At 34.5% G+C, this 72,089-nt stretch overlaps 3 protein-coding genes across 3 annotated transcripts; all 3 read right to left on the bottom strand.

Annotated features, from left to right (window-relative positions):
- Positions 1 to 29,612: 29,612 nt before the first annotated feature.
- LOC120070702 (5'-nucleotidase domain-containing protein DDB_G0275467) lies at positions 29,613 to 36,924 on the bottom strand. The gene is made up of 13 exons (XM_039022549.1): positions 36,642 to 36,924; positions 36,316 to 36,519; positions 36,074 to 36,210; positions 35,836 to 35,985; positions 34,866 to 34,967; positions 33,897 to 34,061; positions 33,619 to 33,729; positions 32,808 to 32,905; positions 32,284 to 32,407; positions 32,091 to 32,180; positions 31,332 to 31,376; positions 30,731 to 31,051; positions 29,613 to 29,950 (listed from the first exon to the last, which is right to left on the bottom strand). Exons 1-13 carry the CDS (start codon positions 36,733 to 36,735, stop codon positions 29,921 to 29,923), a joined length of 1,671 nt encoding a protein of 556 aa, XP_038878477.1. The 5' UTR covers positions 36,736 to 36,924; the 3' UTR covers positions 29,613 to 29,920.
- A 19,695-nt stretch (positions 36,925 to 56,619) lies between these two features.
- On the bottom strand, positions 56,620 to 58,406 carry LOC120070888 (UDP-glucuronate 4-epimerase 1-like). The gene has a single exon (XM_039022786.1). It carries the CDS (start codon positions 58,157 to 58,159, stop codon positions 56,861 to 56,863), a length of 1,299 nt encoding a protein of 432 aa, XP_038878714.1. The 5' UTR covers positions 58,160 to 58,406; the 3' UTR covers positions 56,620 to 56,860.
- A 3,254-nt stretch (positions 58,407 to 61,660) lies between these two features.
- Positions 61,661 to 62,347, bottom strand: LOC120071565 (glycine-rich cell wall structural protein 2). Its single transcript, XM_039023903.1, has one exon. It carries the CDS (start codon positions 62,275 to 62,277, stop codon positions 61,894 to 61,896), a length of 384 nt encoding a protein of 127 aa, XP_038879831.1. The 5' UTR covers positions 62,278 to 62,347; the 3' UTR covers positions 61,661 to 61,893.
- Positions 62,348 to 72,089: the final 9,742 nt, after the last annotated feature.

The following is a 72,089-nucleotide window of genomic DNA, read 5'->3' as shown; positions in this document are numbered from 1 at the left end:
ATGTGTTCTGTTAGGTTTTATGTCCTAAAACACATAGATAGAAAATGTAAATAATTGACTGTCATCAATAAAGTGTTATCGATATTATTTCAATGAATGTTATTGATTTGTTGAATTCATTTTGTCTTAATAACCCTAAATCCAATAAACTAACATCCTAGGTTGTTTTATGAGTCTTAAACTGTATGTGGAGACATAGATGGATCAATTTTCAAGATACAGCCTAAAGAGTCTATAGTATAGGGATAAGACTAGATACCTTATCCTTGTGACACTATAGATACGATCCACTTTGTATTTGATATAAATGCAATGTTCCAATGCATTCGTGCAGGTGATATGCGAGTGGGTATATCCTATGCAATGAGCTTGCACAAGACTGAACCGCAAAATAGTAACCACTAAATGTAACTCTATTGACTAGTTAGGTTTCTATTTCAATGGGATGACCTAAGTAACTTAGTCTTAAACCTGAGTTTATTATGAACTTCTATTCACGAGGGATTGTCCTTTGATTTGTATGGGTGAGAGTGGCCTATTCGCCAACTCATTATGTCTACCATTTTAGGGACAAGGCCGAGCAGGGAGCTGGGAACATAATAATGGATGTCATTCCTTCCCGATAATAGGGTAAGTAGATGAGTGTTCTCTTAAGTGGTATCTCTAGGACTTGAACAAAGGGCCCTACCCTCTCACTAACCCCAGAGGGATTTCTGTTTAATGATTTGACCATAAATAGGTTGTTCATTAGAGGAGCACTGGTACTTAAGGATAAAGAAGTAACCTAGGGATAAAGCGGTAATTTTGACCCAACTGGTGTTATAAACATTTGTGAAGGACTAATTTGTTGTTATTGGTCTATATCCATAAATACAAAAATATATCTGCAGTGAGAAGAGTACAGTTGTAGATCTTTAGTGAAGTGTATCCACAGTTAACGAATAATGATTAATGTGGTTAATGAGTTTAGCCAATTAATCTCATATCGTTGGAGCTTCTGTTCTGTAAGTCCACGAGGTCCCTTTCCTAGCTCATAAAGGGAATTAAGGTAATTATGTCTTGAATAGAGTTTGAAATGTTAAAAACCACTTACGGAAATAGTATAATATATAATGATACATTATAATATAAAGTTTATATTTTAATTAAATTTTATAATATAAATTTTATTTTAGATATGATTTTCAAAATTAATTCATAAGAGAATTAATTATTTGAAGGAGTTCAAATATTAATTTAATATTTATATAAACTGAATTATATTAAAACCATAGTTTAAAATTAATGCATATTAGATGCACACTAAAACTATAGGTTATAAGAGAAATACAATTGAATATGATTTATTTTGATTTAATTTAATTTAATTATTGAATTAAACTATAGGTTATGTGAGAGATGTTTCATTTAAATATGATTTAAATGAAATTATTAATTAATTAAATAAATAAATTTTTTGTTTTATTAAATCAAATAACTCTTACGTAGGGGAGTTATCTGAAAAATACGATAGCTCCCACATTTCCTCTTTCTCCATTGGTTAAAAGACCTGGCAAAAGAATGAAGTGTTGGGGTTGATGTCCTAAATCTCATGGGTCTTGTAGTTTGTAATTGTAATGTACAAACAATTTTATTTATTTAATAAAATATGAGATGATTTATTTGACATTTAATAACATTAACCCACAAACAAATAAACTAACATCTAAGGTTATTTTCTGTAACTTAAACATGTATGTAGAGACATACAAATGGATCATGTTTAATTGATGACCTAAATGGTCTGTAGTAGATGTTAAATGAACTCTTATCAAAGAGTGCCTCTGAGCAAAAGCAAAATCGTTCCAAACTTATTGTGATAGAATTACCACATTCACAATCAAATAGACTAGTTATGCATTTAACAATAAATTACGGCATGCTTTGAAGTTTAAACAACAAAAGAGAACAAGATACATACCAGTTGAAGAACTCTTCTTCATAGAAATCTCGCTCTCGCTGAGATCGTCCAAATCAGTCGTCCACCAAATCGCTGTCGTCTACCCACGAACGGACTCCTCACGAACTTGGCAGTAGGGAAGACACGACCACTTAGAACTCTCGGTATTCTTGAATTGAGAATCCAAGAGGTGTGGGCTCTGTTGGATTTGGTAGAGGGAAGTAGGAAGAGATGATCGTTTACCACGACGAAACAAGTGGGAGATATCGGGTGTCTATCGTATAGACGGATGCTTGATCGTTTAGGTAAAGGTAGACGATCGTGTAGTAAAAGGGGCGAGATCATATAGACGATTGTTTAGTAAAACGCTCAGGCGCGCGATCGTTTAGAAAGAGCTAGACGATCGTTTAGATAATCCTATGTGATCATTTACTAAACCTGTCTCTTATACACATCTAGATGTGTAGTAGACGATCGTGTAGTAAAAGGGGCGAGATCATATAGACGATTGTTTAGTAAAACGCTCAGGCGCGCGATCGTTTAGAAAGAGCTAGACGATCGTTTAGTAAATTCTATGTGATCATTTAGTAAACCACGCACGTGTATACCTGTCTCTTATACACATCTAGATGTGTATAAGAGACAGCCTATAGTTTAATATCACATCAAATGCAACATATAAACCATAGTCTTTTTCTCCTCCACTAGACATAAATCATATTTATATTATTTTCCTCCAATTAATGTATCTCATACATCATATCAACTATATCATATATAATTTACCCGTTCAATCATATGATATATAATTTAATTCTCTCTTGTCAATTTGAGCACATCAAACTGACCCAAAACCTGATTTTCAACTTAAATCCATTAAGCTACCAAGGGGACCTTATGGACCTATGGCTTGAAGCTCCAACGGTACGTGAATAACTGACTAAACTCTTTAGCCACGAGATCCATCATCTGTTAACTGCTAGGCATTCCACTAAAAACCGACAGCTGCACTCTTCTCACCACAGATACATTTCTGTGTCCATCAGATATAACCAATCAACAGTACGATAACCTTTCACAGATGCTCGTAAGTACAGCTGGGTCAATTTACCATGCCCCTGTAGTTACATCTAACTTCTTAAGTACCATTGATCCTTCTAATGAACAATACAACATAGTCCTACTATGTATGGACATCTCTTGAGTCATGAGAAGGTGTATGGTGCCACATCGTTCAAGCCCCAAAATCAGCCCTAAAGGGAGCAACCTATCTACTTACCCCTACTTCGGGGAAGGAGTGAATTCCATCTTGTGTAGCTGAGTTCCCAACTCCCATATTAGATGAATCCCCTCGCACCCGTGTAAATCAAAGGACCACCCTCAAAGGCAAGAGTTCCCAATTCACTCAGAATTGAGGTCATGTTACCTATGATCATCCTAGTAAAGTGAAGTCTCTGTCATGAACGGCGTTATATAACGAGACTATATAATACTTCATGGTCCATTCTTATACCAACTCCTTTGTATAGGACGCCCCCACTCACATGTTTCCACATGAATAATCAGGACTAGAACATTTGTAGCAAGTCACAACACTTGTAACTATTCTACAAAGAGGATCGCATCTGTAGCGTTTCCAGGATAAGGTTTCCCTCTTGTATTCATATACTACAGACTATTTTGGTTATCACTTAAGACATGATCTACCTGTATGTCTTCACATACATGCTTAAGTTACAACGACAACCATGGATCTTAGTTTATTGGTTTGTGGTAAAGCAATTAAAACATCCAATGTTCCATAGACGAAAGTGAAGAAAATATCATATATTATTACAGCACAAGCGTTTGTTCAAAAACTATATTTACAAACTACAGGACCCAATGAGATTTTAGGGCATTATCCTCAACAATCTCCCACTTTTCCTAAAGCGAGTGGGGTGTACAAACAACTAGTACGAAACAATAAACTAGGGCACTAAGGCCTAGTACAAAATATCTCCCACTTGTCATAGTCCAGTCGTGGATGGTCCCGTAGACTCATGCTCTGAAGGTGACCCTAAAAAACTATAGCTGTGAGAGCCTTCGTAAACGACTCAACAACGCTGTGCTCCGAAGCGATCTTCGTGACTATCATGTCCCCTCGATGCACTATTTCGCAGATGAGATGATACTTCCGCTCTATATGTTTGTGATGCTTGTGACTTCTAGGCTCCCTGGATTTCGCCACAGCACCGCTATTGTCACAATAGGGGGCAATGGGCCTAGACATGTCTGGAACAACTTCTAGATCTGTCAGGAACTTTTTGAGTCAAATGGCCTCTTTAGTAGCTTCACAAGCTGCACGTACTCAACCTCCATCGTGGAGTTGGCGATGCACCCTTGCTTAGTGCTTCGCCATATTACTGCTCCTTCGTTAAGAGTAAAAACTGACCCTGAAGTGGACTTCCTAGGACTTATCAGTATGAAAGTCAGAATCCATGTATCCAGTAAAGATCAAATCCCTAATTCCATACACGAGCATGTAGTCCCTCATTCCCCGAAGATACTTGAGGATGTTCTTGACTGCGGTTCAGTGACCCTGTCCTGGGTTAAACTGATACCTACTGACTATTCCCACAGCGTAACAGATGTCTGGTCTAGTACAGAGCATCACATACATCAAACTGCCAACGACATATGCATATGGGACCCGTCTCATCTCTTCAACCTTTTGAGGTGTCTTAGAACATTGATCTTTAGACAGAACGATTCCATGCCTGAACCTGTCTCTTATACACATCTAGATGTGTATAAGAGACAGGTACAGATCATGGCATACATCAAACTGCCAACGACATATGCATATGGGACCCGTCTCATCTCTTCAACCTTTTGAGGTGTCTTAGGACACATTTTCTTAGACAAAGTAACTCCATGCCTAAACGGCAGTAGGCCCCTTTTGGAGTTCGGCATCGAGTACTTGAGCAACATCTTGTCAATTTACGATGCCTAAGATAGCGCTAGCACTTTGTTCTTACGAACTCGAAAGATCTGTATAACAAGAAAAAACTGAGCCTCTCCCAAATCTTTCATTTGGAATTTGGTCGTGCCAGTTCTTAACTGCAGTCAGTAGTCCTACATCATTCCCAATGAGTAGGATATCGTCTACATACAATACTAAGAAAACTATTGAACTATTAAAGATTTTCTTGTAGACACAAGGCTCATCAACGTTTTGGTCAAAGTCGTACGATTTGATCGCAGTATCAAACCAAATGTTCCAAGATCAAGACATTTGTTTCAACCCATAAATGGACCGATTCAGTTTGCAAACTTTTTGCTCTTGACCTTGGGCAATGAATCTCTCGGGCTGCCCCATATAAATGGTCTCCTCAAGATTGCCATTCAGAAAGGCAGTCTTGATGTCCATTATCCAAATCTCATAATCATAATAAGTGGCAATGGACAAGAGGATGCGAATCGACTTCAACATGGCAATAGGTGAGAAAGTCTCCTCATAGTCGACTCCCTCCACCTGGGTATAACCCTTTGCCACAAGTCGAGCCTTGAAAGTTTTCACCTTCCCATCGGCACCCTATTTCCTCTTGTAGATCCATTTGAAACCTATAGGTCTGACCCCATCATGCTGGCCTACAAGATCCCATACTTAGTTGAAGTACATCGACTCCCTCTTGAGATCCATGGCTTTGACCCATTCATCCTAGTCAACATCCTCCATTGCCTTCTGATAAGATAATAGATCCTCAACGTCGCCATCGACTACCATAGCCCAGATTTTCGTGAAACCCAGATAGCGAACAGGTGGGTTCGCAACCCTCCCACTACGTCGAGGTTCCCTTTGTTGGGTTTTATGTCCTAAAACTCATGGTATGTAAACAATGGAGCTTATTCTGAAAATTCAATAAAGGTATTATTGAATAGATCTCTTGCTTGAATAGAAATCCAATAAACCTAAAAGTCCCTTGACTATTGGATGAGTATTTTAACTTTATGTGGAGATATAAAGATGAATCAGGTTTGAGTAAATAGTTAAAATGATCTATAGTACATGAATAAGATTGGGTACCTTATTCTGGTAACACTATTGGATACGGCTTGCTCTGTAATTGTTACAAGGAGTTGTAAAGTGCTACAAATGAAGTGATTCTAATTTGTTCATGTTGGACATGAGGAGTGGGGGTGTCCTTGTGCAAAAGAGTTTGTACAAGATCGGACCATGAAATGAGTCACTTTTACTTTATAACGCTATTTACTGTTTAAGACTGACTATTTCAAAGCGATGACCTAGGTAACTTGACCTTAATCCTGAGCTAACTATGAACTCCTATTTATCTAGGATTTTCCTTAAATTTGCATAGGTGGGGGTTGGCTCAACAGCGCCGTCTCAATATGACTGTCATTTCAGGGGTAAGACTGGATAGATAGCTGGGGACATAGGGTGCAAGAGGGAATTCACTCCTACTTGCTTTAGGGATAGTAGAAAGGTTGTTCCCTTAAGTGTTGATTCTAGGACTTGAACAAGAGATCCCGCCCTCTCATGCCATGAGAGGGACTCGGTTTTGTGATTAGATCATAAAACAATTTTTTTATTAGGAGATCAGTGGGACTTAAGGAACAAGAGGTAATTTCAGGGGTAAAACAAAGATTCGACCGAGTCGCTATCACGAACAACTTGTGAAAGGTTAACTTACTAATAATGGTTATATCGAGTAGACATGATATATCTACAGTGAGGGGAGTTCAACTATGGGCTTTAATGGAATGACCCATTAGTTAATGAATAGGGGTTAGATCGGTCTAATGAGTTTAGCCGATTAATCTCAAATCGTTGGAGCCTATGATCTGTAGGTCCATGAGGTCCCCCTACTAGCTCGAAAATAGATTAGCTTTAGAGTAGCGTGATAAGTTAATTTAAAACGTTCAAATTAGAATCAAACAGAGTTGGAGAAAAAATTATTTAAATATGATTTAAATATATGCATATGAATTTGTATAAAAATTAATTTAATATTGGATATTAAATTAATTAGAATTATTTAAATTATTTAAATAATTATTTATTGATTTTATTAGAAAACTAATTTGTAAAATTAATAAATTTTGATTTTAGAAATAAAATATGATTTTAAAATCAAAATAGATTTTGGAAATTGAAAAATCATACAAACTTGAAAAATGGGTTTTTCAAGTCATCTTTAAAGTTGCTCGCTAGGAACCCACCACCTCTTCCTTGATTTACTCCAAGCATGAACTGCATCCCATGCAACACATCTCTTTGCATGATAGTCTACAATATATTGAAGAGATTAGAGTGAAGAAAATGAGGATGAACTGATTGAATTTTTGCTGAAAAATTCGGATGAAGAAGATGTTCTTCAATGGATTGGTTCAGTGAACTTTCTTCATATTCCTTTTGATTCCAGATTATTTTGAGTCCCACAACTCAATCTAGAGTACCAAGAGAATAGTAGAGAAGATCTTGTGGTGGTCTACACAAGGATTCGGAGGATTTTGCAGCTGGAAATGGAGATTTCAATGGTTCGGCCAAGGTATGTTTATGAAACCCATTATACTCTGTTTTAGCATGTTTCTTTTCAACCAAAATTAATGAATTAGAATGCTTATGGATTATATTCTCTTCCGCTGCATGCTGGTGTTGATCCAACACCCTCAACTCTTGAGGTAGAATCGACCTACCAGATGAACTATCATCAACAACTATTGCTGATGAAGCAGACCCTTCAACAACTCTTGTTGAAATTTTAGTAGTTTCGTTGAAAAGCTCACGTAACATGATCTTACTACGTGGACTGTGCTCCCTAATATGATCCTCCTCCAAGAAAGGTAGAGTTCATAGATACAAACACTTTGTTTTCCATCGGATCATAAAAGTAACCCCATGTACCTTTGGAGTAGCCCACAAAGAGACACAACCTCGACCGTGGTTCCAATTTCTTTGAATTAGCCTCAAACACATATGTTAGAAAACCATATGTGAAAGTTATGTAAACTAGTTTTACGCCCGTTCCACAACTCCAGATGTATTCTCGCAACACTCTTAGAAGAAACACAGTTGAGTATATACACTGTAGTCTCAACTGCAAAACCCTAAAACGAGTTCGATAAAGAAGCGTAACTCATCATCGACCAAACCATGTTCAACAAGGTTCTATTTCTCCTCTCCGTTACACCATTCTGTTGAGGTGTACCCGACGTTGAGAGTTGAGAAACGATTCCATGTTCTATCAAATAGTCCTGGAATCCCGAATTCAAAAACTCTCCATCTCGATCCGATCAAAGTGCCTTAATCCGTCTACCCAATGCATTTTCAACTTCAGCCTTGAACTATCTAAACTTTTCAAAGGATTCAGACTTCCGTTGCATCAAATAAACATACCCATACCTAAAGTAATCATCAGTAGAAAAATACTCATAGCCTCCCCTGGCTCGCACATTCATCGGACCACAGAGGTCAGAATGTATTAATCCTAGAGGCTTTTTGGCTCGATAACCTTTTCCATTAAAAGGTCTTTTAGTCATCTTACCCTCAAGGTAAGATTCACACACCGGCAAAGAATTTTCCTCTAACTCACTTAGAAGGTCATTCTTCACCAACCTCTCAATCCTATTGAGGTTGATGTGCCCAAATCAAATGTTCCAAATTTGGTTATTTTCTTTTGGAGAAACCTGTTGACGTTTATTTTGAGTTACGACAGTTTTAAACATCTCTATATTATGGAGGGAACTCATTGCTAACGGCCTTAGCACATACAAGTTATTTTCCAGATATCCTGTACAGATTTCAACTCCATCTTTATGAATAAACACTTTATTCAATTTAAATTCAAGAGTATATTTACACTGTAACAAACACTTTACAAAAATTAAGTTCCTTTTTAACTCAGGAACTATAAATACATCATGTAAAACAAGAAATTTCTTATGTAAAGTCAACTGGACTTCTCACACTGTCACAGCTGAGATGACGTGCCCAGTGTCTACTCGCATCATCATCTCACCAGCCTTCAATTTTTGCCAGGATCTAATCCCCTGAAAGAAGAATAAACATGATTAGTGGTGCCCGAATCAATAATCCAGGTAGAATCATCATTCTCCACTAAACAAGTTTCCAAAACTAGTAAATCATATTTACCTTGTTTTGCCTTAGCCTTGGCCTTAACCATGGTCGTCTTCTTCTTCTTCAACCAGCAAGGACAATTCCTCTTCCAGTGTTCGTCTTGGTTGTAGTGGAAACACTTTGCATTGTCAACTGGCATCGGACGCCTACCCCGCTGAGCGACAGGCTGTGGGTTAGTAGGTGCCTTCCCTTTCCCCTTACCACCCTTCTTCTTCTTCCACTTTCCAGTGTAAAGAGTAGAAGGTGCAAACTTCGTTCCTAATGTTAACCTTTATGGAATGTCTTTAAAGATGAAGCAACATTTTCCTCACCTTCTCTCTTCTCCTTACTTTTCAGTAGGGTTTGGGAAGTCTGCAACTCGTTGAGGAGAGTTGTAAGGGTATAGTCCACTTTGTTCAGAATCGCATTACTAACAAAGTGCAGGAAGCTATTTGGCAACAAATATAGAATAATGCTAATCTGGCTGCCCTCATCGATCCGAGACCCATTCATCTCTGCCACATTGAAGTGGACTATCATATTAAGCACATGTTCATGAACAGAGGTTCCTTCCTCCATTTTGGAGTTGAAAATGCATTTGTGAGCCTCGTGCTTGAGCTGTTCAGATGGTTGTCTGAACATCCACCACAAGGACTCCATGATCTCACGTGCTGAGACCCTAGGCTCATGTTTCTTGGCCAAAATGTCATTAAGACTGGCCAAGATATAGACTCGGGCCTTCTCATTCGTCCGTGCCAACACTGTAGGCTCCCGAATATTTTGAGTGGCGTTAGGAGGTGCAATAGAAGGACAATCCTCCGTAAGGATGAACATGAGATCATCGATGATCAAAATTGTTGTGATCGTGTGTTTCCAGCTAGTGTAATTTGCGCCAGTCAATTTGTTAGAGCTAAGTAGAGCTAAAGTGGCGGTGGCCATTAAAACGTTGCTGAAAACAGAACAAACTTAATAAATCTATGCAAAACCACATTTTAACACCAATTTTAGTTTTAGCAAAGTAGTTTCCAAGTACCCTAAGTGAAAAGACTTCTATTTCGCAATGATGCCTCAGTGAGGCAGGACAAACGTCACCGGTGAGGTGATCAGATGCCCCTTCACTGGGATGAGATACTCTCAACCATTAGGCAAAAACAACTCTTGTAATTGCACCTAACAGTTACCACTCGTTCGATTCAGAACTATTAACCTTTAACAATTTCGCGTAAATATAACCCCCTGTTTTCGGCCCTAGAATCCTGCCCTAATGTGCCCACCGTAGGGAAAAAGTAAATTAGGACAAGAGACTAAAGCGACCTTATCCTATACAGAAGATCAAATAAAGAAACGTGCAAAACTGCCATCCTATAAGGGGACACTCCTAGTGTGCCTCGAGGAAATGCACAGAAACTTTATCCAAGCTAACGAGAGAGACCGTGGGATATGCTGTCACATGTCCCACATCCATTTACTATGAACATTCTCTCCATCCACCTTGATATTGACATACCCAAACACCATCCTTTAGGGGGACACTCCCAGAGTGCCACGAGGTCGAGGATAGATCTCATGGTGTGGACAATAAAGGGAGAAATGCGAGAGGTTTAAATGAAGTATCAGATACCCCATGTACCTCCCACTAAATGTTCTACCTAAGGGTTCATTAACTTAGACCATATGGCTACTGATTTTAATCTAAGTCAGTTTAATTTGCCCAAAAAAAACTCTTGTCTTTGAAATTAAACAAGTTCAAGTAGTCACATTAAACTCTTTAATGGACTGTCTTCAAATTTGCATGCATGCATGCATCAAATCTATCTAATTTACCTTTCCAGGTAGGTTTCCAAGTAGGGTGTTCCGTTTTCATCACCTTAAATACCCCAGCCTAGACAGAACCTGCCTTAGATAAAAGGTCTCTTATAGATAGATTTGTTATACTTTAACCTTTTATTAGTCAATTTAATCCTATTAAACTGATTAAAAGATTAAAGCCTAGGTTGTTAATCTTATTAGAATTGTTTAGTGCGCCCGCGTCAACCTGTTCCCGAGTATCTGATACTTTACAATCGTTTACCCCATCATTTACATGACCCGACCAACGCTTGGTCGTCTTCGTCACCGAAGAACAGTAACTCTTTGCCTTGAAACTTCTTCATGAACAACTCATAGAGACTCAAACATTTTGAATTTAAAAATTCGATATCAAGTTAATATGCCCAAAAAATGCATGGGCCCTTAATATTAACTTTAGATGTAAAAGAATTTAAACAACCAAAGGCTTCATCCCAGAAAACTCCATTAATCTACATCCATAAACACATGTTTAACGCTTAAACAGAATATAGACATGTTTTACCCACTGAGAAAGTAAATGTTATTCTTTGCATCAATGAATTTGGAATATCAGAACCTGGCTCAAATACCAATTGAAGGAACTCTTATCAAAGAGTACCTCTGAGTGGAAGCAAGATCATTCAAAACTCATTGTGATAGAATTACCACATTCACAATCAAACAGTCTAGTTATGCATTTAACAATAAATTACGGCATGATTTGAACTTTAAACAACAAAAGAGAACAAAATACATACCAGTTGAAGAACTCTTCTTCAAAGAAATATCGCTCTCGTTCAGGAATCCAATCTCGCTCTCGAAAAAAAAGAAGAAATAATAATAAGAACCAGAATACATTTTTTGGAAGTTTAATAAGTCCAAACCAGTCGTCCACCAAATCGCTATCATCTATTCACTAACAGACTCCTTACGAACTCGACAGCAGGGAAGACACCACCACTTGGAACCCTCGATATTCTCGGAGTGAGAATCCATGAGGTGTGGGCTCTGTTAGATTTGGTAGAAATAAGGAGGAAGAGATAAGCATTTACCACGACCAAGCAAGTGGGAGATATCGAATGTCTATCGTATAGACGGATGCTTGATCATTTAGGTAAAGGTAGATGATCGTGTTGTAAAAGGGGCGAGATCGTATAAACAATCGTTTAATAAAACGCTCTAGCACGCGATCGTTTAGAAAGAGCTAGAGGATCGTTTAGATAGTTCTATGCGACCGTTTAGTAAATCGTACGCGTGTATACAATCGTTTAGAAACTTTGAGCTGTCATGTATGCTCTCGGTTTGCTATGCGATAGGCAGTATACACAATAGTGAGCGAATGTCTAATCATTTGCAAAATGGAAATAATTTTCATTTTATCCTTCAGTTACGAAAACTGAATGCAACCTCCCACTATCTCATTCGATTATGGAGAAAAAGTCGGCACAATTATCTCATAATTGTTAAATTAAAAACAAATATAATCATATTATATTTATAACCTATGTTTGATATCACATCAAATGCAACATATAAACCATAGTCTTTTTCTCCTCCACTAGATATAAATCATATTTATATCATTTTCCTCCAATTAATGTATCTCATACATCATGTCAACTATATCATATATAATTGACCTATTCAATCATATCATATATAATCGGACTCTCTCTTGTCAATTTGAACACTTCAAACTGACCCAAAAACTAATTCTTAACTTGAATCCATTGACTACCAAGGGGACCTTATAGACCTATGGCTCGAAGCTCCAACGGTACGCGAATAGTTAACTAAACTCTTTAGCCACGAGATCCACCATCTGTTAACTGTCAGGTATTCTACTAAAGACCGACAGCTGCACTCTTCTCACCACAGATATATTTCTGTGTCCATCAGATATAACCAATAAACAGTACGATAACCCTTCATAGATGCTTGTATGTACAGCTGAGCCAATTTATCACTTTTCCCATGTAGTTACATCTAACTTTTTAAGTACCACTAATCCCTCTAATGAACAATACAACATAGTCCTGCTATGTTTGGATACCTTTCAGGCCATGAGAAGGTGTGTGGCACCACATCGTTCAAGCCTTAGAATCAGTCCTTAAGGGAACAAGCAATCTTTCTACTTACCCCTACTTTGAAGAAGGAGTGGATTCCATCTTGTGTAACTGAGTTCCCACCTCCCAAATCAGACGAATCCTCAAAGTGGTAGATTTGAGTCGGCGATCTGGCCACTCGCACCCATGCAAATCAAAGGACCACCCTCAAAGACAAGAGTTCCCAACTCACCATAGGATTGAGGTCATGTTACCTATGGTCATCCTAGTGAAGTGAAGTCTCTGTCATAAACGGAATTATATAACAAAACTATAACAGGTCATGGTCTGGTCTTATACAAACTCCTTTGTATAGGACACCCTCGCTCGCATGTCCCCACATGAATGATCAGGATTAGACTATCTGTAGCAAGTCACAACACTTGTACTAATCTACAAAGCGGGCCGCATCCGTAGCGTTACCAGGATAAGGTTTCCCTCCTATATCCATATACTACAAACCATTTTGGTTATCACTTAAGATATGATCCACCTGTATGTCTCCACATACATGCTTAAGCTACAACGACAACCAGAGATCTTAGTTTATTGGTAAATCTACGCTTCTTGGATGGATCAGATCGAATTTGAAAATGGAAAGCTTGGTAAAGCAATTAAAATATCAAATATTCCATAGACGAAAGTGAAGAAAATATCATATATTATTACATCACAAGCGTTTGTTCAAAAACTGTGTTTATAAACTACATGACCCAACGAAAGTTTAGGGCATCATCCCCAACAGATGGATCATGTTTAAGTGATAACCGTCTCTTGGCCTGAGAGTGATGGAATAAACATGCAAAATAAGGAAGCAAACAAAATCATTAAGCACTCTAATTACATTTAATTTGAGTTCAAAGCATGTAAAAAACAGTTTTTTAAGTAAAAGGGTTTCAAGTATGTATACCTCTGTAGAATTCCTCTTGATCCTTGGTATACTCTATGAATTTTACCTTCAAATCCTTAGTAGATCACCATGAAAATATTCTCTACTATTCTCAGCCTTGGAATTGAGTGGTGGAACTCTCAATTGAGATGGATTTTTTAGTGGGAAGGAGAGGGTTTGAGAGAGTATCAATAACTGCAGAATTTTCAAAAATTCAGTATGCAAACCCACTTCAATTATGAAAATTGAAGTATATATTTAGCTCTAACATGCAAGCACTTTCTTAATATTGCTAATTGACAGCACAAAGAGCAATATTAAAGTGGCCAGGTGTTGAATTAGGGAAAAACCCATTAAAAAGTTGAAATCTTTGACAATTCCACTAAACTCAATTTAACTTAATTAAATTAAATTAAATTTGAATTTCTAAAATTGAATTTCCTAATTTGAAATTAATTTAATTTTAACTAATTTAATTAAATAATTAAATAATAATTTAATATCAAATATTAAATTAATAAAACACCTAATTCAAACATGAATCCTATTCATTTAATCAATATTTAAATATTTTAAACTCTCCAATTACATTTAATTTCGACAAATTTAAACGTTTAATTATATCAAATATAATTATCTAAACCCTAAATTGTATGAACATTTCAAATTAAAACCCTAATTTCGAATTTAACTGCTTCAAATTTGCTCAATATTCTAATCCAAGGTTTAATCTTTTACGAGCTACTAAAGAGACCTTATAGACCTACAGATCATAAGATCCAACAATTTTATATTAACCGGTTAAACTCTTTAATCCGAATTAATTAATATTCGTGAACCATCACTATAGCTTGATGGTTTTACTCTCTCACTGTAGATATATTTTTTTTTCGCTTGATTTAACCATAATTAGTAAGTCGACCCTTCACAGGTTTTTCATAATAACGACTTGTTCAAATGTTGTTTTACCCCCAAAAATACATCCTGCTCTTTAAGTCCCACTGATCCTCTTATAAACAATAGATTTGTGATCCAATCACTAAACCAAGTCCCTCTCTGACAAATGAGAGGGTGGGGTCCCTTGTTCAAAATCTAGAATCAGTACTTAAGAGAACAACCTCTCTACTATCCCAAGAGATGGATAAGAGTAAATTTCGTCTTGCACCCTATGTCCCTAGCTATCTACCTAGTCTTATCCCTGAAATGGAAGGCTTATTGAGTTGGCGTTGTTGAGTCAACTCTCACCTATACAAATCTAAGGACAATCCCGAATAAACAGAAGTTCATAGTTAGCTCAGAACTAAAGTCGAGTTACCTAGGTCATCGATTTGAATCAGTCAGTCTTAAATAGTAAACAATGTTATCAAGTAAGAGTGACTTATTCCTTGGTCATGGTCTTATACAAACTCATTGCATACGACATCTCCACTCGCATGTCTCCACATGAACAATCCAAGATCACATCGTTTGTTCTATCTACAAAGTGGGCTGTGTCCGATAATGTTATCAGAATAAGGTACCCAACCTTATTCATATACTATAGACCGCTTTGGCTATTTACTCGAACTTGATCCATCTTATGTCTCCACATCAAGCTCAAGTATTCATGTAATAGCCATGGATCTTAGTTTGTTGGGTTTAGTTTATACAAGTACAATTTACCTATTCAACAATAATTTTATTGAATAAATAATAACATCTTTATTGATAATAAACTATGTTTAACATTACAAATTGTGAGTTTCAAGACATACAACCCAACAGAGAAGGGTTATGACTTATTCTTCATTAGAGGATCAGTGGTACTTAAGGAGTTAGATGTAACCATAGGAGCAAAACGGTAATTTTGACCTAGCTGGACCTACGACCAATTTTTGAAAGGTCATCGCACTATTGACTGGTTATATCCAATGAACACATAAATATATCTGTAGTGTGAAGAGTGCAACCGTCAGTCTTTAGTAGAGTGACTGATAGTTAATGAATGTTGGGTAATTTAACTAAACAGCTTAATTAATTATCCAAGTACCATTGAAGCTTCAATTTACAAGTCCATAAGGTTCTCTCTGTAGCTCAACAGGGATTATTGAGAATTAATTGATGGAATTAATTATATATGATATAATTAATTTAAATTAATTATATATGATATAATTAATTTAAATTAATTATATGTGATATAATCTAATAACAATGTATTAGATATATTATAATATAAAGTTTTTTGAGGAGAAATAAATATTGAATATGATTCAAATATTAGTTATGTGAATTGGATTCATATAACTAAATTAGTAGAAATGTGATTTATATTAAATAGCACAAATGATTGAGAGAATTAAAATTATAGGATATATTATATTTGATACAATATAACTATAAGTTATATGTTATATATGTATAATATATATTATTTATATATATATTATTTAAATTTAAATTTTAAAGGGAGGGAAATAACGCTCTTCCCCTTAATTTTCTCTTAATCTCACGTAGAGAGTGGACAATTGGATTGTGTGATTCTTCTTCTTCTTCAGCTTACAGTATTTTGGGTGAGATCTCAGAAAAATCCTACTGACTCTCTTTTCTCCTCTCAATATCTTTTCAAAAATCTTAGAGCCCACATCTCTTGAGAAATTCTCATCCTAAGAGAATATAGAGGTAACTTTTTGTGATGGTGTCCTCACTGGTGTTACTCCGTTCGTCATTGATCGTGATCATTGTGGAGATGATGATTTAAAAGAAGAAATTGTTCTTCAAGGGTAAGTAAAAATTCCAAACTCTAACCAAGTAAAAATTCTAAGGGTAAGTAAAAATTCCAAACTCTAACCAAGTAAAAATTCTAAACTCTAACCTTTTTTTTTCTTCTCAAGCATGCTGAAAAATTTTATTTATTTAATTGCATAATTTTGTTATGTTATTGTTGGAGGAGAAATTTTAGACCAACCACGGACCGCCATGTCATTTGCTAAATTAATGACGAAATTCCAAAATCGTCAAATTTGTGACCAATTAAGAGTTGACATGTGTCTCAAATTGAAATTGAGAACAAATTCTGTGTTTTCATCGCAAACGTCGATTGAGTAAAATTAATTTTGATCAATTTGACGTTATAATTTGGGCGTTTGCCCAGTTACGCCCAAATATGTGCTTAATGTGGGCCTAAAATTCCAAAATAGGCCTAAGTCCAGTTAATTAGGCCTAAAAATCATACTCAAGTCTAATTAATTAGGTCCAAAGGCCAGGCCCAAGTCCAATTAAATTAGGCCCAAAGGTCAGGCCCATGGGCCAATCAAGGCCAGGACCAAGCTCATAAGGCCCATCAGGAAGCTCTATAAATAGAAAAGCTCCCCTCCTTCTGAGAGCTTATAGGGAATTCTCTACGATCAGAATACTCATTGACTTCTGAAGCTTGCCACACTTGAAGACTGAAGTCTTTCGAATATACAAGCATTCTGAAGATTGAAGTGTTTCGAAGATGCATTCTGAAGACTGAAGTCCTTTGAAGATACAAGTCTTCTGAAGACTGAAGTCCTTTAAAGATACAAGCAATTCTATATTCAGAGAGCCCCGAGAGAATCCATCAATAAGCAGAAGATTCCCAAGACTCCTAAAGCTGCGCTTCTAGAAGACAGAAAACCCTTGAAGACACAAACACTCTTCCAAAACTTCTACTTCTAGAACGTTTGATGTTTTTCTTCTTCAAGGCAAGCACATCCACCCAACCGAGAGAGAATCAGAGGATCAAGTACTAAAGATCGAACCATATCGCATCAAACTAACCTCAACATCAACACCAACTCAAGTTCAACTCAACGAAACAAGTTTCTCTGGAAGCCTCGTGCGAACACTAATCCTCCAAGAAGATCAACAAGTCCAAAGGTTGATCGTCCAAGAAGATCAACAAGCCCAAAGGTCGATCGTCCAAGAAGATCAACAAGCCCAAAGGTCGATCATCCAAGAAGATCAACAAGCCCAAAGGTTGATCGACCAAAGAAGATCAACAAACCCAAAGGCTGATCGTCCAAGAAGATCAACAAGTCTAAAGGTCGATCGTCCAAGAAGATCATCATGCCTAAAAGTTTATCATCCAAAAAGATCAACAAGCCCAAAGGCCGATCATCCAAGAAGATCAACATGCTCAAAAGGTCAATCACCCAAGAAGATCAACAAGCCCAAAGGTCGATCGTTCAAGAAAATCAACCAACTTAAAGATTATAAGTTATTTTGAAAGCATCAAAATACTATGTATTAGAGATTGTACTCACTTTCCACAAAATTAATACAAATACAAAGTTCAAGTTCCACGAAATAAATTTCTCTTGAAATCTCGTAAGAACAGTTACTTTCATTCGGTGTAAATTAAAAATTGAGTTGAACCCCACTTCCACAATGGAACTTCACCCTTACTTCAATTGGTATTAGAACGGAGGTTTTGATCCCAATTTTTCTTATTTTTCAGAATTAAATTGCAATGAATTAGTGGGATTTGCATTCTGTTTTTACTTCATGTTGATAAGTGTTTGGAATGTTGATGGTTTGCAATTTTTGGATGTTTTCAGGATTGGACGTTAGATTTATTCCTTTTCTTTACAAATTGGTTTGTAAGGGCCTGGTGTTTTGGGCATTTAATTGCAATAGAGTCTGTAATTTGTATGTTTTGAGTCGTTCATGACCGTTCCGGTGCTTTTCTGGAGAAAACAAGGCCCAAATTGGAGAAGATTCAAAAGATTTCGTAATTGTACAGTGGCTACTGTACAGTAGCGTTGCAACCTGCGAACGGCGAACGAAAGAATTTTTCGTAGTGTTGCAACGCTACGTTGCAGCGTTGCAACACTCCGAGACGGAATTTTTTTTGGTTCGTGCGCAGTTCGTGGTTATTCTGGTTCATGGTTCATCCAGTTCGCTTGGTTCGGCTGGTTGATGGGCGGTTCGGGTTTTAGACGATCCAGTTCAAGCGATTCAAGGCTCAGTTCATTTGTTTCGAACCAGTTTGACTATTATTTATGTAATAGTTAGTTTTTTTAATTAATTAAATTAAATTAAGTGTTATATTAATTTAATCAATTATTTAATAGTCCAATCCAGGTCCAATAATTGTTGTTTAAATTATGCATATAATGTATGCTTTAATTTATATAATTATATGTCATAATGTATCTCATATAGTAAAATCCCACCTAGGTTATGCATTATTCATGTATAATTTATATTATAAATATTATAATATATAACTGCATGATTTAATTTTATAGTATGCTCATGTATTATATAATATAAGTGTTATAATATATGTTTGCATGCATTAATATAAATCATGCATCATTTATATTATAAATGTTATATATATAGTTGGATGTATGGATGTATGTATGTTATTAATTATTTAATTACTTTAGTACATAAGTGTTGTGTATGTTAAATAGTGAAATGGAATTGCATGAAGCATGTCACTACTTTAGGTTATTTTATAATTGTTATAATTTTATTTTTTTTTTTTGAAGAGGTATTGTAATTAAAGTGTGGGGTGGGGGAATCAAACCTCAAACCTCGAGGTCGATAGTATGAACACTATGTCAGTTGAGCTATGCTCTTGTTGGCATAATTGTTATAATTTATCTAAATATGCTTTCACTTGCAATTATTAGTTTTAATTTATTCATTCCTTTATAACTGTTATAATTAAATAAAATTAGAAATTAAAATCAATAATTCAGAATTGCATGCAAACCTTAGGTTAAAACTATTTTTAATATAGTTTTAAAATATGATTCGCTTAGACCTAAGATCATATTTATAATGAGATTAGAAATAAGTTTAATATCCTAATTTGTTTAGTAGGATTAAATTAGTTTTTTTTTTTTTTAAAAAAAAAAGATTAAATTTATAGCAAATGTATCTATAAGGGACCTTTTGTCTAATGCTAGTTCTATCTAGGCTGGGGTATTTAAGCTAGCGGAAATGAAACACATCTACCTGGGAATTGACCTAAAAAGGTGAATTAGATAGATTTGCCACAAGCATGCAATTATTGATTAAAGTTTATTAAAATGTTTAATGAACATTAATCAAAGTTGTCTAACTATCCAAAGTAAGTGTTACTTTTGGGCAAATTTAGACAATCACATAGTAAATAATCAGTTGTATTTTTCTAAGTTAAATAACCCTAGGTAAAACACTCAGTGGGAGGGAAATGGGGTATATAATACTTCATTTTTCCTTTTCACGTTTCTCCCTATAAGTTCACACCGTGAGATCTATATTTGGCCTCGAGGCACCTTTGCTTGTGTCCCCCTACAAGTGGTGTTTGTATAGGTCAATACTGAGGTGAATGAAGAGAGTGTTTATAGTAAGTGAAAGTGGGATGTGTGTCAACACATCCCTCGGTCTCTCTCATTAGTTTGTAGTACATTTTCATGCTCGGTCTTGAGGCATCTTTGCTTGTGTCTCCCTTACGGATGGCATTTGCATAACTTTTTACTCAAACTCCAAAAATGGATAGGATTGCTTTAGTTTGTTTTTTTGCCCTTAATTGGTTTTTCCCTACGCTTAGCTCATTGGGGCAAAACTCTAGAATCTAAAATGAGGGGTTACACTTACAAGAAAATGTTAAGCAAGTTAACAGTTTCTGGACCGAACAATGGTGACTAATATTTACAGTAACAAGAAGTTGTTCTGTATATTGGTTGAGATGGTCTCATTTCAGTGAAGGGATACCTGATCACCCAATGGTGGCTTTTACCGTGCCTCACTAAAACATCATTGCAAAATAGATGTCACATAGGGTGCATTATTTTATTTTGTTAAATTTGATTGGTTTTTCCAAATGGGTAATGCTTTTATACTAATATAAATAAATTGTATGTTTCAGTAAATTTCATTATGACTTTCGCGACACTAAATTTACTCGTCGTCGACAAACTTACCGATGAAAATTACACTACATGGAAAAACACAATCAACATAAAATTGGTCATTTCATTGATGACCTGAGATTTGTTCTGATGGAGGTTATCCTCTTGTTCCTGCTCAAAATGCTCCTTGAAATGTTCGGGAGGCATATGAACGTTAGATGTGGGCAAATAAGAAGGCCAAAGCGTATATCTTGGCAAGTCTTTCTAAAGTCTTGGCTAAGAAGCATGAGCCCAGTGAGATCATAGAGTCTTTGTGGGGATGTTCAGACTAAAGGAACAGAGAAGTTCCATTGCGGAAGCGAGGATCGTTCCCAATTTTAAAAGTTTCACAAAATCAAAATTAATAGTACACAAGCATTATGCATTAACACAAAAATACAACATGTTATAGATAAAAATGAAGAAGGGTTAGAAATTTAACTTACTCTTGAAGATCACAACGATGTTCATGATAATCCTCCTCTCCCTTCACGATCAACCACGATCCAAGAAGTCGAAACACCACCATAAAATTATCCTCTGTATTCTCCTTAGGTTAGGTGAGAATATGCAAGAGGTGTGATCTTTACAAATTTTTTGAAGAGGGAGAGAGTTTGAGGTAATTTTTTTTTAGAAAAAAAAAAAAAAAAACATAAGCTTATTCACACCCTGCTCTGTGAAGAAAAAAATGAAAAACTACTTATGCGCCAAAACCACTCTCCACTAACAAGTCTGATTGAGAGAATTAAGGGGAGGGAGCTCCCTCCCTTTAATTTTGAAAATTAAATCTAAAATAAAATAAATTATAAATTTTAAATAATAATTTTAATATATATAATATAAATATCTGTGTGTGTGTGTGTATGTATGTATGTATGTTATGTATATATGTATGTATGTATGTATGTATGTATATGTATGTATGTATGTATGTATGTATAATAACTAACTTATTATATGTATATATAACTATATGTTATATCAAATATAACACATAACCTATAGTTTTTATATTGTATCAAATACAATATAATCTATAGTTTTCAATTCTCTCAATCATTTGTGGTATCTAATATAAATCACATTTATGCTAAATTTAATTATAGAAATTCAATTCATATAATTAATATTTGAATCATATTCAAATATTTATTTCCTCTCAAAACTTTATATTATAATATATCAAATACATATTAATTATATCGCATATATAATTAATTTAGTGACCTATAATTAACTCTTTCAATTAATTTGAACAATTCAAATTAATCCAAAATCAATTCTCCATAATCCCTGTTGAGCTATAGAGGGGACCTTATAGACTTGTAGATTGAAGCTCCAATGGTACTTGGATAATTAATTAAACTCTTTAATTAAATTACCTAACATCCATTAATTGTCAGTCACTCTACTAAAAATCGACAGTTGCACTTTTCATACTACATATATATTTCTGTGTCCATTGGATATAACCAGTCAACAGTGCGATGTCCCTTCACAAATTGTTCGTAAGTACAGCTGGACCAAAATTATCATTTTGCCCCTGTAGTTACATCTAACTCCTTAAGTACTATTGATCACTCTAATAAATAATACGTCATAGTCCAACTATGACCAAACCCCTCTTGGTCCAAGAGAGGGTATGGCACCACATTTTTCAAACCCCAAAATCAGCCCTTAAGGGAGCAATTTATCTGCTTACCCAAACGTTAGGGAATGAGTGAATTCTGTCTTGTGTAGTTATGTTCCCAGCTCCCTAATTAGACAAATCCTCAAAATGGTAGGCTTATTGAGTCGGCGATCTGGCCACTCTTACCTATAAAACTCAAAGGACTGCCTTCATAGGCAAGAGTTCACAATTCACTTAGGATTCAAGTTAAAACACTTATGGTCATCCTAGTGAAATTTAAATCTCTATTATAAACGGTGTTATATAACAAGACTATTCATTTCGTGGTCTGATCTTATACAAACTCCTTGGTATAGAAGCTCACATGTTTCTATATGAATGATCAAGATCAAATCATTTATAGCACTTTACAACAATTGTAACATTTACGAATCGGGTCGTATTTGTAGTGTCACTAGAATAAGGTACCCAACCTTATCCATATATTATAGATCATTTGGGTTATCACTTAAACATGATCCACCTGTATGTCTCTACATACATGTTTAAGCTATAGAAGATAACCTTTGATGTAAGTTTATTGGTTTGTAGGTTAAAGCTACTAGATGTTGAATAAAACATCTCATATTTTATTAAATAAATAAAATATTTTCATATTACAATTACAAACTACAAGACCCACGAGATTTAGGGCATTAACCCTAACACGGACAACTGCCCACACAACTCAGGCATGACTCTTTAAAAAACATCTTCAATACTCGTATGCAAGAGGGGGCATCTGTTAGAGAACAGGTTCTCAACATGATGGTCCACTTCAACGTGGAATAGATGAATGAGTCTATCATCGATGAAGTCAGTTTGGTTAGCTTCATCCTAGAATCTTTACTAGAAAATTACCTGCAATTCTGTAGTAATGTTGTTATGAATAGGATTGACTAGAACCTGACCACTTTACATCTTTGATGAAAACCAAGGAACAAAAGGGTGAGGAAAATGTTGCTTCATCCTCTAAAAACTTCTACAGAGGTTTGATCTTTAGAACCAAAAAGGGGAAAGTTAACCCATAACTAATGTCTAGAAGGGCAAGAAAGCTAAGGTTGCAAAGAGAATATATTTCCATTGCAACCATGTGGGACACTGGAAGAGGAATTGTCCCAAATACTTGGCAGAAAAGAAGAAGGCCAAGCAAGATAAATATGATTTACTTATTTTGGAAACTTTTTTAGTGAAGAATGATGATTCAACCTGGATAATAAATTCAAGCGCCATTAACCATGTTTGTATTTCATTTCAGGGAATTAGTTCCTGGCAGCAACTGGAGGTTGGGGAGATGACGATGCGTATTGGAATTAGGTACGTCGTCTCAACTATGGCAGTGGGAGGACTCCGGCTTACTTTATAGAATATATATATTTTATTAGAAAATATATTTGTTGTTCCTAACTTAAAGAGGAACTTAATTTATGTAAAGTGTTTGATTGAACAAAAATATTCTGTACATTTTTCTATGAATAAAACATTTATTTCTAAGAATGGTATAAACTTTGTTCTACTAAGCTGAAAGATAATCTTTATGTGCTAAGATCGTTAGCAACTAAAGCAGTCCTGAGCACTGAAATGTTTAAAACTGCGATAAGTCAGAATAAAAGACTTAAAATTTCTCCTAAGGAAAATGTCCATCTTTGGCACCTAAGATTAGGACACATAAATCTCAATACGATTGAGAGACTGGTCAATAATGGACTTCTATGCGAGTTAGAAGAAAATTCGTTACCTGTGTGTGAGTCATGTCTCGAAGGCAAAATGACTAAATGATCTTTTACTGAAAAAGATCACAGGGCCAAAGAACCCTTAGAACTTCTACATTCAGACCTCTATGGTTCGATGAATGTTAAGGCAAGAGGAATGTTTGAATATTTCATTACTTTTATTGATGATTATTCTAGATATGGGTATGTTTATTTAATGCAACATAAGTCAGAAGCCCTGGAAAATTTCAAGGAGTACAAAGTTGAAGTTGAAAACGCATTAAATAAAACCATTAAAACATTTCGATCTGATCAAGGTGGAGAGTATTTGGATCTAAAATTCCAAGACTATTTGATAGAACATGAAATTGTATCTCAACTCTCTGTACCTGGTACACCTCAGCAAAATGGTGTATCAGAAAGGAGAAATTGAACCATGTTGGACATGGTTCGGTTTACGATGAGTTATGCTTCCCTATCTGACTCGTTTTGAGGTTATGCAATATAGACTACAGCTTACATTTTGAACTGCGTTCCATCCGAAAGTGTTACTAGAACACCTTTAGAATTATGGAACGGTCAAAAAGTTAGTTTACGTCATTTCAGGATTTGGGGTTATCCAGCATATATGCTTGAGGAAAATCCTAAGAAATTGTTACCTCGTTCAAAATTATCCCTATTTGTAGGTTAATCTAAAGAAACGAGAGGTGATTACTTCTACGATCCTAAGGATAATAAAGTTTTTGTATTGACAAACGCTGCCTTTTTAGAAGAGTATCACATAAGGAGCATAAACCCCGCAGTAAGATTGTGTTGAGTAAACTTTCCAATGAAACTATTGAACCTTCAACAAGAGTTGTTGAAGAACCCAATACCTTAACATGAGTTGTTGAAGTTGGATCATCTAATAGGTCAAATCCATCTCGAGTGTTAAAGGAGCCTCGATGTAGTGGGAGGGTTGTGAACCCGTCTATTTGTTATATGGGTTTAACAGAAACCTTAGTTATCGTAGCTGATAGAGATGTTGAGGTTCCATTGTCTTACAAGAAAGAAATTAAGGATGTCGACAAAGATGAATGGATCAAAGCTATAGATCTCGAAATGAAGTCTATATACTTCACTTCTATTTGGGATCTTATAGATCAACTTGATGGGGTTAAACCTATAGGTTGCAAGTGGATCTACAAGAGAAAATGGGGTGATGCTGGGAAGGTGCAAACCTTCAAGGCTAAACTTGTGGCAAAGGGTTATACCCAAGTTGAAAAAGTCGACTATGAGGAAACTTTCTCACCTATTGCCATGTTGAAGTCTATCCGGATCCTCATGTCCATTGCCTCATATTATGACTATGAGATTTGGCAAATGAACGCCAAGACTACCTTTCTGAATGGCAATCTTAAGAAGACCATTTATATGGAGCATCCTGAGGGATTCATAACCCAAGGTCAAGAGAAAAAGGTTTGTAAGCTTAATCAGTTCATTTATGATTGAAGCAAGCTTCGATCTTTGAATATAAGATTCGATACTGCGATTAAATCTTATGACTTTTATCAGAATTTTAATAAGTCTTGTGTTTACAAGAGAATCATTAACAACTCAGTAGGTTTTCTAGTGTTGTATGTAGACGATATCCTACTCTTGGGAATGATCTAGGCATGCTGACTAAAATTAAAAATTGGTTAGCAACCTGATTCCAAATGAAAGATTTGGGAGAGGCACAGTTTGTTCTGGGTATTCAAATCTTTAGAGACCGAAAGTATAGAATACTAACCTTGTCTCAAGCATCGTACATTGACAAGATGTTTGTCAAATTTTCGATACAAAACTCCAAAAGAGGTTTATTCCCTTTCAGGCATGGAGTTATATTGTCTAAGAAACAGTACCTTAAGACACCTTAAGAAGTTGAAGAAATGAGACAGATCCCCTATGCATCAACTATTTGTAGTCTGATGTATGCGATGTTATATACTAAACCTTACATCTGCTATGCGGTGGGGATAGTCAATAGATATCAATCTAATCCAAGATTTGATTATTGGACCGTCGTTAAGAACATCGTCAAGTGTCTACAGAGAACGAGGGACTATATGCTTATGTATGGTTATAAGGATCTAATTTTTACAGGATACACAGAATCTAATTTCCAGACTGATAAGAATTCTAGGAAATCTACATCAGGATCAGTGTTCACTCTTAATTGAGGAGCAGTAGTCTGGAGGAGCGCCAAGCAGGGGTGCATTACTGACTCCACTATAGAGGTTGAGTACATAGCGATTTGTGAAGTTGATAAGAAAGCTTTGTGGCTTAGGAAATTCCTAACTAATCTGGAACTAGTTCCAGACATCTCTAAGCCCATCACCCTTTATTGTGAGAATAGTGGTGCTGTGGTTAATTCACGAGAGCCTAGGAGTCACAAGCGCGAGAAGCACATTGAGCGGAAGTATCTTCTCATTCTAGAGATTGTGCATCGAGGAGACATGATCGTCGTACAGATAGCTTCAGAGTACAGCGTTGCTGATCCATTTACAAAGGCCCTCACGGCTAAAGTATTTGAAGGTATTTGAAGGTCTATGGGATAGGCCATATCTAGTCTAAGACAGGTGGGAGATTTTGTGCTTGACGCGTATTATGCCCTAGTTTATTGTTTTATGCATACTTTTTTATTAGTGTGACTTTTATATTGTACACCCCACTAGTTTTAGGAAAAGTGAGAGATTTTGGGTTGATGCCCTAAATTTCGTGGGTCGTGTAGTTTGTAATTGTAATGTACAAACATTTTTTTATTTATTAAAATATGAGATGTTTTATTCGAAATTTAGTAGCATTAACCAACAAACCAATAATCTAACATCCAATGTTATCATCTGTAGCTTAAATATGTATGTAGAGACATATAATGGATCATGTTTAAGTGATAACTTAAATGGTCTATAGTAGATGGATAAGGATGGATACCTTATCCTGGGGACACTACTAATACAACTCACTTTGTAGATGTTACAATTGTTGTAAAGTGCTACAAATGATCTAGTCTTGATCATTCATGTAGAGACATATGAGCGAGGGTGTTCTATGCAAAGAAGCTTGTATAAGACCGGACTACAAAATAACTAGTCTCATTAAATAACATCGTCAATAATAGAGACTTACATTTCACCAGGATGACCATAGGTGACATAACCTAAATCTTGAGTGAGTTGTGAACTTCTGCCTGCGGTCTTTTGATTTGTATTAGTGAGAGTGGGCAAATCGCCCACTCAATAAGCCTACCATTTGGGGATTCGTCTAATTGAGGAGTTGGGAACACAGCTACACATGACGAAATTCACTCATTCCCTCATGTCTAGGTAAATAGATAGATTGCTCCCTTAAGGGCTGATTCTAGGGCTTGAACAATGTGGCACCACACCCTCTCTTGGCTCGAGAGGGGTTTGATCATAGTTGGAGTATAACTTATTGTTCATTAGAGGGGTTAGTGGTACTTAAGAAGTTAGATGTTTATAAGGACAAAACGGTAATTTTGGTCAAGATGTTCTTACGAGCATTTTGTTAAGGATCGTCTCACTTTGGTTATATCCAATGGACATAGAAATATATCTATAGTGCGAAGAGTGCAGTTGTTGGTCTTTAGTAGAGCGATCAACAGTTAATGGATGTTGAATAATTTAATTAAAGGATTTTAATTAATTATTCAAATACCATTGGAACTTCAATCTACGGGTCCATAAGGTCCCCTTTGTAGCTCAACAGGGATTATTGAAAATTAATTTTGGATTAATTCGAATTGTTCAAATTTGAGGAAATTGATTATATGTGATGTAATTAACTTAAATTAATTAGGTGTGATATAATTAATATAATGTATTTATTACATTATTAAATATATATATATATTTAGAGAATATAAATATTTGGATATGATTCAAATACCAATTATATGGATGAGATTCATATAATTGAATTTAATATAAATATGATTTATATTAAATATCATGCATTATTGAGAGAAATAAAACTATAGGTTATATTGTATTTCATACAATATTAAAACTATAGGTTATGTATTATATTTGATATAACATATAGTTTAATATATATTATATGATAAGGTGGTTATTATATATATATATATATATTTGCTAAATTATTTTGTTTTTTAAATTAATTTGGGAGGGAGTTGTAACTCCCTCTCCCTATTTTCTCTCAATTTTAATCGTGCTGGTGGTGGTTGTTTTTTGTGTACGGTCTTCATCTTCTTTACAGAAGATTTTACTGAATTCAAAGGGATCTCTCTGTTTTCTCATAAGTACACACAGAAAAAGAAAATTGTCTCTCTTCCTAAAATCTTTCATTCTCTTCCAAAAATCTCAAAGCTCACACCTCCTAAAAAAATCTCATCCCAAGTGAATACAAAAGTAATTATTATGGTGGTGTCCCTTGGTTTTATCGTTCGTGGTTTATTGTTCGTGATCCTTTTGGAGAGAGAAGTTCGTGAAGGTTTCGGTATCTACAAGGATAAGTTTCTTGAAATCCTAACCCTAATTTCTTTTTCTCTCTCATGCATGTTGTATAATTTTATGTGATAATGCATAAAGGTTCTGTAAAATTTCATTCTGGGAAAATTAAAATTGGGATCGATCTCTACTTCCGCAATGGAATTTCACAGTTCCTTCAGTTGTAAAACTACGTTAATGCATGATTTTCTTATGTAAATTTCAATTATGTGTAAAATTAAAAATTGGAAACGATCCCCACTTCTGCTGTGAAATTCATTCTTCCTTCATAAAGAAAGCAAATGTTTTTTTCTTTAAAAAGGTTTTTACAGAAGGGTTCTATGAAAACTTTCTTTTCAAAATTTTCTTTTTCATTTCTCCAATTTTGAGATTAGCTCCCACAAATCAATACCAAAATTCTCAGATATTAAGGAGGTTTCCAATTGGTGGTGTTCATGAAATCATCCCAAAGGAATTGTCGTTCTTCCATTCGAGTCATCAACGAGAGTATTTCTTTTCTCTGTAGGATATTCACTGATAACAACTATCAATGATAACAACCGATAGCACACTTCTCAAATCGAAAAGCTACCACTGATAGCAACTATCGATGATAATCACTAATAGCACACTTCTCAAATTGAAAGTTATCAGTGATAGCAAAACCGGAAAGCAACGTGGTTGTACGTGGATCTTTTTTTATCTTTTACCATTTTTTGTTTTATATATGTAATTATTTTATCCTTGAACTACATATTCTATTATTTTGAGTTTAAATTTCATTTGCAACCAGTCCTTATTCAAACCTTGGGATAGTAATAGAAATCGAACATGATCAATTCACCTGTAGAAAATTAGACATGGTGGTAAATTACTGTGTTTTTATGCTAAACAAAAAATTAAAGAAAAAAACCATTAGAAAGAATAAAAATTAAAATTAAAACTAAAAAAGGGTCCGTAGAGGAAAATAACTATGGGGCATTAGAAAATGAAAGCTGAAAAGAATGTGGCTAGCAGTTTATTTATTACATAATAGAACCCAAAGAATGGAGATGGCGACTTTCGTCAAGAATCAAATGATTGTAAATGTATAGCAGTGTCCAGCCGCCTTGGTGGGGGCAGCCTGAAAGTGTCAATAAAAGAATGAACTAAAATGAACCATCGATAAAGTTCAGTACTTGCGCATCTACTGTGGCTACTCATACTATGTCTAATTGCGGGAAATTTTTATTGCGCTTGGCATGTTCTTTCTTAGGCACGGCCTAACCAGCTATTGGTTTCTGAAAAGACCTGAGGGGACCTGCATGAAGCCATTGGTTTGCAATTATGTAAAGTTTGAAATTTGAAAGTGAAGTTTTCAACTATGGAGATGAAGTCAGTTGACTACCTCCAGTACAAACGAATATATATCAATAAAGAACAGAAGATAGATTCGCAGTGAAATCAATCTTGCCTCCCTCCAAAAAAGGCCATATTGTAAATTGACTGTGCTAATTTCCTTGCAGCTTATGGGAGTGTTTGAGGCCCTACCTTCAAGTGAATGGAATGGGCTATTATCTTATCCCACTCCAAGTTTGGAACTCTAGTTGTAATAGTTGATATTTCCAACTATGATAACATATAGGGTGTGTTTGGTTTAACTTTTCAAGTGTTTAATTTTAAAAATAAATGATTCTAGAAAATATTGAATTATTTGACAACTACTCAAAATAAATTTTGAAATACTCTCAAAATGTATTTTAAACCGTCTTTATAAAAAGAGTTTAAATAAAAATATATTTTCTGAAAAACATTTTTTTTAGTCAATCCAAACAAACCCATAAGTAACTACAATATTACTATTTCAAATCCAAATCTCTCTGTACTACAATGTTTACTATTTTCTATTCATCCTTTTTTTCCCTCTTTGTTACGGTGTTTAATACATTTTACCTAAATTAAAATAGCCTACAACCCAAATATAGATTATTAGCACCAACTATAATAACCAACCCACGTCCCAAACACTCCTATGATGTGGCATGATCAGTGAGAGTTGAAAGTGAAAAGGTGCACACGTTTCAAGAAAAGGTGTAATTACCTTCACATGATGTGGCATGATCTTGATATCAAAGGGTACGTGAAGCCATGCCTCAGGTGGATGGTATAAAAAATTATCTGCTTTGCTAGTATAAACATCTGCATATTGATGGATGTGATACGCGAAGGCAGATTCTTGACCAGTATCCGTGAGAAAGGTCGCACCAAATGAGCTATTAAACATTTTCTTCATTCTATCTCGTGCATTCTGCCTCTCCTCACTCAGTTCTTTCAACAGAGATTTATACACATCACTTCTCCGGCTATTCCCCACGATGGCATGCAATTTACCCAGAAGTTCTTGGACTATATGGAATTTTGCCTGGCATATGAAATGAAGAAAATAGAAAAAGTTTTAAGCGTGAAAAAAGAACAAAAAAAGGGATTAAAACGTCAATAACTTGTTTGAGATGAAAAAACTTCCAAGAACAGAATACATGACAAAGCTTGAAATGGTCATCAACATAAGATAACTAAGAAGCTTGTAGATTTAATACACAACATGAATTTTTAACGTAAACTGCCGACACTGCAGAAAAATCGTTGCATAACGATGTACATGTACCACAGCCAAAAATCGATGTAATTGAAGTGAATCATACCTGTTCAAAACGGTAAGAATCCTCATTTTGTATACGTATTTCATTCTGCAATATAAACAAAAAAAAATCAGAAAAGGTGTGATAAATGAATCCCAATAATACCTTATGGTTGGAAAAAAAAATTGTGGATAACCAAGTTCAGTAAGCTAACTGGTTGTACATGGGCATCAAGTTTAGTCCCAAAACTTCCCAAGTAGTGAATAATAGTCTACGAGTTTTAAAATGTATCTAATAGTTGAATAAATTTTTTAAGTTTAATGTTGTGTTAATAAATACCTAAATTTAAACAAGTGTCTAATAAGTACTTGAATTTTAAAAAGTGTCTAATAAGTGTATAAACTATAAATATTGTTTTAACAAATCCCTCAACTTTAAAATGAATTTTAAAAAGTGTCTAATAAGTGTATAAACTATAAATATTGTTTTAACAAATCCCTCAACTTTAAAAAATCTAATAAACTTTTGAATTTTCAATTTTGTGTCTCGTAGATTCATGAAATTTAAAAAATGTCTAATCAGTCAGTGAGCATAAATTAGCAGTTAAGACATCCACTTCTCCTTTGAGATCAAATATTAAAATTTCACATAAACTTATATTTTAACCAATAGAGACAATCATAGAAATTAGCAGGAAATGTCTTTTACGACCAAAAGGTCAAATGCTCAAAATCCACACCTCTGGTTGCACTTCCACTCCCCCGGTTGCTCTACAAAAAAAAAAAAAAAAAAAACAAACAAACAAACAAAAACAAAACATACTTCCAATTCATAGATGATTGCGGCAGTGCGCCAACCAGCTTTTGAAGGGCCTCTCAGATCGCTAAAAAGATGGTCCCCAAAGTATATAACCTAGTCCAAAAAAACAAATGAAAAAATGCTCAGACACAGCATGTGAGAGCAATGTCATCCACATAACAAAAGAAAACCATTGGTATTGCTTTTTATCAGTTACCTCAGGACCATTCCACTTGGTAATCTGAAGGAAAGACTTCAGGCAACCATGGTAATAAATTTTATTTGGAAGGAATGCATCCACCTTTGTAAAAGTCAAAGTGTCTTTTTCCGTGTCATAACAACTAATATCGATGTTTTATAGAATAAGTAGAATGAAAACAGTCAGTACCATATCTTCCATTTCTCTTTGGAAATATAGGAGAGTAAAACTCTGTATGCAATAGACAGAAGAACAAGAAAATATAGTAATAATTGTCTACGTTGTCGCTGAGAGAGTTCAGTGATAGTACGGAATTGCAATCATATTATCAATAAAGCTTAAAGTATTTCCATTTGATACATTTTTATCTTAGGTTTTCATCAATAACATGCATAAACACACGAACATGGCAGGAAATATTTATTCAGTCTTGAAGACATTTTACATTCAGGATAATATAGATTGGTTATAAAAATGAAATGTATTTTCTATTGTTCACTTTACATGTGCAAGAACTTTGTAATAGAACGAATTGTACTAACCGAAATGGATGCTCAGATGTGTAAAATTCTGGCTTATTAGCCTTAGCTATCACAACATCAAAGATTTCTCTCCAAGAATCCTTGTAACCCATAGAAGCCTGATAACAAACCAAAACATTTTAAGCGCAAGATGATTATTAGCAAACTAAATAAAATAAAATATCACCATTAACTTTTAGAAACTGAAACTTCATTGAAATAGTAAACGCCCAAAGAAGATTCTCTAACTAGACCCATTGAAAGTAGATTCTCCTCCCAAACCCTATAAGAAGACGGTAGATTAACATGCAATAATCTAGACCCTTTAGTAGCAATTAAGCCAATCATCCAGACTATTTCAAAAAACTCCTCCCAACCCTATTTCCCTCCTTAAAAACCCTCCTAATCCAGCCTAATCAAAATTTCCAGAAACAATTACTTTTTTACCAATTCTAAACTGATCATTAAATTTTCAAACGAGTATATTTCCAGTTAGATACTAAACTAATTATCCTGGCACCCTTGAATCAAAGACCCAACAAGTACTGAATAATTTGAATACATTATCACGAGCTTGTCCATTGGCAGACAAAGTGGGTTCTAGAGGTGGTATATAAATAGGAGTATTTTTTTAAAAAAAATAATAATGTTGAGGGAAAACTAAAGCTCCTGAATGCATAGTAAGCCTTTGCTTTCTTCCAATATTCGCAAAGCCAAAAACAAATTTTTCGTGGTTTCTCTTCCAGTATCAGATTACCATCATATAATATAGGCTGTTTGGAAGTTGAAAGTCCCTACATACGACACATGAAGTACTAAAAAGTTAGTTTACCTCCAACATATAACGCATTCCACCATCCACAAAGTAATATGGGGAGTTGGTCAGTAAAAAAAGTTTCTTCCCCTTCTCCTTCAACATCGTGAGTAAGCGCAATAATCGCCCCTGTAATGTTCAGTCATCACACTTAAGAAAAAAGAACTCTTAGAAACAAGATTGGAGTACGCAATCGAAACAGATGCTTGAAAATATTTTCCATTCAACTAGAATCGATCGAGAAGTCAAAATTAACAATGGGAATAAAAACTAGATTCAAATCCAATCGGACTAACATTGTTGACTAGGTAGGCATGTGGGTCGGCTATTATTTCTTTATGGGCCAGGCCACTTCGATGAACATACTGAATTGCACGGTTCACATCTTGATAGATGTAGCAAGCATCAAATTCCAGCTTTGCATCAACAAAATGTTGCACAATATCCGCAATAAGGCATGCCTATTAATCATGAAGGAAAAAAAATTATATAGAACATGACTACACAGGAGACGAGAAATATTGTCAAGAAAAACTAAAAAAACTAAGCAAGACAACAAATTTGTGTACAATCGCCAAATGAGATGTAAAATTATTATAAGGGGGAGGGAAAAAAAAAAAAAAAAAAAAAGCTCTCCTTTGAGAGTAGATCAATAAGTTTTTTTAAACAAGAAACGAGCTTTAATGGAAGTAAAGAAAAAAGTAACAAAATATTCAAGAGATACAAGCACCCGAAGGGAATGGAAATAAAGTAAAAAGAAAATAAACTAAATTGGGAGGATGAAGCTTTCCAAAACAAATTATCATGCACAGAGAAACCTACAAATATTTAGATAAGGAACACCATTTTAATCTGGCTAACTAAAGAGCAGATCAATTATAGAGGAAATAGAAAGAAATAACTACCGAGCCAGTCAAAGAAACAGTAAGGAAGAATCCAAGAACATGTAATAGAAAGTGAGACTCCAAATCACCTTAGCTTTAGAGGATTTATGCCATCCGCTAAATTGGATGATAAGTTATACAAGAAAAGGTTCGACATGGAATTTACTCTCGAGTATGCAATCTTTAGCTCATTCAGATCTTAAATGTCTAACAACTAAAGTTTATCTGGTCATTCAAGACAATTTATGTTATACTTTTTTCTATGGCAAACCAAGAGATAACATTCATTACCCTTTATTTCTTCACCAGTATACTTCTCACTTGTTAAGTTCATGAATGACATAACATAGAACTGGAATGGGGCAGGGGAAGCTGACAAACCTCACTGAAGCAAAAGAAATCCATCAGGCCAACAAGCCCGCGAGCTTGGTCACGCCCAATATGCCGTGTGCCATATGTCTCTTTGATTTCGTTTAGGCTCAGCTGTATTGTGTGATTGAAAAGTAAAAAACTAGTATAGAGTGACTACTGTCTCTAGAACCTTTTGATAAAAGACCAACTTTCATTGAGAAAAAAATAAAAGAATACATGGGAATCTCGAAAAAACATAATAATAATAATAAAGCCCATAAAAGGGAGCAACCCTATAGTAAGGGGCTCCAACTATTGTCTCTGGAACTTGTCATTTGATGTCCAGCTAGTATCATGCCAATCTCAGTTTATATAGTTAACTAAATAATTAAGCATGCAAGTGGCAAAAAGATTCCTGTTCTATGAATTATCTTGATTTAAATGACAAAAGTTTCAATGAAAGAAGTAAAAATATATTTAAAAAGACAACATAAATTAACGAAACAAGAAATGGATTGTTGCCCACTAATTTGATTCATAAACTGGATGGATCAGAAATCACTTTCTGAAAGAATGGGCATGGTTCAGCCTAAACCATACTAATACAATGGGAATGTTCTTTCTGATCTATTCTTCCTTATCTTTGTACTTTTCATTTCATTCTTGTGGCATGATTCTTGTAATAGCACTCCCCACGCACCCCTCCACATTTGCAATATTTAAAGTTTATATATTCCGCCAAGGGAAATCTTCTCCCTTCAAGTCATTAGTGTTTAAATATTCTCCTTGTTAACAAATCTTCTCCAAACGAATTTATGCCACTGTTTACTAACAGCTCAGATTGCAAGTAATAACATGCATCCAGTTCAACCTTCCCCGTAGAACTTAAGGGTATGCCAAAGATCCAGCACGAACAATAATATCCACAAGGTATATATTGGAATTTCTGTTAGAAGGATCGACAAATTTAGATTAATATCTTGGCAATACCAATACTTACCTTCCGACGACCAAAGTAGCAACCATCTGGCTCAATAGAACCGAAGAAATCTAACTTCAAGAGGCAACCTTTGAGTTTATCATAGTAAAGGCCTCTAATGGGAAAGGTAGGATCATACTTGAACTTCATGCAAGATTCAGGATATCTTAACTGAAAGAATGGAATGAACTATAAGCAATAAGAAAAAAAACTGTTGTTGCAAGATATACAAGAAATGCAAATAGACACAGAGACTAACCTCATTAACCAAATGTTCTTTGGCAAGATCATAAATCAAGCTCTGTAAATTAGCCGAGTAATGCGCGAGAGTGTAATCGTAGTCAAAACCATACACCTGAATGTTGTCTAAGCTCAGGTTTTTATTCACATAGATGCCTAGAGAATGAAAACAGAAAATTAATCAAGAATCATGAGGATATAAAATTTAAATGTCAGTAGCAGCGAGAGAAAAAAAAATAAAAATAAAAAACAAGAAAAAACCTTCAGGATTCGACTTTGGCATTGCCCTGAGCGCCTCGGGAATCTTGAGGAAGCTAAGTTTAGCAGCGTCAAATTCCTGACGGATCTTTTGGACTTCTTCACAGTCGCATTCCGCCTCTGCTCCCATGGTGTCATCCTCTAATTTCAAGGATTTTTGTTCGAGAGATGAAAGTGCGGTATGGGTTCTAAAACCTCTGCTAAACCCTAAAAGAACAAATAATGCTCAAACGAAATGGTAATCGGTCTATCTCTCCACTACATTTCGCGAAACAGCTACAGATTAAGGGAGAAATGGATACAAATCGGAAGGAAGAAAGAAGACATACCTTGTGGAGCTCCAGAGCCAAAGTTGGTTGAATGCAGCTGGGAAAATGTGTTGACGGAAAAACGAAGTGTACGAAACTTGTGAAAAGAGGCCATGTGAGTAGGTTGGTTGGCCTCAGCGCAGCATAAGAAATCCAAATATTCGAATCTGCTTCGTGTTGCTTGAGCGGAGGCCTCCGCTGTGGAAGAAATTTTATTGAAGCTAACCGGCGAGCGGAGAATTGAGAATGGAGAAAGCCGAGAAAAACTCCGTGAAACAACTGGTAGGGCCAATTGATGTAAATAGCCGCCAAATTGAACTATCGAATGCCGCCGTTTGTAACCGATCTCCCACTTTTTTTTAACGAAAACAATTATTTTACAAAAATACCTATCAAAATTTTAATGCTCACTGTTAATTCCAGCAGAATATGGATATCACTAAAATATAATATTAAAATAAATTAAATATATTATATAAATATATAAAATAAGTAAATAAAATATAATGATGGATTTCTTCACTTTCTCCAATTTTATTGGATTTTGCTCAATGTACATATTCCAAAACCCACCAAATGTCGTAATTTGATAAGTAAAACTTGATTGTATGGACACTGATAATACATATTGAGACACATGACCTTTGAAAAATGAGGATATGTCATATGTTCAATAAACAAACATGGATATCTATTATTGTAATTTTTATAATAATACTAACGTAGTGATTGTATAATCAAACTCCAAGTTGGAGAGAAGATTCTACCATACACGTATGGTTAAAAACGAATGATCTACTTTAATTTTCTTTTTTTTTTCCCTCTTGATTTACGACTTCGAAAAATAGTTTTGAAGAAAGATAATTTTGGAAATTAGAGTAAAACATTTTAATATGAAAAAAAACAAAATAAGTAAATATAAATTTTTGTTAAAATGAAACACTTGTTATATAAGCATTTTTTAACAATATTAGTCAAACCCAAGGTTTGAAATATTGATGTCGCTAAAAATACGAAAGTTCTAAGTTTATGGAAATATTGAAGGAAATATCGATATCGATAGAAATTTCGAGAAACTTTATTGAAAATTAATTACAAAATTAAAGGACATGAAATATTTGCATATAAAATAATTATAGATTATTTATTATAAAATGGAGTTGATACAAAAATGAAAAATCATAGCATTAAACTAATATAACATAAAATAATAAAAATAGAAAAATCATAACATTAATCATAAGGGGATATAAAAAGCATAACATTAAACATAACACAATATATTAGAAAATAAAGAAGAAAAAGAAAACTTTATAAATAGATAGAGCTTGAAAGAAAATTAAAAGAATATTTGAGAGTTCAATAGAAAATATGTGGTTTCTTGAAAATAAATATTTTATAGGGTAAAAGGGAAAAAAACAAAAAAAAAAAAGTTTTCTTGCAATTGCCTTGAAATAGCTAATTGCCAAAAAAGGAAAATAGAAGAAAGAAAAAAGAAAAAATCTCGAAATTTTGGAATTTCGATATTGGAAATTTCGAAATTTCAAGAAATTTCTAAATTTTGGGGGAGGATAAAACTTTTCCTATTGAAATATTGAAATTTCGAGATTTCGACCAAAATTTTGAACAATGGTTAAACCTTCCATCCAAGGACATTAAAACTATCATTTTATCTACCTTTAAAATTTATTTGATTGTGGAGATTTTACAAAGCGTTTTTAATTAGTAAAACCACCTGGCAACATTAAATATATATGTATACATATATGTGCGTGTCTATATATATAATACATACTCGAGCATAGTTTAAATAATTAAGGGGTCGTTTAGTTTAAGGTTTTAAAGATACACAAGAATTAAATATGTTTGGAAATAAAATTGCTCGGAATCAATGATAACTGTATTTGATTGTAGATGAGAATGTAATCATAATTTTACGGTAACAAATTAACTTTGTATTTAGTTTAAAAAATTAATCATGGACATCTCTATAAATTTTTTATAGATTAATTGATAAACAATAAATTCAGTTCAATGTTTTGAGTAAAATTAGTTACTTAACTATCAAATAATAATATTAATTGAATTATTAATTATAAGTATTGGTAAAATAAGTAATTTACAATTAAAGTTACTTGATTACATAGATGTATCAATGTGTGAATTTATATAAATATGATATAATTTATTTATTTATTTATTTATGAATATGGAGTAGCTAAATTCAAATATTATAATTTAAAATTTAATATANAATGCATCTTATATATTAATTAATTAATGAATTGATAGGATTATAATTAACTTATGAAACTGGAGTAGTTAAATTCAAATATTTAAAATTTAATATATTTTCTAAGTTATAAATTTAATATTCATAAACTAATTAATTTTAATAATATAAAATAAAAGAATAAATTCATGTATTAAAATAGAAGAGGGTGTGCATAAGAAAACTCATACTGTGAATATTATGTATGGGTAAAAGGAATGCATGAGAATAGTTTATTCTAATATTTAAAGCAAACTTGTACCAAACAAGGGTGTGTATATCCCTTATCCATTCGAATCCCAATTTCCATATCTTGAGATATTCATGTTAGATCATGAGGGATGTGCCCCTCAAATGATTGGTTTTGAATATATATTATAGATATATTTTGGTAAGATATTCACATTACACATATTTGGTTCATTGGTATCTCTTAGCCTCTTCCTTTCTGCACGTTATTATAATTTTGTAATTAATATTACTTTAAGAGATTTTTAAAAATAGAAAAATAAAAAAAATTATTTATACAAAATAATAAAATATAATATTCTTTGATAGAAACTGATAGAAGTTGACATTAATACTATGTGATAAATATTGATAGAACTATAGTTTTTTTTTTTTTTGGTTATTTTTTTAGACAGATTGACATATTTTTTATATGTGAAAATTTTTCATTACTTAATTTAGATATTATATATCAATATATTTATAATTTTTAATAATATGAATGTTAAACTACAAAATCAGTCCCTAAATTTTTTAATTTTTGTTCCTAATAAACTTTAAAAATTTTAATTTTGTGTCTAACAAGTTATTTAAAAATGTTTAAATAAACTTTTAATTTTGAATCTAACATCTTCAACACATTAAAAATTTTAAAAACAATTATTTTTGTTGATTCCAAAATGGGAAAAAAAATGTTGGGAGAAATGCTATATAAGAACTGTATACGTTAGTAAACGGATTACACCTCAATTAGAAACAGTACACTCAATGTATAATATTCAAACCCAAACGTAAGTGACGTTGTAACAGGGCTTAGATATGAAAATAATCAAATACTTGAAAATGCCTAAAAACCTTTTGAGATTCAAAACGTAATTGAGGCATTCTTCTGATAAACGTTATCTTGAAGACAATTATTTGCTCGACACGGGTTGCAAACAGACTACAACAATCGTCTCAACATGATACAACATTTAACTCTAGTAAAACTGCAACGTCAAACTACTTGGATCTGGTAGAACTCATACTTGCTCTCTACTCAATGCAATAACAAAAGAGAGAGAGAGAAAGAAGTAAGAGAACTTATCAATTTAGAATGAGATGCTACAAATAAAAAAATAAGTTGCTATTTATAAGCTAGCAACTTAAATCTCGTTTAATAACATTCTCATTTTCTATTTCCTGTTTATGTTTCTCATTTTTACGAAATTGACATATTTGATAACTATTTTTATTTCTTATTATTAAAATTTGAGAAACGTTCATAAAAATAGGACAAATTTTGAGAAACTATAACTATGGTTTATATTTATTTAAAATTGTTTCTAAAATATAACGAATGCAGACTTGATTGATTGGTGAAGAAGCATGCCCAAAAGACTCATTAGCTTCATGGACATAAGATAAAATCTCTAGTGAGATTATTTTATTTTATTTTTCTTTATTTCTTTTATATTTCCCTTTTCTCTATATATCTTTTATAGTTATTTTTTCTTTTGTTTATATTTATTTTNAAATATAGAAAAATGAAGTAAAATATTTACTAATATACTCAATTTAATTTTAAATTTTAAATTTTCAAATATTTAGAAATATATATTATTTTGAATTTTGAATTTTAATTTTTCAATAGGGTTGTTTTCAAATCTAGGAACGAACCAAAATTTTTGCAAATATAGCCAACTTAATTTTGAATTTTGAATTTTCAAATATTTAGATTTCTTTATTATTTTCATTTTCAAATATCAAATTTTCAATAGGGTTGTTTTCAAATATAGAAAAATTGACCAAAATATTACAAATATAGTAAAATTTCACTGTCTATGTATAATAGACCGTGATGGACTAGTATCTATGATATTTTGCTATTATTTGTAAATATTTTTAGCAGTTTTGTCATTTAAAATATTTTTCATTTTCAATACATATATATATAAAAAAATTTAATTTAAATTTTAAATTTTACAATATGCATTTTTACATATTTTTTTATTTTTATTACATACAAAACCAGTTATAATTTTATAATATATAAATTTTGTTTACTAAGATATTCATTTAGGTCCATTTTAATACTATTACAACAACGACATTTATATAATAATATAATTGAGTTAGATTTGAGTCTACGTCAATTAAAATATAAAACAAATGACTTGAATGAGAAATAATATTGTAAATCAAATTTTAGCAACATATAAATGATAGAAGCAATTCTATTGTTGTTATTGATTTTACATTTGGACTTATGTGTATTTGATAATTAGATTATATTTAAACTATAAAATATGGAAAAAAATGTAAGGGAAAAAATACAAGAAATAATAAATAGTTATCAAACAAGATTATGTTCTTGTTTTTTTATTTTTTTATTTTAAGAAACACGAAACAAGAATAATTATCAAACATATTTCTGTTTCTTGTTCTCAAAAAAAAGAGAAAACAAGAAACAAGAAACAGGAAACAAAAAACAGAAAATAGAAAACGGGAATGTTATTAAACAGACCCTTTGTAACTCTTCAAAAATACAAAATAAAATCAAATAAATAAAAAAATTGAAACATTGTTTGTCAAACTTAACTCAACTAAGTTGTTACTTGATCAAAATCAAATATAACTCATTCAAATTGAATAAATTACAAATTTAATTTTCATACATATTAAATTTGTCATGAAACATCATCTTAATTTGAAGTTTTAATCCAACTTGAAAGTTTCCAACAATAGATTTAATCTACACAATTAAATCTATTTTTTTCTTTCAAATATTTATTAAAGTTTCACTTTCTTTCACTATAAACATCCAACAAAAAATGCACATACCTTCACATAACAACAATGATAAATTTGTAATTTAGAAAAAGGAGATCTACAAAACAAAGAAATAGGACTCTGATGCAAAAGTTAAAGATGAAAATCTCTAAAATGAAGAAGAAATCAAAAGTTTTAATCCTAAATTAAATTCAAGTGATATCAAGATGGAGTCAAAGCTCAAGATAGTTCATATGGAGTTATAATAATACATTTTTAGAAAGAGTGAAAGTTTTACTTTTTCCTCTCATAATTAGGATGTGATGGATATTTTCTTATTTTACATAACTTAGAATTTGATATGGATTACTTTGACTTATTTGATGACTTATTTGATCTCAAGTCCACATTATATTGAATTTATCTTTCTTGGTGGGTCTTTGACCTATTTCTAAATTCACTCCTAACAATTTATTAGACATCAATTTTAATTTTGTGCCTAATTGAACATTTAAATTCCAAGCTTGCATTTGATAAATTTATTAGACAAAGGATTAAACTTTTAGAAATATATTAGACATAAAATTAAACATTTTTTTAAGTTAAGGAACTAAACATGGATACAAATTTAGAAGATTATGAACTAAACTTCTAATATTATATGAACTTATATCTCGTAATATGAAAGTCTAGATGCGCTATTGTTTATGCTTCATTTAAGGGGTTGTAGAATTTTGACTGTAATTATTATGTAAACTTTTAAAAGTGAAACAAATCAAGATATATGTTGATAGCATGGATAGAAGGAAACAAAAACAAGATAAATATGTGACCTGCTCTTTTGACGATCATTTCATCAATAGATCTGCAATATTCTCTTTTGATTTCATATAATCAATGAAATTTTTTCCATTAGAGAGCAATTGCCTTACCAAATTATGTCTGTATCTAATATGTCTTGACTTGTTGTAGACATTATTTTTAGTTCTCATAGAAACTGCTAAATTGTCACAATAAATACGTATTGCACTTACAAGTAATGGCCACAATAAAATATCTTCAAGAAAATTTATAATAAAAATATATTAGTCTCCTTTCTTTCATTTCCTTTAAAGTAAAAGTATGACATTTTACTATTTTGCCCTTGTAAATTCGAATAAAAATATATTAGTAATCATAGGAGATATTCATTAAAAATATCAACTACATCCAATGAAAGATACCACCATTTAATCAAAATAAATCAAGTTAATCAAAACTTGCAATGACATTCCTTTGCCTTTTAAAATTTGAAGAAAGTGATTTTGAATGTCTCAATTTTAAAGGATGAAAATGAAATGAAAATCTTCCATTTGAATTTTAATGAATTAAAATCAGTTTTTAAAAAATAAAATTGTTGAAGATGTTTGGAAAAAACTAAAAGAAAAAAAAAACAATTGTTTTTGTAGCTACACTCCTGTAGTTATTAAAAAGAACAATACTTCCATCTCTTTTTCCCATGTTTATTTTTCCCACATGTTTTATCATACAGTCAATAACACATTCGATATGCATGTGAAAAATTTATACTTTATTATAGTACAAAGAGAAAAAAGTTTTACACGATCTTAATTTATTGCAAACATATTTCACAAGTTAATTTATACAGAGAAGTATGAGTATAAATACAACTACAAGGGGCTAAGAATAGACCTTAGAAAACATCAACCAACCCCTGACCTTCCTAACCACAAAGACTAAATCTAAATATTTATACATTTAACACGCTCCCTCAAACTCAAGGTGGTAAGGCTGAAATCAACTTGAATTTGTTAAGCAGCGGAAGGAAGCACCCAGAGGACAAGCCTTTGGTGAAAATATCAGAAGGTTGCTTAGTAGTAGAAACAACTCGTAAAAGACGAGTCTTACTCTGAAGATGATGTTGAACAAAACGACAGTCATTCTTAACACTTAGTGCACTCATGAAAAACATCATTGTCAGCAATCTAGATGGCACTATGATTGTCATAATGAAGGACAGTGGAAAATAGCTGAGGAACTAACATATCAATAAGAAACCAGTGAAGTCACAATAACTCTGACATAGCATTAGCCAAAGCACGATATACAGACTTTGTACTAGAGCGAGCGACAACACTCTGTTTCTTACTTCGCCAAGAAATAAGAGAGTCTCCAAGATAGAAACAATAACTTGAAGTAGAACATTGGTCAATAAGATCACTAGCCCAATCAGTGTCACAGTAGTCGGATAAGACCAGAAATGACTGAGATGAAAATTGAAGGTCATGTCCTAGAGTCCCCTTGACATAGCGAAGAATACAGAGAACAACAGTAAAATGAATGGTTCGAAAGGCAGCTATGAACTGACTTACAATGTGAACAGCATATGCAATGTCAGGACGAGTCACTGTTAGATAAATCAAGCTACCAACAAATTGACAGTAGGGAGTGGCATCTTCGAGAGGAACACCATCAAATAGAGTCAGGCGAACATTAGGGTCGAGTAGTGTCAGGGCTGTAGTAGAGTTAGTGATCCCATAACGCACCAATAAGTCCGAAACATACTTCACTTGAGACAATGAATAGCCAACAGAGCTCATTGATACCTCAAGACCAAGAAAGTAACTAAGGGAACCCAAATCCTTCATCTCAAAGTACTCGCAAGGTAGTATTGCAAATTAGAAATGGCATGAGGTTCATTTCCAATGATAATCATATCATCAACATATAGAAGAAGAAGAACAATACCATGGTCTGTCTGATGCGTAAAAGTGCCGTGTCATGAGGACTTGATGTAAACTCAAGTTGAACAATGGTGGAACTGAAAGTTGCAAACCAGGCCCATGGGACTTGTTTCAACCTATACAATGCTCGACAAAGGAGACACACCTTTTGAGATGGCTGAGAGATACCTGTGGGTGGTTGCATATTAACTTCCTCAGATAAAGCCCCATTAAGGAAAACATTCTTGACATCCATCTGAAATAGAGGCCACTATTTGGCTGCAACAACGTTTAAGAGAGTCTGAACGGATGTCATCCGGGCCAGATGCAAAGGTTTCTTCATAATCGATCTCATATTCTTGAGAGTATCCTTTTGCCACTAGTTGGGCTTTATATCGTCCAATAGAACCATCATAGCGAGTCTTGATCTAGTAAACCTACTTGCAACTAATAGGCTTCTTAGCAGAAGGTAAGTAAATATAGTCTCATGTGTGCATCTTATCTAAGGCTTGGAGTTCGTCACTCATAGCTTGCTGCCACAGGGAATTAGTATTCGCCTCATGAAAAGAGGTAGGTTCAACTAAGGAATTGATAGTGAAATAGGAATCTTGAACATGAGTGGGAGGTGCCCTTATCTGAGTGGAGTGTCGAACAGGAGAAGTAGGTTCAGACTCCACAAGTGAGACAAATGACAGATCGGAATCAACGGAGACGAGCACAGATTGCTTAAGCTCAGTATCACTAGAAGATGCAGATGAAGGAAAAATGTCAACAGAATCATCAGGAAGAAAGAAAGATGGACTTCAAAGAGAAACATGAAAGGTCGAGAGATTAGAAAACATTGTATGCTCCTAGAAAGTGACATGATGAGAGATGCACAGTCTGTTTGAAAGAGGATCCCAATAGTGAAAACCTTTGTGCTCGGTTCTGTAGCCAAGGAAGCAACAAAGACGCGCATGTGGTTCTAATTTGGTATGTTTATGGGGATAAAGAAGAACAAAACAAGCACAACCAAAGACTTTTGAGGTTAGAGTAATCAGAAGGAGTAACGTATAAATGTTTAAACGGAGAAGCATTGTGAAGGATAGATGAAGGGAGACGATTAATTGTGTAGATAGAAGTAAGGGTGACCTCTCCCCAAAATTTGGTAGGACAACAGGTAGACAGGAGATGGGCCTGAATAGAATCCAGCATGTGGTGATGTTTACATTCTACTCTCCCATTCTATTGAGGGGTATGGGGATAAGAGCGTTGGACAAGAGTGCCTTGCTAAATGAGAAAGGAAAGAAGTCTGAAGTCATTATACTCTAAGGCGTTATCTATATGAAGAGCTTTGATTGTACAAGAGAACTGAGTGTGAACCATATTAGCAAAATCAATATATATTTGAGGCAATACAGAACGATGTTTAAGAAGATATATCCAGGTGAACCGAGAGTAACCATCAATAAACAGGACAAAATAGCGATATCTAGTAATAGTAAAAGTAAGAGCAGGACCTCAAATGTCAGAGTGAATTAAGTCAAAAGGTTGATCGCATATAGAATTGGACTGAGAAAATGATAATGCGGGTTGTTTAGCAAGTTTGCAATTCACACAATCAAAGGGAATAAACTTGAAAACATTATTCAAATTTTTATGAAAAATCAAATGATGAAGTTTTTCAGAAGAGACATGACGAAGACGAAGAAGCCACTGATATATAGCAGAGTCAGTGATAGGAGCGGAAAGAAAACGAGCAAACAGTTGAAGTGATGTGAGCTCAAACAATCTTCCCACTTTGCGACCCGCACCAACTGTCTGCCCCGTTGTAAATCCTAAACCTAACACCCTGTAGAAGAAAAAGAAACAGTTAAGCCAATATCACACAACTTTCCAACTGAGGCAAGATTAAAAGTTAGGTTTGGAACACAATTAGTATTGGAAAGTTGGAGTGTGGGAGTGTCAATGGATCCAACATGGGATATAGTCATATAATTACCGTCGGCAATATAGATGGGAGAAAGGGATTTGGCAGGAGTGGGTGTAGTTAGAAGGGAAAAATTAGAAGTCATATGATTACAACATGCAGAATCAAAAAGCCACTGATTACCTGAAGAAACAACAAGTGCAGAGGAATTGGACGAAATCACTTATTTAAGTAAGTTTTGCAAACCACTCATCTGAAAATTAGACGGAGAAAGTTAAGAATTAGTAGAAACGTGACAACAACAGAAAAGGCAGAACCAAGCTTACTAACGTGTCTTGTTTTCAAAGAATGTCCTGGAGGTCGAGGTGGTCGTGTGAGACAGCTGTCCAGAATATGCCCGCGTTTGTGGCAATATTTGCACTCGACTTTTGGGTAGTCAACAAATTTGTGCCCAATGAGCTTACAGTTTTTACAGAAGAGAAAGATCTAGAAGTACCGGGTAAATGATTGCTTGCGAGCACTACCTCAGATTTCCTGGAAGAAGCAATGCCAAGACGTTTTTCCTCAAATAGGATTTCCTGAATTGTTGTGTCTAGTGAGGGAAGAGGACTGTGATGTAGCAAAGTAGCACGAATAGATTCATATTCTGGACGAAGCCCCATAAGAACCTTAATAAGACGAAGATGATCATCACTGATTTTAACTTGATCTAATTGTGTCCAAATTGGCTGAAGCATGACCAGATATTCATTAACGGATTGGCCAGTCTCCTGACTGAGACTAACAAGAGTGTTGTGCAGTTGATAAAAATGAGTTAATCCAACAGATTGAAATGTGTAGAGAGGAAATCCCATAAACTTTTGGCGTCATCAAATGCATCAACTGAACATGGATGGCAGGTATAGAGGTATTACCGAGCCAAGTGATGATTTGATGATTTTTACTATTCCAATCCTCTATCCGTTCAATAAATTTAATATCATTCTCAGCGGGTATCTTGACTGGTTTAGGAATATCACTCAGCTCGTTTGCGGCTTGGCTCGATGAGAATGACACGTTGGATCAGCTTTCATTTGCTGGTTGACTTGGTTCGTCGTTTGGATCTGGCTTGTTGGGGATATGGCACAGCGAACAGGGATTCGCGAACAGGGATCCGGTGGGCTGGCTTGGTGGGAGTTAAGGTGACGTCAGTGAATAGAATGCACGAGCGACGCCGGCGAACAGAGGGCGCAAACCTCTTTGAGCGACAGAGACGGGTCCCGTGGATCTGGATAGAAGGATTTGGTCGGCTTGTTGGATGTGGCGGAGCTTGTATAAGGCAAACTGACTTGGCTCGTTGTACAAACAAGGAGTTGTGTGAGGCGGTTGTGTGAGGTGGAGGCAGTAGATCTGGGTGGCGGAGGTGGAAGGATTTGGAAATAGAGGTCCGGTAGATCTAGAAATAGAAACCTATTGATTGTGAACAGAGGACTTGGACTTGTGAACAAAGGGCTGGAAATGGTAAAAATTGGCTAATTTGGTCCCGATACCATATTGCAAATGTATTTCACAAGTTAATTTGTACTGAGAAGCATGAGTATAAATACAACTTCAAGGGACTAAGAATAGACCATAAGAAACATTAACCAACCCCCTAAAGACTCTCTAACCTTCCTAACCACAAAGTCTAAGTCTAAATATTTATACATTTAACATAATTAACATATAAAATATTTTTTTCACATGGTTTGACTCGAATAGTTATAAGTATTTAAAGAGAAAAGACAAACTATGAATTTATAAAAATTTGAAGGACAAAAGAGGTGATTGTCCATTTAAACATATCTCTACCGCAAGGTATTGATTTTATAAATCACACTCACACTTGAGATATTCAATTTATCGAATAACTGTAGTGTGGTAAAGGACGTGACTATTTGTCAAAACCGTCATATCGTGATTTTTCTCATCTATGTCTACATCACATCCATATACAAAAATATATACCACTTAGACTCTAATAGTTACAATGGAAAAAGGACGTGACTAATTATTCAAACATGTCTCTACACCTTTAGATTGTGACGTTTCATATTTAAAGTCTAGATCACACCCACACACGAAAGAATAAACTAGTTCACATGTAACCACTTCAACTTGAATAGAAGTAAGAGCAAAATGGGGATGTAGAAATTCTACCTATATATAAATCCTAGAGCTGACCATTTTTTTTTTCTCTGCACCTCTTTCAATTTCTATTTTTCTCTATTTCTCCTCTCTCCCATCATCATCCAGTAGCATATCGATCACCCACCCATATTTCCTTCTTGTCTTTCACTCTCTATGGCCGCCACACACTGCCACACCAACCCTTGTCAGTCATCGGCACACCTGTATATCAATTTTCTTCCTCTCTTATTTTGCTCTCTATGGTAACCTCAATTCACAAGCTTTGCACAATACTTCCACCTCATGGCCCTATTGTCATGATCAATGTTTTTTCTTTTGCTCTCCCCTATTTCAGCAAATTTGGAACAAGAGAAATTTTCATTCGAAATCTTGTCAAACTTGACCTATATTAGTAGGGTTTTCTTTTTTTTTAATCAAAACAAGATTTCAAATCTTTTTTAGTATGGAAATCATTTTTGTTAGTCATTCCAAACGCTAGAAATGATTTTGAATATTTGAAATCCTTCCAAATTGTTCCAAACAGGGGGGTTAAGGAGTCCAAATTCGATTGTTGTTGTGATTTAAACTACTAAAAGTAAAAGAAATCAAGATATATGTTGATATTTATTGTAGGGATAGAAGAAGAGTTGAAAAAAAAAAACAAAAATAAGATATTAGGTAAAATACTTATAATTATCGTTGAAGTTATAGATGAAAAATATCGTTTAAAATATAGCAAATATTTTGGCAATCAACGGTTAAAAAGAAAAATATAATCGAAATACCAATGAATTTTGACAAATATCAATGATATCAACGATGATCCCCAGTATCTTGAAAAAAATGACTTTTCCCCTTTGGTATCATTATCAAACCTTGAATTTTATTGATGTTTTGTCAATATCAACAATAATATCGGCGATATATTCATCCATACTCAACAATGGAGACACATACATACATTTTCTTGAAATTGAAGGTTTGAATCCTCACCCCACATCTGTTGAATTATTAAAAAATGGTAGTTTTCAAATATAGAAAAATAAGTCAACTTATTTATAAAACGTCAATGTCTATCTGTGATAGACAGTGATTCTATCACTTCCTATCCCCGATAGACAATGACGTTTTGCTATATTTAAAAATATTTTCAACAATACTGTTATTTAAAAAAATTATCCCATAAATATATATAATCTAACAAATCAGTGATCCAAAAGTTCAGTCATAACAGTCATAACATAATTAAATTGAATAAATTAAAATTAGGCTCAAACTATTGTCATTCATGCCTTTACACCTAAATACTTGAGCGGACATTTGGTGCACAGGTTTGGAATATTAAACCTAAGTTAAGTCTAGAGGTTAGGTTTAGGTAGTCCGAGCTTAAGAAAATTGTGCTTGGAGTACAAGTTTTTGAACTCTGGTTTAAGAAACCTGTGTTTGGAGCGCAAACTTATGAAGCGAGACAAGTGTAAAATTATAAATCTTGAGTTTATGAAATATTTTCTTTTATTTCATCGATTGTTAGGTTTTAAATTAGTTCAAACTTGCCATTTTACTTACTTTAATATAGTTAAGTTCAAAATAAACTAAAAATTTTATAAGAATATTTGTCTTTTTCTTTTAAAAATATTGAAATAGATATATAACTAAATTTATAATTTTATTTAATTTATTGTTTTCATAATTTGGTATTATGATTTTACTAGGTTTTGAGATATAATTTCATAGACTCTTGTCACTTTAACTAATTTGAAAATGATTAATTTTTTACCGTAACATGCTAACTTCAAATTGAAATAACTTAGGATTTCAGTCTTAAATTCAATTGTAGCCTAATGAGCTACTATTTTACACAATAATGAAAACAACCTAATTAAATGGAAAAAAATGAAGTTGTTAAATTTAATTAGGGCTTTTTATACATATAACCTAAATAAAAATACCTAATTATACAATTTTAGTTAAATGAGTTATTATTTTACACAAAAATATGGTCCAATTTACTTTTTTTAGCTCTCAACATGTAAGGGAAGTTTATTGTGATTTTGAACTTTCTAAAACAGTTTTCTTTTCACAACCTACACAAGTAAGGAAAATATCTCTAAAAATTCAAAAAAAAATTGTCTTCATAAATGAAAGTAAGAATCGACGAGAAGCTTTAAAAGAGAAAATGAGATATATTTGATATATATATCACTACATATCTGAATTTTCTATTGATAAATCAATATAGATTTGATAAGTGCATGAATAATACAATTTGTATATAATATATTGTCTTATATCCCAAACAATATATTTGATGTATATTTACATATTTTAGTATATTTGTAAACATGCAAAAAAAAAAAAAAATGGTATATGCAATGTATATTTACATTTTCCACTATACTACCAATATATTCATGATCAAGGAGCTTGACGATGAGTCTACAAATGTGTGTATTGTTTCTCCTTGATCACTTGTATTATCATATTATATTTTCTTTAATGAATGCATAACTGTATGTTTCTGTTTATGACTGTAATTGTAAAGTTCATATATGATTGTAATTTGGAATGATCTTTCGCTGCTCATGGAAATCCTCGTGTTCGATTTCCTTTAATGACATGTAGCAGAACAAATCAGAATCAATAAGTACTCTAACTACTCTTAATTTGAGTTTTAAACATGCTATTCAAGTGATATGCATAGAGGGTTTGAAGTAAACTTTACATTTGAAGAAAACTCTACGAATTCAAGTAGACCACCACCAAGATATTCTCTACTAATCTCAATGAGGATTGTGTGGTGGAAACACTCAAATTGAGCTGAATTTTAGATGAACTTAAGTGGGTTTTGTAGGTTTTCACAGCAACAGTTTTCTATTTCAAAATCACAACATCTCTCTCAAATTCTCAACATGGAGCTTCAATTTAGAAGCTGAAAATTGCATGGAGCTGACCTCCATGCAAATACCATCTCCAGCTACACCAATTTAATGAAATTCAAGTGGGATTTGGTGATTAACCATTTAATCACAGAGTGGATTTTTCCAAAAACTTGGAAAAATCCACTCAATCCAATTTTATCAAATTGGTTAAAAATGACTTTATATTTAAATAAATTATAATTAATAAAACCAATTCCACTAATATGATTCAATTTCATATAATTAATATTTAAATCAAAATTTAAATATTAATTGATTCTCGAATTTCATTTAATTTTGATAAAATTAAATGTTTTAATTGTATCGTATACAATTAATCTAAAACCATAAATTGAATTTGAACATTTTAAAATCATAACCCTAATTTCATCCAACAATACTCAAATTATTAATCCAATTTACGAGCTAGTAGAAGGACCTAATGGATCTACAGATCATGAGCTCCAACCATTTGTAATTAATTGGTTAAACTCTTTAAACCGAATTAATTATTATTCGTTAACTATCAAGGCACACCACTATAGCTCGATAATTGCACTATTCTCATTATAGATGTATTTCTGTCCATTTCAACCATAATTAGTAAGTCGATCCTTCACAGGTCGTTCGTATTTACAGTTGGGTCTACCATTTTACCCTTGTAAATACATCTGACACCTTGAGCTCCCATTGACCCTCTATTGAACAATTGATTTATAATACCATCTATAAATCATATTCCTTTCTACCAAGAGAAGGCGGGGCCCTATTGTTCAAGACTAGGCATCAACACTTAAGAGAACAACCTATCTGTTGACCCTAAGTAGGGTAGGAGTGAATTTCATCTTGCATGATCATGTCCCCAGCTATCTATCCGGTCTTATCCCAAAATGAGAGGTTATTGAGCAGTGCTGTTGGACTATTCTCAGCTATTCAGATCAAAGGATAATCCCGAAATAAACAAGAATTCATAGTTAGCTCAGAATTAAGATCGTGTTACCCTAGGTCATTTTAGTTTGAAATAGTCAGTTTTAACATTAAACGGTCGTTATAAAGAAAAGTGACTATTTCGAGGTTAAGTCTTATGCAAACTCATTGCATAGGATGCCCCCACTCACATGTCTCTACATGAATGATTTGTGGATCACATCATTTGTATTAGTATACGAAATGGGCCACATCCAATAGTGTTACCAGGATGAAATACCCAACTTCATCCATATACTTATAGACCATTTAGGCTATATACTATAACTTGATCCTGTTTATATCATCACATAAAGTTAAAGTATTTATACTATAGCCAAGGATTTGTTTATTGGATTTTTATAATAGAATGAAATATCAATGACTTTATTGAATAAAATGCTCAATAATATTTTATTGATAAAAATAATGTTTAATATAAAATTTACGAACTACGAGTTTTAGGACATTCCAAATAAGTTACTCCCTTTATTCTTAGGTAGCTTAAGATGCGAGGGAGTAGGGATATTGCAGCTCGCTAAATGACATATGTTATCCTGAAAATAACTCTCATATTTTGTCAACCACCATTTCCTGTATTGCAGAGCAACGCGGTTGCATGGATCCAACGTGCGGGCTAGTACGAACACTTGGGGCGATAATTGACGTCTATTACAGATCCTAAAATGATAAATCATGTTGTAGAATGTGGGGGCAGGTGGAATTTCCCCTATATCATTGAGATGTATTGGTAAAATCCAAAATGCTGACCAAAACGATAAAGACTAAATGATTCTATAATCAAAATATTCTCACATTGAGATGATAGGTAGCATGATTACATATTAGAGATTTGGCAGGATTAGTGAAAGGATAAATCTTTGTCATCAACCACATGCTCATTTATGCTCTGTTTTTGAGAATTTATGTGCCATCGGATATTTGCACCTTTATGGATTAGTTCTTGTGCTTCATATTTTCCAAAATAAATTGAGCCATCTTCACCAGAAAAGTTGGCCATCTTTGGACCCTGGACATCCACTGAAACATGGTAATGGGTTTAAAATAGTAAGTTAGCCAACCATGGACATAATGCATGGGAAAGTAAAATTCCATGCATCCAATCGTTGAAGCTTAAAATATCATCCTTAAGCCATGGTAAATATTGGCTAGAACTGGAATGGCGAGGCTATACATCTTCTCGTTGGCCATTAAATTAGCAACCTCAAAGACTCCAGGACGAAAGTAAGCTACTTTTTACCGGAATACAAAAAAACACAACCAATAGGATAAAAATGTAGTAAAGTACGTTTTATCCTTCAAATTGTCTTCTATCCCGAGTTCCTTGAATAACATGTTTTCTCTGCTCGACCAATCCCAAGGCTTAATGTCTGTGCCATCTGAATTTTGAGTAAACCGAGAACGAGAGGCTTTTTGCTTTTGAGTAGTAGGCTTGTCATATCTTCGAGCCCCAAGGAATTAAAACGAAATCCATGAGCTAATGGTCACTGGGGAGTCATTCTTAGAAAATGATGCATGGTTTTTCTGTAGGTAAATTATTAAATGGTACACTTGAAAAAAATGTTCACAAGACTTTGGAAGGTATCTCTTTTTGTCCTGAGAGCCAGTTAACTCTCTAAGAGAGGGAATGGCCTCTTCATAGAGGTTCCCTCTGATCAAAAGGCCGCCGAATGACTATAGGTCCCACAGGGAGATGGATAATTCATCTGCCATAGTGTGAAAGGTATTGGTTGATGGATACCAAGCTTCACAAAAAGCTTGAGTCACATCACTATTTCAATCATACGTATTTAAAGAAGCCTCATTGCACCGAACAAACAGATAGCGTGAAGGGCCCATTCGTTCTGACCAACTGTAATCTCTAACCATTCCCAATAGCAGTAGGTAAAAGGTAAATTCTCCAAAGACTTTTATAGTGGCATTCCAACAAGTCTCACTGTCAGTTATGCGACACCCAAGAGTTAACATCTGATCAAGAGTATGGGCTTTGTTATGAATTGAGGACTATAATACCCACACTTTTTCTCCCTAAGTCAAGGGCACTTCCGCTGATAATTCAAGTGGGGTCATGTCATTATCCAAATTAGGTTATATATTTGCGAAGAGTCCAACTAATGACTCCTTCACAAGTAGGCCAAGTTCATTGGTTATAGGTAATTCATGTCTTCAAGAATTACAAGAGGTCTCTTCCCAGACGAGACATGTTCTATGAAGTGAATCATTACTCTGTAAAAAGAAAAAAAAAATGTCATCAAGGAGAAATAAGTTTGAGTGGTACAATTTAAAAGAATCATAAAGCGAAATATGGCGAGTTCCATGGGACTTGGACATATGCTGAGATCGTCTGGATAAAGAGGATTGAAGGAGCCTTCTAATGTCATTGTCCTTAAATGATGCAAGCTCGTTTAATGATCCAACCCTCACTAAGGGCAAGATGATTCAACCTTCTCTAAGGGTAAGACAATTCGGCAGGGTCAGATGATCCGACCCTCACTAAGAGCAAGATGATCTGGCTCTCTCCAAAAGAAGATGACTCAGCCCTCTCTAAGGGAGCATGATCTGGCCCTCACTAAAGGCAAGATGATCCAGCCTTCTCCAGAAGAAAATGACCCAATGCTTTCCAGTGGAGGATGATCCGACCCTTACTACTGTCTCTTATACACATCTAGATGTGTATAAGAGACAGGGATTCCACCAAGTCCCATGATAAATTAGGAAATTCAAATCAAAGAAAATTTGATTTGAATTATTATATATTTTTATTAGATCTTCTAATTTGATTTTATCCTAATTTTAAATTACATTTTAAAAAAAAATTAAGGTCCTATTTGATTTTGTTTTATCCTCGAATCAAATCATATTCCAAATTTTATTCAAAATCAAATTTAAATCGTGAATAAAATGTCAAATCAAAATTTGGTCATATTTCAATTTATTTTTTTTTTGAATTGTTCAACTCTAAGATTAAATCTAGATAAAATCTCCAATTAAAATTTAGGCATCTTCCAAATTTTATTTCAAATACATCCTCTTATCCATGTTTCCAGATTAAATGGTGGGTAAAATCTAAAATTCTTTTCAAATTAAAATTTAGCTATATCCCAAATATTATTTTAAATTCAAATTATCCAATTTTTAGCTCTTATCTTCAAGTCAAAATAGATTGTAGATAAAAATCTCAAGCTATCTCAAATTAAAATTTAGACATAATTTAAATTTTATCCCAAATTCAAAGTAAGAGTCTGGGTCTTATCCTCAAGTTAAATTGGATAAAACCTCAAATTCATCTTAAATTAAAAATTTGACAATATTCCAAATTTTATACCAAGTTCAAATTTCTAAGTGTTTATCTTCAAATCAAATCAAATTGGGGATAAAACTTGAAGCTTTTCTTAAATTAAAGTGTGACCATGTCCCCAACTTTATTTCAAATTTTAATTAAACTTATGTACTAAATTCATGGTTTGATTAACTTGACATATCAAAGTCAAGAATAAATTAATTCCAACTTCATCTTTTTTTCGAGATTCATCCACCCACATTTTTGTATAAATCTCGAAGAGGAGTGTGGAGAAATTTTGGCTCAATCACAAATCGCCATTGAATTCCAAATCATCAAATTTAGGATCAATTAAGAGTTGACATGTGTCCCAAATTGAAGTTGAAGACAAATTATGTTTTTATCCTAAGCTTGGATGGAGTAATTTGATATTATAATTTGGGCTATAGTCTGGAGAAATTCTCTACATTTAGAATACTCTCTGAGTCCTCGAAGACACAAGTTTCCTAAAGATTCAAAGTTTCTTCCAAGACTTCGACTCCAAGAATATCACGTGTTCTGCTTCCATAAGTCAAGTTACGCTGAGAGAGAATCAGATGATCAAGTACTAAAAATCGAATTACATCGTATCAAATCAACATCAACACAAGTTCAACTCCACGAAACAAGTTTATCTGGAAATATTGTGCGAACAATAATCTAATAATAATAACAATTTAAAAATTCCAAAAGAAAAAAATAATCAGAAGAAAAACCTCAATGTTTTTACGGCAAGCACAAAAATTTCCCAAAAAATTGGATTTGGAATTTAATTTGTACAAAATGATTATCATACAACAAATAATACATCTCCTCCACTTCACGTACCATTTTCTTTTCCGTGTTGCCTTTTAACATTTTTTTCCCCGGATTAAGAGCGATAAAAAAAAAACAGCCCTAAATATATATATATATTTTTTCCAAAAAATCAAAACAACAACAACACAAAAAATATATATATATTTTTTTCGTAAAACGACGTCGCTTAATTTAAAGGCGTCCCGTGACTGTAGCCGTAGTAAGACAAATACCATCGAACAAACTTTTTCAATCCGGTTGGCAAATCGGTCGTCGGTTTATAACCAAATTCAGCCCGGGCCGAACTTATATTTGCATGAGTGAACGGAACGTCGCCGTTTCCAGGCATATCCACAATGTTCTTCTTCGCCTTCGTCTTCAAATGCTCTTCCAGAATCCTCACAAGCGCCGGCACTGTCACCGGCGACGTATTACCCAAATTGAAAATTCGATACGGCGCCGGCCCTTTCTTTTTCCCACCCGATCCAGTACTTTTCCCAGAGGTATCAAGCGAACCCAAACACCCTTTCACAATATCGTCAATGTAAGTAAAATCCCTAGCCAAATCCACCCCATTCTTCCCCCGATAAACGGTAATCGGTTTCCCCTGAAGAATATTCCGTGTAAACGTAAAATACGCCATATCCGGTCTTCCCCATGGACCGTATACAGTGAAGAATCTCAACCCGGTGATAGACAATCCATATATATGATTGTAAGTGTGAGTGATTTCCTCGCCGGCTTTTTTCGTAGCGGCGTAGAGACTCGCCGGTTGATCAGTCCGGTCCAATTCGGAGAAAGGGACTTTCTCGTTAAGGCCATAAACAGAGCTTGAAGAAGCCCAAACAATGGAGGGTTGAGGATTGGCTGATTTACAAGCCTCGAGAAGAGTAACAAGGCCTGCAATGTTGCTATGAACATAAGAATGAGGATTCTCCATTGCGTACCTGACACCTGCTTGGGCCGCTAAATGCATCACGTGAGTGAAAGCGACAATGTCGAAAAGCTTATCGAGTAATTTGGCATCGTTAATATCACCTTCAACGACGAACACACCGTAACGGTTAACAAGTGCTTTGCGAGCCTTCTTAAGGGAAGGGTCGTAGTAATTGTTGAAATTGTCGAGTCCAACGACGCCGTCTCCACGTCGTTTCAACGCTAGAGAAACGTGGGTACCAACGAAACCGGAAGCGCCGGTGACGAGTACAGACATGCCACGGGAACGGCGGATCTCGGCAGAGGTACGGACTTGTTTTTCCCATTGGAGACCGCCCCAGGAGGCGGAGAGATAACGGGTACCGGAATCGACGAAGCTTTGGAAGCTGAGATAAGAGACGGTGAGAGCGATTAAAAAGAGAGCCCATAAGAACATGGTGCTGGTGGAGGCGAAGAAACGGTAGAATTGACGGTTGATTCCATAGCTTCTTTGTTCGATTTTGAATTTACCAGGGGTGGAAGGGAAGAGTTCTTCATCCAATGTTGGCATTTTTTTTGGGGGAAATTCGAAAGAAAGGAAAAGGGGTCAATAAATGGGAGGAGATATATTGTGGGGAAAAAAAGGAAAAGTTAAAAGAAAAGATAGATGGAAGTGGAGAGGAAAAATGGAAAAATGGAAAAATAAATGGGGAAAGGGAAAATGGTGGGAAATGCTAATTAAAGGGAGTGGTAAAAGAAAGGGTTTATTTATAGCGGTTGGAGGATGTGGATCATTCCGCGTGAAGGCGTTAAGGCCTCTCACGATTTGGCTGGAACTGGAGGGAGAGATATCAAAAGATATACAATAGGAGGACAAGATTAAGAACCCTTTTTTGTCTATCTATTATGGACCCAGAAATGGTCCGCCATTCAAATTTTCGACATTCATCACTCGCTTTCACCAACACACAACATTACAAAATCATTTCTAACAACTATATTGCCGGTCTTGGACTGCAACATATGAGATGCGACGAGAGATTCTAGGAAATACCAAATGGATTCGTGAATTAAAAATACCGAAATATTTGCGTATTTATCCCAGTATAATATTAGGAATTTAATATGATATTATTAATGGCCATACCAGTCAGAGGCAGAGATTTGTATATTCTTCAAGATTTTATAATTTTTGTAACACAGTTTTTTAATTTGAATCTATAAATTAGATTAGAGGGAGTGGGGGGGCTGGGCTACTAATTAGTGGCAAAAACATCGAATTCCTAGGGTTGCTTCATTATTAGTGTCGTTTGTATGTGAATGAGAGTTTTTGGCTAAGGAATAAAAATGAATAAGAAACCTCTTGACTCCGAGAATTGGGCTTCACTAACCTCCTGATTGGCGGCCCAAAATGCTATGTGAGGCGCAGTTGGGTCAATCAAGGCCCATCAATTTCCAGCTGTCTTTTTCTTTTTCAACCAAAAATACATTCTTGCGACAGGATTTCAAAATATTATACCATATGTAAGGTTGAGTTTGATTCCAATTTAGTCCATAGTTTTACCTTTAAGATTTGATTTTTATTTCAATTTTATTTCTAAGTTTCAAGATTTATATTTTTAATCTTATTTTTCTTTTTACTAAATACTCATTATGTATTCAATTATAATGTCTATTACTTCATTTAAAAAGTTATAATTAATTAAATTTCATTATTTTTCATTAATATTAAAATTAAATTTAAAATTTTATTTCATAATTATTTTAAATTAACTTATAGATATTAATCTCAAATACTGAAAATGAATAATTAGCGAAAATTCGAAGTTTTCTTGGTACTAAAAAAATCAAATTAAAAAAATGTAAATCTAGAAATTTCAAGCCTAATTAAAATAAAACTCAAATTGTAAAATTGTAAGATTTTGAAAAATGACTAAATAGAAATCAAACTAAAAACTTAATGATTAAATGTATTAACATTTTGAAACATATGGACCAAAAAGAGATTTCCTTTTTGTAATAGTATGGGGTAGATAGGACAATCAAACTTCAAGAAGTAGTATTGGATAATACGAGGTTTTATATATCTTCAAGTCCCTTAGATTTTTTTTTTAACGTGGGATTCTCAATTTAAAGATGTGTTAGAGTTTATAAGTTTTGATATCATATTAAATAATACGATACTTCATTTTAAAATTAATTAATAACAAGAGAGTAAAAAGTGGGAGGTCTCCTAATGTTTAGAACGTGGAATCTTCAATCCAAGTAGTGCATGAATAGATGTTATTTAGAGTGAAAAATGCAAAGAAAAAGGAGAGAGGAGAGTTGGATTATGTCAGGTAGAGATAATGTTAAGAAATGGAATATATGTTATCGAGAAATGCTACATGAGAACTTGAGCACATGTGAACGACTGGTTAGTGGGGTGGGAGGAACCGTAATGCTTCTACTTTACGTAATATTATTGGACAGTGGAGACTCAGATTCGCTCAAAATGCCCATGGTGCCGCCGCATTCTTCATCACTGCTTTTTGGAGTGGATGATGACCTCTTTGTCTTAAATTATTCAAAAGAGATTACCAACCAATAAAAAAATTGAAAAAAAAAAACTATTTACATGAAATAACAAAATTTAATATTGAAAGAGACGAACAACCTATCCAATTTGATTTTGAAAGTGATTTAATTTGTTATTAATGACATGATTTTATAAAATTCATGCACAAAGTTTGGTAATAAAATATAAAATAGATGTACATGTGAATGAAAAAAAATACTTTGTGTGTGCATCTTATATTTCACTTATTTTTGTGTATCATATTTAATTATCTAATTATAATTTGTCACGTATCATACTTTTCTTTTTTATTTTTTAAATAGTTTATATTTTTTTTTTTGTGTTTGACTAGAGTGTGATGATGTATCCTTAGGGCATATGAATTTGTGTATCCCATCTATTGTCCAACCATAATTTTATATGCGACAACTCTTCTTATTTCTTTTTTAAAAAATACATTTGGTTAACGTTTGATTTAGGTATAATACATTAAGATAAGTACACCTGATGATGTATCTAAGTATGGTTCATGAGTTAAAAGACAATGAGCATAATTAAAAAAAAAAAAAAAATCTTCAACGGCAATGATTTGATTGAATTGGGATAAACTAAAAGGCTAAAAGAACATTACATGAAATACAATAAAAATAAGAAAAATTGCACGTAGCCCTTATATTCCCCACATATTAACACATAAAGATAGAATTAGAAAAAAAAAAAATTTAAAAAACAAAAATGCTACATGACATTATTTTATTGGACAATACTTAGGATGCACTAATATAGGTGCATCCGAGGGAGCACCCAAAATTTTTCATAAGAAAATGTCCAATAAAAAAATAAAATACTATTAATCTAAAGCTTATTTGCCTTTTGGACTCTACAAAACTTACCATTAATGTAATTTTCAAATAGTTAATAGTGATATTTGTTAGGTTAAAAACTAGTCTGAAACATGTATTAATTTTCAATTGATATTATGTGGTTCATAAACTAAAAATTAAAATAATACAACAAAAATGATTTTAACTCTTAAATTAAAATTTAGCCGCACACTTTTACCCATTACACTTATTAGTATCTTAATTAAATCTAGAGTTATTTAATTAAATATAGTAATTTTGGTTTCTTAAGCAGCAACTCAAATGGGATATTTTAGTCATTGATCATAGAAAATGATTCCAAAGGGTCATTCAAATTTCAACCAATATATTTTACCATTTTTTAATATGTTGAACTAAATTTCTAATCCTCGAAATTTAAAGTTGTAAATATCATATAAACATCTAATTCAAACATCTAGAACATAAAATTTTAATTTATTTTAATTATATAAATAAGATTCTTACAACTAATGAAAAATCCCGCGAGTTACATGAAATTGTATTTTATTTTAGTTTGAACATTGCTTATGTAGTATGGTAATGTAACAATATCATTTGGGTACAATACACTGTAAAATTATCAACTTATTATAAGAAGTTATGGTTGCTATTAATTAGTTGAATGATGAAATTAGTGCTTCACTGTAACATTTATCTTTCGAATACTTAACATAAAGAAACAAAAAAAAGAAAAGAAATGCTTTTCTATTGTGGAATGGAAATACAATACGCATTGTAGAAACCTTCATCAACCATTCTAGCAAGTTGTAGTGATTAGATATTAATTAATTACATATATAGCAGCCATTACCACAATTATTTTTAATCATCTGCTTGTTAATTAATATATAAGATAATGATGTTTCATTTTCTATGCCCTCCTCCATAACCCCCTCCATATCCTCCACCATAGCCCGACCCTCCACCTCCATGACCACCCGACCCGGAACCCGCTCGAGACCCTGCATACGAGCCTGCTTCAGATCCAGAGTCGGAACCCGACCCAGAAGAAGAAGAGCTAGAACTCGAACTCGAACTCGAACTTGATCCTGATCCCGAGCCAGAGCCTGAGCCTGAGCCTGAGCCTGAGCCACTTCCACCAAGTCCAATGCCAATTCCAGCTCCAATCCCAACGCCCACCCCACCCAAGTCAAGGCCCAAATCTTTCCTGGCCACTCGGCTGTGGGATACAACAAAAAGAGACGAAACAAGCAGAGCAGCAAGAACCAAGGATTTCAAACTACCCATTATTATTGATTTAATGAGATGAAAGCGCTGTAAGAAAGAGGAAAAACACTTGTGTAAGTGAGGTTACAGTTGAGAAGAAGTATTGGTATTTATAGGGCTATAAGAAGGAAGAGGTAGTGCTGAGCACGCGCCAAGTGTCATGCGCACATAGATTGCAGCATGGAGTAGTGGAGTAACATGCGCAAGCCGATCAATGGAGTACTCGTTTTCTTTCCCCCACTATCTTTTGTTTTGTTTGGATTATTATCAAATAAATAATATTTAGGTTTAATTTGAAAATGTGTGGTGGCTAGGGGCTAGGGCTATGCTCACGTATCATATGTGTTCGTTGGGTGGAAATTTCCAGAAGGTGATGACCGATATTTGCATTCAGAAAAGCATTAATAATATACATATATGATCCTCTCTACATATCACAATCTGCTTAGGTTTGGTCGGTCTGCCCACTAATTTTTGGCAAATTTCGATCCCAAACATTATTGGTTGTAATAGATTTTTAAGACTATAATTTTTTCCTTTTTAACACACAATTGAAGGAAAATTATTCCTCCTCCAATTTTTTGCTTCAATTTATTTGAGTTCATTGCTACAAATGAGAAACATGATCCTTTTATATAAGATTTGAGACAACTTATACATTTATTGTTAGAAAAAAATGTGTTCAGCTTTCCTATAATGAATATATATATACAACCTAATTTTAGTTTAAAATACATTTCAAAATAAGTGAGTACAAAAAAATATACATTTATATATGAAAATATGTTTCCTAATATGCATAAAATATTTTATGTATGTAACAAAAAGTAGCTAGGAATTCATGTCTCTAAAAATTATAATTCTCGTATATATACACATACATGGATGTGGCTTAATTAATTTCTATTAAGCCTTTGATTGCACCCCAACCAACTTCAATCTATCTGTTATGAAAAAGTTTTTATAATATGAATTAAAACATCCATTTTTTTTCTAAAAAGATACGACTATAGATCAATAGGCACATAGTAATATCTCAATTAGATTGACACATACGTAGCATCTTCATCATATCTATTATCCAAAATTATAATCAATAAAAGCATATAGATACAAACATCAATTATCACCATATTTATAATATATAACACTTAAATGCTAGAAAAGATTAAGCTGTAGATTAAGACAAATTAAAAAAAAAGTTTACAAATGTCATGTAAGCTTCTACTTAGGTGTCAATCTTTTGTAATTGGGTATCTTAAAACTCTTGTATTTAGGTATTTTTTGTGATGTATTTTCTTTTGTTATACAAGTGTTGCATTAATATAGCTACCTATGCCTCTAGCTATAAAGAGAGCTTACTTTATACTTTTTCATAAGGTTATGTTATAGAGTGTCCCTTTGAGAGTTTTTAGTGTGAAGAGAGAGGAACTTGTACTGTGAATATGTTGCAACAAAAAGTTCCTATTTCTCAACATTTTTCTCTAGTAGAGCTTTGTTTTTGTTAGAGAAGAAATTAGAAATGGAAAAGGAAAAGCTAAGGTGGAGGAAGAAGGGATGACTCACCAAGGTAGTTAAAATTTGTTTACCACTCACCAATCATATTGTGCCACTTGTAATATTCTTATTCTTTTATATCATTACTATTGTAAGAATTAGGAAAAACTTGTATAAAGCAATAGGGCTGTAGCATTCAAGTATTCATTGGAAATATAATACAAAAGGAAGGAAAATAAAAAAAGGGAAGTCCAAAGGATGTTTTATTTCCCAGCCAACATTGATCTTCAATTTGGTATCAGAGCCAAAAATGGCCGACGCCACCTTCACCGGAAACAACTCCTCCACCGGACTAGTCAAGTTTACTACACCGCCTCTCAATCAACTCACCACCACAAAGCTTGAATGAGGGAACTTCATGCTGTGGAAGACCCTTCGTTGCTGATCCTCCGGAGCTACAAGCTCAAAGGTCACCTCTCCGATCAGATACCCTACCCACCAATGTTTATTCCAACTACCTCTGAAGCAACTTCAAGTTCTTAAGTGGCCAGCGATGAAAGAGTGAGTTTATCAGAGGAACGATCACTCAACCCGCAATATGAAGCTTGGCTTGCAGTCGACCAACTCTTGTTGGGATGGCTTTACAACTCGATGGCACCAGATGTGGCTGTCTAACTCATGGGATATGAAACTGCCAAGGAATTGTGGCAGGCTATTCAGGAGCTCTTCGGAGTTCAATCAAGAGCTAAAGAAGATTACTTAAGACAACTTTTTCAACAGACAAGAAAATGAGGCCAAAAGATGATTGAGTACCTCTAATTGATGAAGATGCACTCCGACAATCTTGCACAAGCCGACAGCCCTGTGTCGACAAGAGCCCTCATCTCACAAGTTCTTCTCGGGTTTAGATGAAGAATACAACCCCGTGGTAGCAGGCATCCAAGGTAAACCAGGTATATCATAGTTAGATATACAATCTGAGTTACTGTCTTATGAAAAACGACTGGAGCATCAAAACTCTATCAAAATACATAGTTCTTTTGCACAACAATACTCTGTCAATGTAGCATTCAGCAGGAATCTAAATGGTGGTAAACCACACTTCAATCCTTCATACAATGGAAGTCGACAGTAGGGGAACAACTCCAAAGGCAGTAACAACAATCACAATCCATTTAATGGATAAGAAGGTGTTCGTGGTCGAGGAAGAGGCCGCAACAATAACTCAAACAGACCAACATGTCAAGTGTGTGGGAAGTACGGTCACTCAACCCTGGTATGTTATCATCGTTATGACAAAGAATATTCACAGAGTATTGGACAAGGCAGAGGAAACCAAGGGTCAGTCGACCCAAACAACAATACTACTGCCCTGTTCACGGTAGCTTAGCCCTCCAACCCCTTCATGGCCACACTGATGCGATATTTTATGCGGTGAATTTATGAAAGGGATTGCGGTGATGGGAAATGCGTGGTGCAATAATTTTTTTCAGCAGAATCCAAGTATAAATCCTACTGAGTTTCCTAGTAAGTCCAGAGTCAAACTCAGGGACTAAGGAAAACGATATGCGGTGGTAATTCTTAAGATAACCTTGCGGTAACAAATAAATTAATGATCAGTTGCTTTGTTGTTTGCGGTATAAAATGTATGCGGTGGAGTTAAGACAAGGGTTAAGAATATGGAAGATGAAGGGAACGGGTTGAAAAGGGATTCAACTAACACTTCCTAGGATTGCATTCATGTTATGCGATCATACAACACACATACACTAACAAATCATCTCTCAATGCAAATGCTACAACTTCTAGTTTTAGAACACATGCGATATATGCGATAAAGTCTATAGGACCTACACATAAGCCTCTATTCTTGTTTATGCAATGACAAATGACATACACACACACAAGGCGATCGCATAATACCATAACCTATCTCTAGGGTGCATGCGATGCATGTTGGCAAACAAAGCTTATCTCTAAGTCCCTATCTTTCGCTTATGCAGATCTAATCTCGCTCTCTCGAGTCTAGATTCTAACCTAGCTCTCTCAAATCTTAGGTTCTTTCTTTAGACTCTCTCTTGAGTAGCTCTAAAGGGGTGTTAGGTGCAACATAAGACAAGATAATCGCATGCAATGAACATCCTAGGTCATGTTAGCTAAGTTCTTCTCAACCTATTTGATAGATTTAGCTACTCATGCGTGCTTTTAAGAGAGTGAACAGTTGTAGATAAACAAGTTCCATTTTATAGATATAGAATTGAAATACACAATAACAATGCGAAATGAGAATAAAGAGCCTGATAGCAATTTTTTGCTTCCCAAGGCTTTTACACTATTCTTCTCTACTCTCTTCAAAAGATAGTCTCGCTCTCACGAGAGTCGGCCCTCTCTCTGCTTTTTCACGCCTTTTGGGTTCTCTCTCGAGCTGACTAGAGCGATCTTTCGGCGTCTCTTCCCTTCTCTCGCTCCGCCTTCTAAGTAAAAGAAAAACTATGAACAAGGCTACTTCTATCTAAGGGAAAATTATTTAACTGTTCGAACTAGATGAACTCCTTCACTGAAGGTTGCCTTTGGTATTTATAGAGCTTCGGGGTGAAAGGCTTCTTCTTTCTTATGATTGCACTAATGGGATGACATTAATTCTCTGTCTGATGCGCCGAATATTTGTCACCGAAAAGTTGAGTGTACTTGCTACAGTAGTTCATTAACGGCTTGTCAACTTAATTTGGAATCGACCGTCATCAGCTTTCTGTCTCATCGTGATTTATTATGCTTTTCACCCGAATGTGCCCACCAAGTTGCACCGGCTCTATCGGCAACCTTCTTGAGCAAATATTTGCGAGCACAAATCACCGCATAGCCTTGCGGTAATGTAATCTTTTGATGCGCTCGGCCGTTGATTTCTTTGGATCGCATTTTTCGCCTTACGTCAATGCATATTCTACACAAAAATACACAAGTTAGCTGTTTTCATGCGATGGACGCATGCGACTGCAATATTATGAACTTAATGCTTTTTTCGACGTAATCTTATATATTTTATCAATGCAAACCTGCATTGTTTAATAACTTAGCATTGTAATAACGTGCATTTCTGCCCGTTATCACTCCCAAATTTAAACAATGATTGTCCTCAAGCATAAACTAAAGATTTCCTTTAGAAAGTCGACCGCCTTCCCTTTCCTAGATTTCTCAAGGATGCCTCATTCAACTCCTATACGCCAAAATTTTCTTAATTCTTATTCAGGACTCTTCATAAAATATTTCTAAAATTTAGGAACCGCAACTTTAACCTTCAAAAGGACTTTACTAGATTCCAGGACATCGCATGATTTTTTTCCAAAAAACTTTTTCATTGGGGTGTTAAATTATTTTTTATCCTTGCGTATTTTAGACATTATATATATATATATATATATATATATTATTATATATATATATATATATATTTATATATATATATATTCCTTTGACCTTGCTCTGATTCAAGTGCCTCGCCTTCATTTTGGCTTGCCCCCACGTGTGTCATGCGAATATTCAACTACGAGTAGGATCCGATCACAACATTGAATATATATATATATATAAATATATATATATATATATTAAACAAATAAGTAAGGCTTAAAAATAGCAAGGTTGAAAAATGAATACCGCACCCCCAAATTTAAAATGCGGACAATGTCCTCATTACAAAAGATTGAAAAAAAGTCATGCGATATTCTTAGGAAGCTTCGTAAGGGTCTGTTTGAAAGAAAGCTAGCGACCACTAACTTCTAAAATATTTTCTGAGGTGACTGTCCTAAAATTAAGTTGACTATAGTGCATATGAAAAAGATAGAAGCATGCGTTTCATCATTGAAATCATAATTGGCAAAGAGAAATCATGCCGGTAACTTACTAAATTGATCAATATTAAATGATTGCGGTAACTCATGACATTCAGAAATGCATGTCATCTTAGGCCTTTTATTTAGAACTATGAAGGTTGTTAAGTAGAATATGCGGCAATTATGTTAGGAATTCATGAGAAAATGAGCTTGCGGCATTCAACATTGAGAATCTCGGCTAACCCATTATTATGCAATATTATGCGTTCAATTGCCTATTTTTGTAGCTAACGTAGGAAATGGACGCAAACGCGGAAGCCGGGCTACCGCATGCAGAGAAACTTTCATCGCAAGAGCGAACGCATTCGATCAATGCATGGGTGTTGTGGTAATCAGCCGCATGCATCCATCACATAGGAGTTGCGATCGTTAAGCAATTGCGGTCATTGTATAGAAGTTGCGGTATTAAGCGAATACGGCCACTGCACGATTGCGGCTACACGATAACGCATAATAGAGGGATCAAAACAAAGTTGGTGGAATGAATGCATCAACGTATAATGTTTACATTTCACCTACCATGCTGTTAGTAGCAAAGATTCAGAAAAAACTAACGCCGCCGCGAATGTCAGAATCAGAGCAGTCCATAATGCTGTCGGCGATCCAAGCTCATATATATAGAAGTCGATGAGCAGAAGTTATCCAGATTTTCAACCAAGGTTTGAATCCAAGGTTTTTTCCTAAGGTTCGCCTTAGGGTGGATCCTTGTGATCCAGACAAATGCATGAGAAGAAAGCTTGAAGTTCTTCATCTCTTTCCTCCATTCCGAGTGACAACTGGAGTCTTCGATCGAGTTAGATCTCGAGAGAGTCAGCTCCACCGCCCTTCCATGAGCACACGGTATCCTTAACACACATCTGCTAGAAGCAAGATATTGCTTCCAGTTTGGTCTTTTCATTTTCTCTTCTTTTCTTTATATTGTATTGTATTTTTGGGACTAAGGAATTAATACATTATGTGTTCAATGCATTTTTGTGTTTCCTTCAATTCGATCTCCATCTTCTTTACTTAACATCCTTAACTTTCATTGCATCACTTAGTGAGATTGCTAGAGTATCGCATACATAGTCATGTGGATTTGAGATATGAAGCATGTAACAAACCACCGAGAGGTGTGTGTTGCGAGAGTGTGTGAGAAAACCTTATTTGCTTCATGTGAAGTTGTAGCAATGCCTGTCTATAGGCGGACACAACGCTTTTCTATGAGTAAAGTCAGCAACAACTAACCTGCCGGGAGGGTAAGTGGTTCTACGCATCAAGCAATGTAAGCTATTGTTCACAAGAGATGGGAATAATCTTGCGTCAGCCAAGTTCATGCGGTTACCGGTGGTCTAAAATCCAAATCTAAGACTTGAGACTTGAGAGAGCGGATTGGAACGCATAAGTAGTCTAAATCAAGTAGTCTAAAATTAGGCTCAAGTGTATTGGAACGCATCTAGGACTTGAGAGAGCGGATTGGAACGCATAATAAGAATGGGGAACTTAGGAATAAGCTCCGTTTGCTTTCACACAGTGTATACACACTACGGAGAGGATACTGCATGCGTCCAGGAAGTAGGATATGGTGGTGGTATGCGGCTATCACGTTCATGCGACGAGAGCACGTGAGCGGGTTATGGAGGTTTAGGCATAGGCTTCTCGGCACTATCGCATATACATCGCATGCGTCCTATAATTAGGCTCAAGTGTATGTAGCATGATCGTATAGCTTACGTTGGCTGAGTTTTCCCTTGCAGTCAAGCTTAGGGTTGCGATGAAGACATCCTCACATTTTATCTATTTTCCCATCCATTTATTTCGCGTCAACATCTGTCGTGTCTTTATCTCTCATTCATACTTCTCATTGTGTTGTCTGTTACTTAGAAGTAAGAGTAGTGTTAGCTTAAGACCTCCCATCCATTCTTTTATTCAATCGCCGCATACACATTACCGCATACATCTAGCCACAAGTCCCTGAGTTCGACTTCAGATCATCGGAGAAACTTGTATTCGCATTATACTTGGCATGAGCGAAAGAAAACTTGTGACAGGAATGCACGGTCATCGCATACATTCGTTAATGCAGAGTTCATTCCAACGCATGACCACTGACGTATGATAATCAACGCATACACTAAGAACATGCATCAGATATTGTATTCACCTTAATTTTAGTTATCAAGTCCTTGAGATTTGGTAATCTAATTTTTCGTCATTAGTAACCAAATAGGATGCGGTGATAAAATTTTCAAAATTAAAATGCGATGCAATAATGCAAAATTTGGAATAAAGTCAAGGAAAGATACAACCCCCAGATTTGTGCTATAGCCCACATTATTTGTTTACGCATCCTGCTTTGTGGTGATCTCCTTTCTTTGCATTGCGATGACGAAACTAAGTGAAAGCGTCTTTGTGTAGTGCCTCCACAATCGTTCACCTCGATCGTTGCAAGAAAAACATTGAGAGGGTCAAATAATATTAAAAAAACGGAGTTAACAAAATCATTTACTGCGATCATTCAGCACAATCCCATTCTTTTTTTTTTTTTTAAGTAAAAAGATAGTGAAATGATAGTACTAAGAAGGAGTAGAGATAAGTTTAAGAATTCAGGATTTCAACAGATACTTCACAAAACTTGCGTCCCTGATGGATTTGAATCGCCTAATAGCGCAGAGACCACCCACTTCTTTCTCATTCAGAGTTTTTCAGGTCCATGGAGGCGACCTTGCAATGCTCGTATTCTCTGCGATATACTTTCACTCGTTGCCCATTAACTTTGAATATGTTGGTTCCGTCGTCATTAAATAACTCGATCGCGCCATGTGGAATACCATTCTGACTATGAAGGGTCCGGACCAATGTGACTTTAATTTCCCAGGGAAGAGTCATAGTCTTGAATTAAATAGTAAGACCTTTTGCTCGACTTGGAGGTTCTTGCCGCATATTTGATTGTCGTGCCAACGCTTTGCGCGCTCCTAGTAGATTTTTGCGTTCTCGTATGCGTTAATTCTCTATTCCTTCAACTCAACCAATTAAAGTTTTCTCGCGTCTCTTGCTGTCTTTAAGTCAAAGTTTAGCTTTTTCACCGCCACAGCGCTTTGTGCTCCAGCTCCAGTGGTAAATGACATGCTTTACCAAATACCAACGCATATGGGAACATGCCTATGGGTATCTTATAGGCAGTTCGGTATGCCCACAACGCATCGTCCAGCTTTGTTGCCCAATCCTTTTGCGAAGGCCTTACCACCTTCTCCAGTATCAGCTTGATCTCCCAGTTGAACAATTCAGCTTGACCATTTGTCTGTGGATGGTATGCGGTAGCCACTTTATGGAGGATATTATATTTGCGCAACAATTCTTTGATAGTGTGATTGATAAAGTGGGAGCCTTCGTCACTTATTATGGCACGTGGAGTGCGAAAACGAGTGAAAATGTTTTTCTTCAGGAATTTAGAGACTACCGTCGCATCGCTTGTGGCGCATGCCATTGCTTCTACCCACTTGGACACGTAGTCGATGGCTAACAAAATGTAGTTTTGATCATTTGATAGTGGAAATGGTCCCATGAAATCAATGCCCCAGACGTCGAACAACTTCAGTTCCAAATTGCTATTCATGGGCATTGCATGTTTCCATGAAATGTTACCCATGCGCTGGCATAGGTCACACTTCATCGCGTAGTCACTTGCATCCTTAAATAGTGTTAGCCAATAGTATCCACTTTGTAATACTTTAGCTGCGGTGCGCTGGCCTCCAAAGTGTCCACCATATGGTGAATCATGACATTGCGATAATATGCGTTGATGAGCATCGTCCGGTACACACAGTCGTAGAATCTGGTCTGCCCCCCCTTATACAGATTTGGCTCATCCCAATAATAATATCTGCATTCATGTCTGAGCCGCCTCTTTTGTTGGTTGGTATAATCTTCGGGAAATTGCTCACAAACCAGATAATTTACCACGGCCGCGTACCATGGAAATTCACCAATATGAAATAGCTGCTCGTTTGGGAACACTGCTCTCACCTTTGAGTGATTGCGATCAATCTCTGGATTTTTCAATCTGGATAAGTGATCTGCAACTTGGTTCTCCGTCCCCTTGCGATCAATTATTTCTATATCGAATTCCTGGAGGAGGAGAACCCATCTAATCAACCTCGACTTCACGTCCTTCTTTGTCATCAAATATTTTATCGCCGAGTGGTCAGTGTGGATGAGTACTTTTGTTCCCAGCAAATATGCTCTGAATTTCTCCAACGCAAATATTACTGCAAGCAACTCTTTTTCTGTGGTGATGTAGTTAGTTTAATCAGGATTCAAAGTCTTACTCGCATATGCGATGGGATGTAATATTGTTTTTCTCTTCTATGCCAGCACTTCTCCCATCGCATACCCGTTCGCATCGCACATTAATTCGAAAGGAAGTGTCTAATCTGGTGCGATCAACACAGGCGCGGTCGTTAACGC

This window comes from Benincasa hispida, chromosome 2, assembly GCF_009727055.1.
Source record: "Benincasa hispida cultivar B227 chromosome 2, ASM972705v1, whole genome shotgun sequence".
NCBI classification, from domain to species: domain Eukaryota; kingdom Viridiplantae; phylum Streptophyta; class Magnoliopsida; order Cucurbitales; family Cucurbitaceae; genus Benincasa; species Benincasa hispida.
The sequence above is the reverse complement of the archived record's forward strand: the minus strand, read 5'-3'. Positions and strand labels throughout refer to the sequence as shown.

What these genes read in the sequence shown, in the direction of transcription:
- LOC120070702 (XM_039022549.1), bottom strand. Translation starts at nt 36,735, where the DNA reads ATGGCCTCTTTTCACAAGTTTCGTACACTTCGTTTTTCCGTCAACACA. An exon ending in ACATCTGAGCATCCATTTCG is followed by an intron (nt 32,408 to 32,807) that starts GTTAGTACAATT and finishes CATCGATATTAG; the next exon opens with TTGTTATGACACGGAAAAAG. An exon ending in CAATCATCTATGAATTGGAA is followed by an intron (nt 31,377 to 32,090) that starts GTATGTTTTGTT and finishes TTTATATTGCAG; the next exon opens with AATGAAATACGTATACAAAA.
- LOC120070888 (XM_039022786.1), bottom strand. Translation starts at nt 58,159, where the DNA reads ATGCCAACATTGGATGAAGAACTCTTCCCTTCCACCCCTGGTAAATTC.
- LOC120071565 (XM_039023903.1), bottom strand. Translation starts at nt 62,277, where the DNA reads ATGGGTAGTTTGAAATCCTTGGTTCTTGCTGCTCTGCTTGTTTCGTCT.